General features: G+C 41.2%; 5 protein-coding genes across 7 annotated transcripts; 3 read left to right on the top strand and 2 right to left on the bottom strand.

Moving 5' to 3' along the window:
* Positions 1–11,580: 11,580 nt before the first annotated feature.
* Positions 11,581–24,840, bottom strand: elac2 (elaC ribonuclease Z 2). 2 transcript variants are annotated; one of them, XM_071896134.2, is made up of 25 exons: positions 24,794–24,840; positions 24,344–24,552; positions 23,516–23,566; positions 23,331–23,401; positions 22,373–22,437; positions 22,193–22,250; positions 22,018–22,086; positions 21,726–21,878; positions 21,245–21,300; positions 21,093–21,151; positions 20,572–20,644; positions 20,369–20,481; positions 19,657–19,755; positions 19,407–19,545; positions 18,270–18,355; positions 17,850–17,971; positions 17,539–17,635; positions 16,703–16,841; positions 16,535–16,573; positions 15,577–15,686; positions 15,038–15,137; positions 14,314–14,434; positions 13,805–13,883; positions 13,170–13,314; positions 11,581–12,030 (listed from the first exon to the last, which is right to left on the bottom strand). In XM_071896134.2, exons 2-25 carry the CDS (start codon positions 24,538–24,540, stop codon positions 11,776–11,778), a joined length of 2,496 nt encoding a protein of 831 aa, XP_071752235.2. In that variant the 5' UTR covers positions 24,541–24,552; positions 24,794–24,840; the 3' UTR covers positions 11,581–11,775. The 2 variants fall into 2 exon arrangements, with proteins under 2 accessions (XP_071752235.2, XP_071752234.2); XM_071896133.2 differs by having other exon boundaries at positions 24,344–24,822.
* Positions 24,841–26,380: 1,540 nt separating this feature from the next.
* On the bottom strand, positions 26,381–39,906 carry map2k4a (mitogen-activated protein kinase kinase 4a). 2 transcript variants are annotated; one of them, XM_071896101.2, is made up of 13 exons: positions 39,464–39,906; positions 38,469–38,504; positions 37,045–37,077; positions 34,584–34,686; positions 34,213–34,387; positions 33,821–33,940; positions 33,567–33,686; positions 33,419–33,470; positions 33,189–33,316; positions 28,989–29,066; positions 28,304–28,452; positions 27,964–28,009; positions 26,381–27,362 (listed from the first exon to the last, which is right to left on the bottom strand). In XM_071896101.2, exons 1-13 carry the CDS (start codon positions 39,612–39,614, stop codon positions 27,249–27,251), a joined length of 1,305 nt encoding a protein of 434 aa, XP_071752202.1. In that variant the 5' UTR covers positions 39,615–39,906; the 3' UTR covers positions 26,381–27,248. The 2 variants fall into 2 exon arrangements, with proteins under 2 accessions (XP_071752202.1, XP_071752203.1); XM_071896102.2 differs by lacking the exon at positions 37,045–37,077.
* Positions 39,907–40,748: 842 nt separating this feature from the next.
* On the top strand, positions 40,749–44,079 carry tmem220 (transmembrane protein 220). The gene is made up of 6 exons (XM_071896154.2): positions 40,749–40,892; positions 40,979–41,008; positions 41,086–41,146; positions 41,499–41,622; positions 42,691–42,750; positions 43,465–44,079. The coding sequence occupies exons 1-6, from the start codon at positions 40,785–40,787 to the stop codon at positions 43,595–43,597; spliced, it is 516 nt and encodes a 171-aa protein (XP_071752255.1). The 5' UTR covers positions 40,749–40,784; the 3' UTR covers positions 43,598–44,079.
* A 300-nt stretch (positions 44,080–44,379) lies between these two features.
* On the top strand, positions 44,380–48,406 carry sco1 (synthesis of cytochrome C oxidase 1). The gene is made up of 7 exons (XM_071896142.2): positions 44,380–44,594; positions 45,445–45,567; positions 45,891–45,981; positions 46,699–46,896; positions 46,996–47,088; positions 47,500–47,615; positions 47,763–48,406. The coding sequence occupies exons 1-7, from the start codon at positions 44,430–44,432 to the stop codon at positions 47,895–47,897; spliced, it is 921 nt and encodes a 306-aa protein (XP_071752243.1). The 5' UTR covers positions 44,380–44,429; the 3' UTR covers positions 47,898–48,406.
* Positions 48,407–52,227: 3,821 nt separating this feature from the next.
* On the top strand, positions 52,228–66,463 carry LOC139909172 (myosin heavy chain, skeletal muscle, adult-like). The gene is made up of 38 exons (XM_071896156.2): positions 52,228–52,428; positions 52,625–52,768; positions 53,062–53,218; positions 53,352–53,379; positions 53,459–53,573; positions 53,703–53,795; positions 53,889–53,952; positions 54,050–54,148; positions 54,322–54,425; positions 54,542–54,680; positions 55,345–55,463; positions 55,560–55,709; positions 55,789–55,959; positions 56,138–56,444; positions 56,586–56,653; positions 56,752–56,839; positions 56,924–57,041; positions 57,139–57,262; positions 57,844–57,980; positions 58,338–58,593; positions 59,250–59,492; positions 60,017–60,193; positions 60,360–60,505; positions 60,810–60,900; positions 60,989–61,378; positions 61,510–61,636; positions 61,729–61,847; positions 62,312–62,508; positions 62,596–62,779; positions 62,866–63,031; positions 63,123–63,247; positions 63,979–64,287; positions 64,474–64,677; positions 65,444–65,569; positions 65,689–65,859; positions 65,941–66,045; positions 66,131–66,226; positions 66,320–66,463. The coding sequence occupies exons 1-38, from the start codon at positions 52,228–52,230 to the stop codon at positions 66,461–66,463; spliced, it is 5,802 nt and encodes a 1,933-aa protein (XP_071752257.1).
* The last annotated feature ends 3,798 nt before the right edge of the window (positions 66,464–70,261 follow it).

The following is a 70,261-nucleotide window of genomic DNA, read 5'->3' as shown; positions in this document are numbered from 1 at the left end:
ACTGCCAGGGGGTCGTTACCAAGATGGCGCCCGGGTGAACCCACTTCTCTTAAAGGGACTTTGAACTAACTTAACGCAAGATAGCTGCAATATAGCTGCAATATAGCTGCAAGTCCACACAGTAAAAATAACTTTGCCAGACCATTACTCACCAGTCATCACAGCCTTTTTATTCACATGCAAGAAGGTTTTTAACTGATACTAACTTTTGGTAACATTAACAGTGAATTGCGATGCATTACAAGTAGATTGTTAGCCCATCAGAAGCATAGATACTCTTTTCTTACAATATAATCATCAGACAAACATCAGAAAATTGCATTCAATTTAACATCATGCATTAACTATACAGTTACCTCATGAACTGCTTTTTTGCAGTTTATTATATCATGCTCTGATTATAATAATTATCATGCACTCACAATGTATTATAATGCACTTATGAGCCTTATGAGCACCACTTTAACTAAAGTGTTGCCTAGTTTTTATACTTTTTCATCTTTCTGTTGTCATATCTGCCGTCTGAAAGCATTTGTAAATCATTTGTATTCTTTGCTGTATCTGACAAGAGCACCGAAGCGCTCTCTTTTTTGTAAAATGGTGTGTCAGATCAGATTTACAAACACACCCAAAACAACCTAACCACAAAGTCTGCGCAGTGCTTGTGCCTCTGTAGCATGGGGCGGAGAGGACTGAGCGATGGACCCAGTCAAACATTTAAGGTGTGAAAGCATGATTAAGATTTGGGATATTTGTCCTTTAGATCGGCCCGTTAGAAGAAAAGGGGCCTGACATGGGGCTGAAGTCTTAATTATCTCCGAGCTTCTTAAATCAACCTTTCACATTATGTCTCTGTGAAGGAAGATAAGGCAAATCCATCTTTGTCTGCCTTCCTTCCCGAGGGGGTTGTGTTTATCTCTTCGCAGCATCTCCAGAGAGAAGCCACTGCAGCGTCTGATTATCCCCCTTACTCTCTGCTCCGCGCTGCAGAAATGTTGTCATTCTTTCGCCCAGCTGTGCAGATGGTAAGACTTTGAGGTGTGCACCTCACCGCTCAAAATGATCACCTTGTTAGCATTTGAATTTGTGTGGGGAGGGGGGAGGATTTTCACATTCCATTTTTCTGGAGAGCCCATTACTGAAGGACGGCATTTCATCTTGATTCATCAAAACAGAAGAATTCATGATCACAGTCTCCTTTCTGCGGGAAGGTGGGAATGTTCTGCCAACTTAGGACAACGCGGTATTCTGTATTCTAATGTGTGGCTCTTTGATGAAGCATGAGATTCCTCCTCCTTATTACAGGTGCAAAGCGACATGAAGGAGGGAGGAAAGCTGTTCCCGCCGAAGCGACCGCAGAGGCTCGAATGTAACAGGACTACATGCTGCTGGCCCGCAGGGAAATCAAAGCTGCGGAGGTGGATGTGGAAGCTGAAGGCTAGTGGGCTCAAAGTGCTGAGATCTGACACGACGGGATCTGTCGCGTTGGACCACCTGGGGTAATTGGGGCTGCTTCACAATGTGCTGAAGGAAAGATGTAGGTGAAGATGGTTTGATCAGCCTGATAGGGCTTTGGCTTTTGCTATAGCCACCAGCGACAAAAGGCTCCTCTTACTCACCTTCACAGAGTAACAGTATTACATGTAAAGAGATTTACAGAAAGACGAGTACAAAAAGAAGAAGAGTTATTGTAATTTATTCAACTGCTGGAGAAAAAGACAAAGCCAGTGATCAGAGCTGTTACAGTACAGATCAGAACTGCTTACAGCTTTGAGCTGCTGTGTAACCATGACACGGTGAGTCTATTTGTTGCTGATACAATACATTTTCTGAACTGCTGGTCAGGATGTGTCAAGCCAGCAGGGTCAGCCATCCCATCAGCCTGTGATCCACTGTCGATTCCAGTGTGTTTTCTGAACTGGAAATTATGGGGTGAGGCGTTGTGGGTGATATGAAAGCCAAAGAGTAGATCAGTTTGGTGTAGATGAGTGAGGGTCTGATGGGAGCAGATTGGAGTTTTAGTTATGTAGAGTTGCTAAGGAGGCAGAAATAATCTCATTGGTTGAGTTAAACCTCAGTGGGCGGAGCCAAAGAACCACAGTTTTTCTGGCTAAGCAACATTAGACTGAAGCCTAGTGGAAAAGGGCAAGAGGTATCATTATCTAGGTTAGCTAGCTAGCTGACCTTCCAAGTTCAAATTAGCCTATAGGTAAGCTAGTTAGCTAGCTGCTGACCTTCCAAGATCATCAATGCCATGGTCATGAATGAAAGAAATAAAGAAGTCATTGCCATTTGTATTTCTTTTACTCATATTTTGACAAGATTTCCTTCTAGTTTGCCCATTAACTAACTTGCACTCCACCTCCCCCACCCACAAAAAACAAGTGTGTTTTTTTTGACTCCGCCCACTGAAGTTTAACTCAACCAATGAGTTTCTTTCTCCCTCCACAGCAGCTCTGCCTGTGAGAAATGTTTGTACAACTAAACCTCTGGTCTACTTGCTGAATGCAGGTAGGGAGCAGGTTATCATGGGATGCCAGAATTCACTGTTAAGCCTTGTGGAAGTGTTGTTGGTCTGCTTCAATGAAACATCTGTTGACGGGAGGCGCTCACTTGATATCCACCACACCGGCCCTGCTCTCGCTCTCCCCGCCTCTCCTCTGATATCCAAGCCAGCTCTGCACATGGTTGCTCACCCCGGTATTGATAAATGAAATGTCTCTTTAGTAAAATAGCTCTGACAACATCTTCATGGTCATCTCATGCTGCTGACTGCACTGTCTCCATTGTGTTCTTCCTATTATAACAGTGTTTCTGTTTATGTCATCAGGTGAGTGTACCAACAGAATACCATTAGTTTCTGGAAAGATTTTTTAAACAGTATTTTTTTTTCTTCCTCTAGTGTTACACTGAATATTACATTGGCAAAGAAATGAAAAATATCTCCCATATGACTCATTATTGCTTCCTGAGAGAAAACATCAGACTCAATCTTTTCTTTGTAAGTGCCGCGGGAAAGTAACTCAGCTCTTTGTCGAGTTAATAAATGTACAATGAAAGAACAGACACTGTTAAGAACATATTCTCAAATGAGAATGTGATAAACATTTACACATAGGACTAAAACTTTTTGTGCACCAGCTTGTTTGATACTAGTTTCCTTTTCCCCCTATAGGACTCCACAGCTTATAAAAATGCAATAATACAATTTCCCCACTTCGCTCTCTGCACATAACATTGAGAATTGCAAAGAAGGCACAAAATTTTTGCATTTGCAGAAAGATAAATGGCTAGAAATCAGCTCAATGTCTTAAGCTTCCACACTTTACCATCGATTGTTTCCTTTTCAGGGAGATAATAAATCGCATCGCAAACCGAATTCAAAATATTTCAATAGGGTCATTATAGGAAGGTGTTTTTTTTTTTGTTTTTTTAGAATAAAGCTCCTGCATATGTTATATTTCAGGTCAAATTTGAAATACTGTATACTCAAAACAAACAAATAATCAGATAAAACCAGCTGTACAATTGTACTCAAAAGGACAGATTTTATTTCACACACACTACATTTGACTTTCCTCTCATAAATGGTAGAAACACATGTGATGTTTTCCCGAGTATATATTTGTTTTGTATTTTCTAAAGGTTATCCCAGTTTCACACTTATGATTTCACCTTTTCTGGGTAAAATTACTTCTTCAGTCTGTCATTTCTCTCCACAGGTTGAGCAGAATCTGAATGTGTTTTCTGCAGATGTATTCTCCACAGAGCGGACTGGCTTCTTGTCTGTGCTCGCAAAAAAAAAAAAACACCACCTCCTGGATCCAGTGCAGGTTGATTGGATGTTTGTATGTATGAATTTTCTATTATTCTCCTGCTGTCTGATTCCAGTTCAGAGGCACACTTCCACAGCTCTAGGAAATCACCGCAGGCCGACAGGCAGCTGTACGTCTGCAGTGACTTTATCCGGGTTGTCATCTCCCCCTTTTTGTGGAATCATAGTCCAGGATGATGTGTGGCTTCATGTCGTCTCTTGAGCTCAGAAATGCATCTTTGTGCATTGTGCCTTTTTGCGAGAACATCCTTCATTCTCTGCGGGCGGCGAGAAACAACTGTTGCATTTTGAAGAAGGAGCTCATTTAGAGGAATGAACGGTTCTGTCCTGCATCCCCCAGAAACTGTCTGGGAACTTCTGCTTTGTTTTGTTTTCTTTCTGACTATTCCAACCATGGTCAGCTTTCTCTTATGTCAACTAAAAGGCGATAGGATATGGGCAGCTTTCCAGTGGAGATTTGCATATTCCATGTCTAACTAGAATTACTTAGGACTATCTTCTACACTCTCAAATCTAAATTCTTTACCTATTCTAAGGATTGTGTGTGTTGTGTTCTGTCTTTAGTATTCATAATAAAGGCAGTGATGTATGTTTTTTGGAGAGGAGGGTTGACACCGTGTGTGTGTGTGTGTGTGTGTGTGGGGTGGGGGGTGGGGTGGGGGGGGTGGGGGGAATTCTAATTTCTAACACACAATATGAAGCTATATAAATATAGATACATTCAATAATAAAATGCATCAAAAATGCTTGTTTATTTTGGGTCTTTGCAGTTATCTACACATAAAATACACATATAAAACACATATCAACATATATATAATATAGTTTTAGAGTTAAAATGCACAGACATTCCATAACACATCACTGTATCCATATTTTGTATGTAGGTTCATGACCCTGAATGAGGCAAAATCATATAATTTCATGGAGAAAAAGAGAGGTTAACCAGAAATTCATTCCCCTCAGAAACTGAAATGGGTCAAACAGACATAATAGGAGGGTTAACATACTACTTAAAGATGCAAAGTTGGTATAAACTTGTATTATATGCAATTTGGATCTTCTTTGTTTGAGCTTCTCTATTCAACAAGCTGTTTATTTGGAACAAGCTGTCTATCTGTACAGTCATACAGCAGTCTAGCATTAATGCAATGGCATTTTATTGTTTACTTGCAAATTTGGTGATCAAATGTCAACTTTTCAGGAACTAAGAAAAGCAGCCTGGTTTTCAGCTTGAACACTGTGCATTTTTGAGTTTGTCCAAAGGGTTTTGAAAGGGTTTCCTGAGAATAAGAATTTTCTCAACTCATAGAGGAACATGTAACTCTGCAATTGAAGCTAAAACATGAAAAACTCAAATGGAAGAAAAAAAACTAAATCTACCTCTGTTATCTAAAATGAAATTTGGCTCCATTATCACTGAGCTTATCTCTGTTTGGCGTATCACTGAAAAATTCTGTAACATGACTCCCAACTGGTATCTTCAATCACCCATATTTCTTAATGCCGGTCTCCAGCTGGGAGGGCGTTCTATATCTTTTCCCAGATGGTCTAATAATGGTATATGTACACTCTCAGATATTTTTGGGGCTGAGGGTCTCCGCTCATTCCAAGACATTCAGAAACACTTCAATCTACCTGGTACCTCCTTTTTCTTTTATCTTCAATTGTGCACAGCAATGCGCGCCTACGGGGTACCTTGGGATGGCACACTAGGCTCACATCCTTTTCACAAGGCATTGACTAGTCGTAGGGGTCCCGTCTCGGTAGTGTACTCTATCTTGATGCAGGCTCCTATTAGGCCACTACCAATTGACAGAGTATGGAAACAGGACTTCCTACCATGTGACAATAGTTTGGACTGGCAATTAATTTGGCAAAAAATCTTTATCTTCCAGAAACCCCAACCACCAAGTTATTCATTTCAACTTCATACACAGAACATATTTCACTCCCCGCACATTGTATAAATTGAAAGCCATACCCTCACCTAACAAAACAGCTTAGGTACTTTTTTTCATATGGTATGGGAGTGGCCGGGTGTTGTGGATTTCTGGAAGAAGGTCTGCGGCATGCTGTCCACCATTGTGTCCAAACAGATTCCTTACTCACCAACTGTCCTATTACTTAATGATAGCTCCAACCTGGACCTACCTATCAAACATAAACGCCTCTGGTTGGCCGGCCTCACAGCTGCTAAAAGGCTGATAGCATCCAGATGGAAACCTCTCCATTTGCTATCTATACAGAAATGGTTATTAGATTTCATAGATATAGCCATCATGGAGCGCTGGGCAGCTAACTTGCACCTTGCTAAACCCGACAACATTTCATGTTGGGATCATACTATCATTACTTTAAAATCTTTGCTGTAGCTCCTTGGTCCATCCGTGGGGTCCTGAGGGTAGAGGGTGGGGGGAGGGGAGGGGGTGTGGTATTGCTTGCATTTATTGTCTCATTTGTCCATGTTTCCTTCTTTTTTCATTTCTCTCTTTTCATTATTATAATCTCAGATCTATAAGAGATCAACATCTGAGTTGATATTTGTATTGAATGGGAGGATGTGAAAATTTGAAAATTCATTTTTGTTTCTTTTTTGTTCACTCCTCTCTAAATTAATGCTTGGCCACATCTCTGTTTCATACTAAAATATCAATAAAAAATTGATCACAAAAAAAAAAACACTGAAATGGGAGCTGTGAGGTTTTCACATAACAAAACAATATATTGTAGCCTAATTCAGTCTTAAACCTATTTCACAAGACTTTCTCTTAATTAGTATATTACTGTTGATTTACAGCAAATTCATCTTTCAAATTGAATTCTGACTTGCTGTGTGCAGCAGGAGGTCGGTGTCTGTTTTTAATAGACATCAATGCACAACGCAGTACAGTGATGGTTCAGTAGATACGATAGATGGATCAGTAGAAGATTACAACCTATGATATATGATTATGTCATTATGATGTGACTGTTAGTGTGCTCAAACATAAACAAGACAAAGACACCGGAGTTGAAATCTGGGAACGGCAGCAGGGAACGGCTGATATTGGGAACTGCCAAAATAAAGGAAAGCTCTGAGTTAATGAGGGATGTAAAATATATTGAAAGCTGGGTTTTCACAGCTGAATGCCAATAGAAACCAGAATGATCACTTTCATCCTGTGGTAAAGTTAAACTTCACTGCCATACAATGGCAGTGAATGGAGAGAGGGGGAAAAAAACGCAATTCTTCAATTGTCTCTACCGGAGCAACAGATAACAGAGAATTGCTGATTTTGGGGTTTTATCGTGTCCAGGAAGCTACACAACCCAAGATACCAAAGTTCAAAACAGAAATAGAAACATAGAACCAGGACGCTGATCTTTGATATCATCATGATACAGCAGATATGGAGCTGCCCTATTGACAATGAATGGGAGACTGACTTTATAGACTCATATACTACTTGTGTGAGCATTTAAATTAGCTCTAGCTCACTGCAAAGCTAGTATATCTAAGCAGGAAACGTACACCTATTCACAGAATAACCCTTGGTAATAAAAGGGTCAGTTGCTTTTCCACTCTAGGGAGATCTACAATGTTACATGCTGTTCTTTCTCACAGGAGACAGTAATGAATGTCCGCTAATACAAGCTGTCCTGAAGTGTAGGAAATGTTTTATATACAGGAATTCAGCGGTATTCTCCACTGAATTCCCCACATACCACAACTGTGTCAGTCACCAGATCTCGGCTCCAACTGAACACTAAACTGGGAGATTCTGGAGCGGCAGCCATGACGCTTTCCACCATGAACAAAGCACCAAATGACAGGAATGAGAAGGTTGACCTAAATAGCTGACCTATAATTCTCAACTTGTGTGATATTTTGAGGAGGATTTCTCATTACGCTATAAGATATAAAACACATGCGTATACACGCCGATCCACACGTTGCACCCAAACTCTCAAAGCTTATCTTTATTTAAGAAGTTAGTGAATGCATGTCCTTTAGAAACATCCTCTGTTTTACTACTGGTTTCTTAATCCTCTATACGAGTCTGGAGTCTGAATGGCAAACAAACACACAAACAAACCAAAAAAGAAATCAATGCTACTTTATCCATTACAACCCTCCGTGTACAAACAAAGGTTTTCAAGGCTGGATCCTCCTTTCGTCTCCAGTCTTTGGTGTCTGGCATTTATGAAGCAGCCAGCAGGTGCTATTTATGTGGTTACTGCTTGTGAATATAAGAATACCTCATTGTTTTTTGGCTGGGGAGGATCTAACTTTATTCACATGCAGGGCCAGGTGAGTGCCAGTGCTTTCCGAGCCTCCTGAGGTTTCTCTCTCAGACGGTCTGTTAATGCAGACGAGCCATGCTGGGGAAGAGAGGCCGACCCAGGCGGCACTATATGGAATACTAATGCCCTCTGTCGTACACACACCCTTTACACCGGCCTCTTCTCTTTTTTTTCCCACCCACCCAAAGCTGCTTTACCACATCTGAAAAGCCATTTTCACAGTGTTGCAAAAGTTATCAAAGGTCTGGCGTGGAACTTTGATCTCAATTTTGGAGCCTTTTCTCTTGCCGCCTTGCCGGAGAGGCGAATGGGAAGAGGCTGCGGGTGTTTGTGGCCTCTGGGCTCGGAGGCTGCAGGAGAGAGCGGGTTACCGCAGGAGGATAAAGGGGCCGGAGCGTCCCGGATGGAGATCCTGATGCGAGGTGACGGCTGATTGACAGCGACGCGGGGATCCTGGTCAAATCGCCGGGGATGGATCGCCTGACCACAATTACCGGCCTGTCCGGGCGACAGTGGCGCGCCGGCCGGGATTGTGACCTCCAATCCGAGGGGCTCAGCGCCCCCCGGTGCCTCTCCCGCCATCCCTTTTTCACACAAGTCCCCTCAGATTACCTCACACTTTGATTTCTGCCAGAGGAGAGGCGGCCCGCTCTCTGAATCAGCAGCCAGGCAGAAAATGTGAAGAGAGGTGAGCAGGCTGCATAATTGACTTTGGACTGAGGCGAAGGATTCGGGCGGAGGAGGTGTATCTGATTGTAGCCAAGCTCCTCCACCAACGCTCCCCCCCCCCTCCTATACACACACACACCCGTCCCACTCTGTTTAGATCTGTCTCCCTTCATTCCACACCAAATAAACAATGACAAACACGAGCAACGCAGGTGCCTGCCCGTTTGATGATGTTATATTTTAATGACATTCCCCTTTTTATTCGCGGCTATTTTTGGCAGATAGTCTCCGCACTAGATAGTGAATGCAGGGGTGGCGGCGAGGCTTCTTCCTTTTATTAGCCTGAATTTAAAAAAGAATCCCTTGAGGGCCTAACCCATATCCACAAATATCTGCAATGGAAGAAACAGGCAGAAACAATAGGCTACGCCAGCCAAAGTCATGTAGATGTTTCTTTTTCCCGGGGAAAGATGACTCGCCACCCGAGGGTCGGCAGCCTGCTGATGTTAAACTCGTCGACTTGGGGTGCTTGACCCCGAAAATCTACTTCAGTGAATCCACCGCTCAAGTCAGACGGAAGAAAAAGCAGGCCAGGGATTGGTGCGCTGGAGAAGGAAGCCTCTGGTGCTTTCTGTCTGAAAATTAGCATGTTAAATCAATTTTAAATTGCGCTTCCAAAACTCACACTGATTTGCGGTGGTCTGTTGCTGGTCGAGCGATGATTAGGTTTACTGTGCCGCCATTTTGCCTCAACACTTGTTATGTTGAAGGTTATTTTCCGCCTCCTCCAGCCCTCTTAGAAACCTCACATTTACTTCAGAGTTCAAGCACCTGTCTTCTCTGAGAAAGGAGAGGGGAATCCTCTGGATATTGCTGATGCATTCAACATTTAAGTTGCTCTTCCTTTTTTTGGCCTCGAATTTAGACCAGGGACAGCTGAAAGAATAAATATAAACTGTAAGTCCAACTGGTGATGCAATTCACGTCCATCCAGAGAAATCATTTGGCTGTGGTGGTACAGTGGTGTGAAACAGCTTTGTGTCTCAGTGCCAGAACAGTGCTGGATATCGTTAGAGAAAAACCAGGGCGAAGTCTCTGTAATTGAAAGGTCAAGCCTCTGAAATCAAAAGTTCATTCTCACTGGACTGAAGCACAGACGCAGTATACAGTTGCCGTTGGTGTCATGTCATGAGGCGAACATGTACGGGCCGAACTGCATCCAAAACAAAACACCTGCCAATGGTTTCTGAGCCTGGTGTTTGGCCACACTTCACACGCCAAAAAATCTCCATCTTGACAAGTCATTTAGTCTATTATTGAGTCCTAAAATCGTAATCTTCTTTAAACAAGTGAAGAAATCTGGCAGTGGGGTTTGATAATTTCACTTGTTTCCACTGCAAATCAACTTGCTTCAAGAATTTTGTAGACTCAAGTGTCATTTTCTTGATAGTAGTGCAGTGATCTGCCTTATTCTGACTTGTTCCAAGATACTGACACTCCTGAAACAAGTGAAGCTGCATTGGAAACAAGTGGAGTTATCTCACCTTAATGGCAGAATGTTTCTCTTGGTTTAAGAAAAATAAGACTTGAAGGCTGATTATGAGACTAAATGACTTGTTAAGATGGATGTTTTTTGCAGTGCAGTGTGTTGGACCCTAATAGTTTCAGCAGAGCTGGTGATTATACACCACTGACCCCTCTAATGGCTGAATTCCCTGGTTTTAAACTCATTGTTGCTGTGGGCAGAGGAGATTTTCAGGGTTACCACTCCCCCAAGTGGCAAAAGAAAAAAAGAAAAAAAACATTCTCCATTAAAGTATTACCATGTTGGATGATTTTTCCTTTGGCCTGTGGCCCCATTCACTGGCTGATAAAAGCTCAGATGGCTCACTGCAGCCCCCATGTGGACCGGTGAGAGACATTTCAACATCGCTGTGGTTTTACAGTAAACTGCTCTACCTGTCGATGGAGTTCAGAGATGGGAGAAGGATTCCAGCAGCCGTCAGTCGGTGAATGTGTTAAATATTACATCAAAACAGCATTTTTGCACCTAGTCTGATGCCTGCAATGCCCAGTAGGGCTTCTGGCTCATAAGATTAGAAGACTGTCGCATGGATGTCTATCTTCAAATGGAGGAAGATTTGCTGAAATGCTCAAACCGTAAAAATATCCCCTTTTCATCCCATTGTACATCTGAAATACTGATTTGCATTTCCCCACTGTCTTTTTCTATTAAAAGGTCCCATATTCTACACTTCCAAGTGTTTTATTTTATGTCTTGAGGTCCATGTTCATTTTCCAGCATCTCTCTGAGCCTTACCAAGAACAGGCTGTTTCTGTCGCCGTGTCTCTAAGGCTCATTAATATTAACGACCCCTCTGTTCTGATTGGCTAACCGTTTCAAGAGTGAAACGTGAGACACCGCGGCCCGGCAGCTACAGGTAGGGAAAACTCTCCGGTAATAAACAATGACAACCGCTCAACCGCTTTGAAAAAAACACTTTGTTAGTCTATTATTTCTTACAGAAATGATAATGAGCGAACCTTTGTGACGCCACAAAGTTACGGAAGTCCAAACGGCTCGTTTAGAGGCTCGCTTTTCTAATATGGATTGTGTGGATTTAGTTGGCGACCGTGCGCTTTGATACTTTCACCATGTTTAGATAGACCATCCAACTCCTTTATAATCAAAGAGGCAAGGGAAATCCTGTTTTACACCATATGGGACCTTTAACAAATCCATAAGAACGTGACTATATCAAGCTAAAGACTGTGTGATATTGCTTTATTCTGAATGGAAAAAAAACCTATATTCATAGCTTTGCTCTATGTACACAGCAATACAAGCCAAATAAAAATCTCTTACAGACCACTGTTTTGTTCAAGTCAGAATTAATTTAAATGAAAGGACTCATGATGCACTTAGTAAAAGTCTGATTCTCTGAGCTTGTGTTTTAATCCAGTACTATAGGAGCCTGGGACCTTCAGCTGGCTTTCAGTCTCTTGGTTTCCACGCTGTGTGCCTCCGCCGCCGCCTCCTCCTGGTCTCGCTTGGCGCCTCGGCCCACCTCGACCCTTCCAGGCGTCTTCTGCTCGCTGTTGACTTCGGCGCCGCCTCCTTTCATGTGCCTCAGCTCCCTCCTCTCTCTTCTCTCCTCCATCTCGCCGATCTCCTCGGCGAACAGGGCTTTGAGCGCGGGAATCAGCCTGGGGAGGACCCGAAAGTCTCCAAACCGGATCTGAGAGGAGAGGAAGGAGGAGGAAAGGGTCAATAACGGACTGGTAGGAAAGTTTGGGTCTCAATCACACAGGAGTCTGATCTTCAACACCTCCATCCTCCTACGTTTTACACCTCGCATCTGAAGCGTTGCAAGGGAATACCGCTGAATGCCTGTACGCAATGTCACACCAGTGTAGAATTCAGAGAATGGACTGTATAACATATAAATAGACGACTACAACAATGTACAAGAACAGGGTAAAATATATATAAAGCTCATGCGTATGGTAATCCAGGCAAACATTACATGCAGTCCACAATGTCAGTCTCCCATTTATTGTCAGAAGCTTGAGAAGCTCCAGGTGAAATATATAACAGTTAACAGCTTGACTCTGGTTTCTCACTTGGAGAGAAATCTGTCCATTGTCACAAACACTTTAACACTCAGCATCATGAGTTTGATAAATATTCTTCTGGATATTTATCTATGGGAGTTCGGATTCCAGTCCTGAAACTGTGGCTACAGCATCAATTTTAAAGATGAACCAGGCATCTTCAGATGGGACCTTATTTGAAATTGGCTCAGCTGAACAGCATAATGGAGAAACGATTAAACAGAAAACATGCCGTTCCCCCATGAATGATGCAGTCCCCCTTTGGACCAATCAGTAACAGGTATACAAAGGTATACAAATGTATGTTATGGGACAAGGCAAGTACAAGTAAGTCGTTCCATTTTGGCATTTGTGGTTCCCCATATTGGTGGATTGTACAAAATGATGCAGTCCCCCATTGGGCCAATCAGTAAATTAATGAAAAAGCCTCAAGGAGGAAAACAGTTTCTCAAAATGGTGGAAAATCCATTGATGGTCCTGGAGGCAAATTTGTAGCAGATATGAATGTGAGTCTGATATGTGCGCCAGATTTCATGTCATCCAAACTTGCGGTGTGGGAGCTATGACTGGTTATTGACATTTTTAATTTTCAGCTGTAATTGTAGCGCCCCTCCCTTGAGCCAATCAGTGTAATTTTGAAAATGTCGTAACTCGGTGGTGAGATGCATCATTTCCCCAAAGTCTCGTCAAAATCCGGTCAGCGGCGTCTGAGAGACGAACGAACATCACTGAATAAAGATGCAAGTTCAAGAGTCTCACTTACTCTCATGTGGTCAAACGATATTCCCACTCGGTCGTTGAAGTCTTCACTGAACAGAGGGATCTTGGCGTAACGCTGACTGAAGTGGTTCAGCATGACGAACTCAGCATTCATCTTCATGCCGATACCGATGGCCTGGGAGGTTGTGCTACCAGGATGGAAAACGAGCACAGAGTCAAAGAGTTCTGTTATACCACTTGCATCACTTACTAGACTGCATCCCATGGTGAAACACAAGGAAATGCAACAACAAAGTTACTTTTTGGAGTCCTGTAGCTGTATTTCTCAGGAGGGAAATTCACTTTTGATTCAATGGGGATATTTCTTCTAAAGAAAGAAAAGATGCTGGTAAAAAGGCAGATGCTCACTCTGCCTCCATACATTTCTTTTTTTACAAAAATCAATGGCAATTTCTGTGTAGAATGCAGAAAATAACAATGCACTCAAAAATACCTGCAATCTCAAAACGGCAAAGAAAGTGCATTTATTTGTCAGCAGTAGATAGAGCTTTATCTGCTGCCGTGTTTCCTTTTTTTTGGAGTAGTCAATTTTACTCATTTGCATAAAACACCAGTAAAGCCTCAGTGAACTCCTGGAGAGTCGTTGCTGTATGATGCACTGTCATGATATTTACTCACCTGTGTCTTTTCTCTACAGCCTCCTCCTCCAGTCCGTCTTCCAGCGTGGCCTCGTGGATAAGCAAGGTTGCACTCTTTCCTTTAAAAAAAAAAAAAACAGAAATCGCAAAACTTGAGCCACACAAGTGCTGCACAGACGCCTCTTCCTCTTCCCACAGGAAATCAATCAGGTAGTCTGCGTGATCAAGAACTGGCACGCCCTGTTTGTCTGGTGAGCTGAGCCATCTATAATGAACAGGCATGGGATATACCCGCCGTCTCTGGGAGGCTTTGCTTGGACAGAATCCAGTCAAGCAATTTAAAAAGAGTCAATGAAGTGGGATCCCATAAGAACCATTAGAGGAGCCTGCCAGCTATGAGAGTGATCGAAAGCATTAAGAAATATCTGATAAATTATGCAGGGCAACCCAAATAGTGCAGCTACGGTCCGGATGCTCTTATATGAATCTCACTTCGCTGTTATCCATCTCTACCTAGATCTACCGGAGTGAAACGCCGACTGTACTAACCCATGTGGGCGAAGGCGTCGCAGGGCATGGTGTCACCGGAGAAGGCCAGCTTCCAGCCAGACTGGTGGGTGATGCTGCAGGCGTAAGCGTTCCTACAGTGACGCACTGAGCATGTCTGGAACTGAGAGACAGACGGAGAGGAACACCAAGCTGTATGACGTTTCTGAAGCCTTTAATATTAAAGGATGTGATGCAGGGCAGGGCGATACACCGCAAAATTTACCAAAACCGACCAAATTTCCTACATGTCGGTCTGTTCGGTAAACACATTTGTCAAGGAGCCAACTTTGCATGAACGGTTTCATTTATGTCGCTTCAGTTAAACATAGTCGTGCTGTATAATGTGTATATGTTTCTCATGTCGATGTTTTCAGTGTATCTGTGTTTCACCTGTATTGGCTGTGAAAACAAATCTCCTATTTGAGGACAATAAACATCTATTCTATCTGTTCTGTCAGATATTCAAAGTAGGATCAGAGGTCAAGCCAGCTGGAGAAGGACAGAATAAGACCGTAAGTAAAGTGGGTTTACCTTCAAAATAAAAGCATACTTTTTTATATTTATGACGCTAATGGTGAATGTAGTATTTCCGCACTGGGGTTAGAAAAATAAACAAATGATCATTTCATTTATCGTTATCGAGGTAAATGTGACAGTATATAGTGATATCAATGTAATCTCAGGCCATATCGCCCGGCCCTGATGTGTTCAAATAGCTACAGACCTTCTCCAGATCATTTTTCTTCAGCAACGCTTGGATGAACGACTTCGTCTTGTACTTGGCCACTTCAGCGCCCTCACACAAAAATTTGTTAGGCACAATGCTGGAAAACAAAATGAAAGACTCCATGAAGTGAAAAATGACTATTTTGAAATCTGAGTACCCAACAAAAAGGTACTCTAAGAAGATGATGCTGACCCAAAAAAAGAGCCAGCATTTTTTCCAACTCTTCCAGTAAATACTGGGGATGTTTGAGCACCAGATTAAGATCAATGCTCAACGCTCTCAGTATCTTACCGCAGGTAGGGTGATAAAATGTGTTTAACTGCAATCATTTTTCATCAGTGCTTTGTTTTTGTTAGTTATTGAGCAGATAGGACTGTCACCAATGCAAAAAGCACAACACAACCCACTTTTCAGCTCAACAACTCTTTTTACCTGAGGCCATGAACTGAACTCACATTTCACAGAGTTTCATCCGTAGCCTGAGTACATACAGTACAATGAAATGTTTGTGTTAAGAAGTCTTTGTGTCCACGTACTTGACATGGCTGAGGATCTCCTCACAGTGGTCGTGGTACTGGTTGAGCCAGGTCATGATCTGGGCCGGAGCCACCAGGTAGATGGGGGTGAACGCCTTCCCAAGAGAAGTCTAAGATCCATAAGCAGGAGACATTCAGTCAGTCAGTCAGTCAGTCAGTAACACACACTTAAAAGCAGGGTCCAGATGCAAGGGATGTTCATACTCACAAATGGAGGAAAAAAAAAACTCTCAAAGTGCATAAACAATGTTGGGAGACGGTAGGTGACTAGCATCATCTCAGAAATTAGAAAATGAGAACTTGTAGCAGCGCTAAAGCTATAATGGTAAGTCATTTTAAACAATATGCAGTTAAGTCTGGCAGTTTGGTGTAGGAGATTTGTAAAATTTACACAATACGGTACCAAAAAAAACCAGACTGTTTTGAACTAGCAGGGCCTACTTTCCCTGTTTCCATAGGAAGTGAAGGTGGTGAGTGATGGGAGACTGTGTGCAGCTAAAAATCACTCCACAGCGGATGAATACGTGGCTGCTCAGGTGAAATAGGCCCAAAAATAAATGTGGCTACATTAGCAAAATTGAGTTAGTGATATTTCATTTTTAAATCTTCTGAATCTACAAGCCAAATAACAAAAACCACTAACAACTTTTCATTACTATAAAGGCGAGACATCTCATTTTGATAATGCTAGTGGATATTACCACTGAACATAGTGAATGCTAAAGTGTTAGCATGGAGTGAATGATCTACCGGGGACTCATGGATGACTTTGGCGTCTATGTTCTCAGCAATTAACTGATAAGTTGACCAACGGGCTGATCTCCCAAAACCTTGGTGTATTCCTTTGAGGATTAATCCTTGTTTATCATGACATAAACTTTCTTTTTATAAAACATGAAATGAACTATGGACGCAACTGAGTAGTATTTGAAGGAGAAACTTTTTTTTTTTTACTTACCAATGCTCTTTCCCTCTGGTACAGCAACTTCAACAAACCCTGGGATAAAAAGGATCAATATCAGGATTAGTGGTTATTTAGGCTAGAAGCAGCTCACTTTATATTGACTTGTGCTGTTTTTTAAACGTGGTTTACATGTACAGCTACTGGTTTTCCCCAGCTGCTTACTGTGTGGTGGTCGGCGTGCATGTGTGAGATGAAGATTGTGGAGATCTTGGAGAGAGCGTCGTCCACACCGTCCCCATAGTGTCTGCAGAGCTGACCGAACGTCCCCTCGCCACAGTCCAGCAGCACTGACTGAGCCGGGCTGCAAATAAGGAACAGATCAAGTTATTAAATACAAGCTAGAGAGTAGAAATGTCCATCATGGGCATATGAAGGTGAATACATCGTGTGTAGATCATGTATACATATAATGTGATGTTAGTAAAACTGCACACAGCACGCTCATGTGGTCTGTGATGCTTTATGAAACCAAAGAGACAAGAGAGGAAAAGATCTAATGTTGGTGAGTCCTGCTTTCTCTGTTTAGGAGACAGTTTGGATTTCGCTCTAGAGTTTCTATTCATCTCTTCCTGTGGGTGTAGAAGTGTCCGTCCCGACACGAGAATATCATTTGGGCAAACAGGGCGAATCTATAGCGTCTCAATTAGGTGGGACTGGATGCTCTTCTTCTGTTGCAGCCCCACTTAGTGATTTAGCCTGATAAATCTTGTCTAGTGCATCCAGTAAGACCGCATGAAACAGAATCTTTACTTCCTTGATTTGATGCGTTTCCTGTTGATACAGGATGTTGGGGGCGGGGCATAACGCAATGAGGGATCATTCAAAAGTCTAATCCAATGGGATATCAGTCAGGGAGAGAAAGGCAGTTTTATTTGAAGGGGGGATGCGGAGGGGTGGGACTGTTCAAAAATCTGTGATGTTTTATGTGTTGGGATTTATATTTAATTTCATGGGGACTTTAATATCTTATGTTTATGAGCACACCTGAAGCCCCGTACCTGATATTGACTAAAGTCCCGCTGACGTTCCTGATCTTCATGGGAAGTGCCGATCCAGTTCCTAAGAAAACCACCTCTGGGTATTTCTCTGCTTGGCCTGCATAAGAAACACAGAATTCCATAATCGCTGAAGTATGCAAATCCAAAAAACAAACAAAAAAAAGAGAGCCTGAATGAATTTACACTTGTTCACATTAAAAGTAATTGAAGGATCGTCCACTTAAAAAGTAAGAAAAAGTTTGGTTAGGCTAAAAAAAAAAACCCCAAAAAACCCTTTGTGCTGTGTGGCCAGCTTCCAGAGCAGAACTCACCAGACAGCACTGCAGCGTCAGTGGAGCGAAACCGCTTGCACTCGTCCACTTCTCGGAGAAAGTTCGGGACCTCAGAAGCTTCTTTCACAAACTCCTCGGCATCACAAGAGGGGATGGCATCTCTAACGAATGAGACACAGAGTGAAGCACACACACCACCGCCTGCACAAACACTACTGGGGAAACGGGGGATTCTTTTCACATCTGACCTTGGCGCTCTGCTACAGTACTTGAGAGAAGCAGGGGGAAGGAGGAGAAAAAAAAAAAAAAACAGCCTGACACTTTTAAGACGAGGTAAAAAAAAAAAAAAGAAAGTGGCCGAGTGCAGTGGTCCATTCCAGATTGTTTTCTGTGACAAGGCAGGCCTTGGAGCTGCAGAGTAATGTTTGGTAAATTGGGGGGATTGAAGGACAAACTAACCTTTGCCACTCCATTACGGGTCTGAGCTGGAACTTCAGCAGACACTCGGCTCTGACGTTGGGGACATGCAGCGCAGCCTGAGTCTCCTGAGGAATAACACAAAAAAAGAGAGTCAGTTTTTGATATTTTATCTCCTTTTTATGGACTACACTTGATTTTGTGTCCCTTTGTAAAGTCAGTCAACTCTGTTTTTAGGTAAGCCCTAAAGAAACAAAGTTTCTGTGTGTCAAATATGCAGCAGTATCTGCAGCAAATATGAACAGGATACAGTAATGAAAAATATAAACAAGAACAGAGCAAATGGGTGTTGTATAAACATACACAATGTCAATTCCAAGACTAGAAGATAGTAAGTAGAAGTGTATGAATGCAAAGTATGGGAAATGTAGGCATTACAGCATTATGAGGGAGTGCAAACATGAAAATATACCAAAAAGTATTCAGTATGAAATACGTTTAAAATTATAAAAATGTTATTAGTATACATGCAATATATAACAAATTAGAAGCATATGAGAAAATGAAGAAAACAAATATGTGAAATATGGGAATATATACAGGATGTGCAAATATTCACTTTAACAGTTCTACACACAGTATGTACAGAAAACACTAAGATTTATAGACATGCATTGTTAAAGACTATTCACCTCACCAAATATATTCATTTTACAGTTGCAGATAATATATGTAAATATGTTGTTATTACAGAGATAAGCTCAGCGTTCCCACTGTTGCCCCAATGTAAAGTTCTATGACTTTTCCATGAGTTTCCAACACTTAGTTGGAGCGCTTCCATGACCTAAAAATGTTCTTTGATCCTGGTTTGTGAATGTTTTCTAAAGGAGTGAGCAGTCTGGTTTCCACTACAATTGGGCTGAAACCCATCTAGTGAAAAATACATTCTGGTATATTCCTGTAAAGTGACACATTTGTTAAATTCCCTGATATTCGCAGACTTCCCTGGAAAATGTATCAAATTCCCTGACTTTCCCTGTCTGGACTACACCTCTCTAACTTCCATGATATTCCAGTGGGAACCTGTGAGCTGAAATCAGTTTGTTAAAGAGCCTTTTGGTAGGGACACGTCCCCCATCAGTGTGTGCTGGACAGATTATGCCTCACGGCTGCTGTTACCTTTGTTTTATAAGGCTTGAGTTGTGGGAAGATCTCCGGGTGGATCATGTTCAGCTGAGCTTGAATCTTGTGGCTCCTGACGTTGTGGACGGCACACACCTGTTCGTTGAGGATCAGATGCTCCGTTGTGGACGGAAACCTGCAGAAACACACAAGACGACTCTCAGCATCAACAAGTGAAACTGTAGATCTACGAAATGAGGAGCCTCTCAGGGAGGAGTCTGTGGTTCAAAAATGAGTGAACGCGTACCTCTCCATCCAATCTCTGTACTGATCCGTTTTCAGGACGGACTCTGGAGTCATGTGGACCACTAAGGCAGCAGGCTCCTCCGCCCCTCCAGTTTGGTGCCTGAAGACGATGAAACACCATCAATCAGCGCACTCGAACAGCCCAACTCAATTCAACAAGCAAATACTTTTACATTCACTGGCCATCAAACGTTTGGGGACACCTAGCGTTGAAAATGTTTAATAGATAAACATGTTTTTGTGTCAGTTTGCAATAACTTAACCCCATTAAAGACTAACAAAAAAACAAAATCATACATGCAAATATTTGTGATGATAACACTGAAACAATTAAACTATACGATCATCAAAAAATCCTCCTTAGCAGCTGAACTGCTGCTCACACTTTCTTCATGTGAACAGTCAGAGACACTGCCATGAAAAACCTTCTCTTCACACCAAAGAAATATATCCAAAGTATTAGTAAATATCTATTTTATGTTAACAAAAGCATTGCAGGCATTTTTTTCCTTACTTCTTAATTGAAAAATAACAGAGAAAAATCAAATAGTTCTTTTAGAACATTTACAAAAGGCGTCCCCAAACTTTTGAGGGGCGGCGTACGTTTCAGTTTAGTTCAGTTAGAGGAGAAAGAAACCGGATTAAAAGCAGTACAGCATATCTGGCTTCATAAGAAGTAGGAGCACGTCTGGTGGAGCTCATCGGGACGCTACCTGCCTAGCTGCTGATTGGAGCAAACGGCTTCGACGAAGTCCTCAGAGGGACATTCGACGACGATGAAGACGGGTCCTGGGTCGGTCGGAGTACAAACCTCCTCGGGCCGGATCTGCAGCACATCAGGAATAACATCATCAGACGACAACGGAGAATTTGAAAGACACTAAAACACTCTGGAGCTGCATCATCTTTAGGTTACCTCTTTCCCTTCGTGCACGACACTTCTCCCATCCTTCAGAGCTGCAATGAGCGGACCGATCGCTGCTGTGCCACTGTGGGGGGGAAAAGTTTTACAATTAAGTTCTACAAGGCAAAAACTATTTATGGTACATTGTAAAATGAAGGTTCAACTGATATGGGTTTTTTAAGGCAGACACCGATACAGATGCAGATATTTTTGCATTCAATCTACCGGTAGCTGATATTTTGTGACAATATTCACTTAACTAAATCTTTACATTTGACCATTTTCATGCCAAAAAAATAACAAGTAACAATTATTAACAAAAGTAATAATTCACCGTTTCCCACAGAATCGTATTCTCGACAGGGTGGAAAAGCGTAGTATTTATCAATTATACCAGAAATATGTCAATGTTTCATCAAACATCATGCATCATGCATCATGTCCATCATATCAGAGGTGGACAACACTCACTGGACCATATTTGATTTTCAATAAAAGGCCAATATCAGCTTAAAACCCTCTAATCCACTTACACAGGCAATCCGCGCTCCTTGGCTTGAGCAACTAAGAAGTTTCCTTTCTTAGGGTGAAGCTGCAAAAGAGTTGGATAAGAAGAGAGATCAGAGAGAGAGTTCTTACATGAGTAAATCACATATAGGGTGACAACATTTTTAAGATGACCTACCTTGCATATGAAGGCAACCACCAAAGAGGCATCTCTCGCTGACTTTGGTTTTCCACCTGCAATATATTTCAAACAAACAATTCTAAAACTGCTTTTAATGTGCACAAGCTGCTTTACTGTGCGGTGCTCGTGTTAATGAGTTGTATACAAGCAAGATGTCAAAAATGAATTCTCTAAGTTATAAGAATAATAATATAACATAATAGTTTGTTTTATCTGGTTGTTTTGTTGTTTATTTTGTATTTTTATTCTCTACTCTTTCTACAGAAGAGGATTAGGGCCACATGTGACTCTGAGATTAAAGTCAGAATTCTGACTTTAATCTCAGAATTCTGACTTTAAACTAAGAATTAAATTTTTTCACGTGGCCCTAATCCTCTTCCGTATATTTCTGTGTTAATAATAATTACAAAAAATAAATAAATAAAATAATCTGGTGTCAATCAGGCTGAAACTCCTGTAGTGTGTCCCCAGTTTTCACCTGGACTGCCTGGCCGCTCTCTGCTGTTGTTAGTGTGCCCCTCCTCTTTGTCCTCGGGGCTCCACAGGTCTCTCCTGTGGGACGAGGGGCTTCTGGACGGGCTGCTGCCCCCCGCCCGGGGGGACAGCTTTCTGCCGTCGCCCCTCAACTGGGCTAGAGAGCGCCGACAGAGAAACAAGAGTCAGGCGACAAGCAAAAGACTTTCAGAAGGATATAATCATTCAAATATAATCTAAGTGAATATGCAAGGCGGGAAAGATGAGAGAAAATGGCCAAGTATGTTTGAACTTACCAAATATTGGCACTTGATAAACCGCCATTGTGTCATCCGCGTATGTCTCTTCAGTGTATGGTCGAACCGCTAGGAGTGTATGATAGACACAGTAAATATCACATAGCGAGATCTACCAAATACACAAAATAATGCACTTATCTACGCCATTTCTGCAATTACAAATTCAACATACACAGCTTGATGTCTTCCAGTGGTCCAGAAAACACCTTGATGGCATTTAAGTAGTTCTCCTTTAATGAAACAGGCAGACCGGAAGAGAGAGAGAGAGAGAGAGAGACAGTAGATTTAAAGTGAGTGCAAATTACATTGAAAACCTATTTCAGACATGTGTGGTTCACCAGGTTCGCCTCACCAGGTTTGGCGGTCCAGAAAGGACACACTCAGGAACGCCGGTGTCCTTCAGGGTTAAAATCATCCCTGCAGTAGAAACCACAGATCTGGATAAGTTACAGTAGAAACATTTTACCATGAATCTCTAATAATGAATAAAGAGAAAACAGGTGCCCATAACAAGCCAGTAGTTAAAGGAATACACCAACTTTTTTGAGAGATTGGCCCATTGGTCAACTTACCCGTTACATGATGAGAACATAGACACCAACATCATCCATGTGTCCCTGGTAGATCATTGGCTCCGGTGCTCCATGCTAACACTTTAGTATTAACTATGTTGAGTGATAGCAGGCTGCTAGCATTATCTCAAAAGTGAGAAAATGAGAGCTTGTAGCAGCTCTAAAGCTACGTGGTAAGTAATCTTAAACAATAGGCAGATAGGTTTGGCAGTTTTGTGTCAGCGTATGATAAAATGTACATTAAATATCATATAAAAATAACATACCGTTTTGAACTACCAGGGACTACTTTCCCTGTTTCCATAGGAAGTGAAGGTGGTGGATGATGGGAGACTGTGTGCAGCTAAGAAATCACTGCGCAGCGGATGAATATGTGGTTGCTCTCCTGAAATAGTTCCACAAATAAACCTGTCTACATCATCTATACTGATTTAATGATATTTCATTTTTTAAATTTATGAATCTACAGACCTTATAATGAAAACAACTAACCGCTTTTTATTACTAAACAGTCAGTCTTCTTACTTTGGATGATGCTAGTGGCCTCCTATCTCTCAACATAGTGCTAAAGTGTTAGCATGGAGCACTGGACTGTACACACACGGATGATTTTGGCGTCTTATGTTTCTCATCACTTAACTGATAAGCTGACCAGCGGGCCAACCTCCTCCTCTTGGTGTATTCCTTTAAACAAAACTCTCAGGTCATTTTGTTCAGTGTCAGACGGACGCGGCGGACCTGACAAACCCCCGACGTTCTCCCAGCTCAGTCTGGTGAGGAAGATGTTGTCCAGGCGAGCAGCTTTCAGCCTGTCAGGAGAAAATACACATATCAGCTCTCTGTTCTGTTGTAGATCAGAGCGACGGAGATGATGATAATGCATGTGTGTGTGTGTGTGTATTACTGTGGACAAAGCAGCTTACTTGTGTTCCTGCATGAGTCTCTGCGTTCCTTCGCCACAGTTGAACAGGTACCTGACGGAAGGATTTGTTTCAAGCAGTGTTGTAGTGGGGAATAAAAAGGTGAGTAAACTATTCGGCCTCAAGTCAGCGATCATCATTAGGCAAACGACAACCAATATGCACAAAAATCAGTTCTATTTTCAGAAAAGCGTCAAGTTACGCCCTTTTCTCCTTAAAAGACTGTAACTACACGCAGCAGTTCGATACTGTTCACAATGATGTATATTATGAATTAGGGATGGGGCGATATATCGAAATTCAATATATCACAATACAAAAATGTGACAGTATCACGGGGCAGAAAAATGTATTGTGATATTAGCTGCATTTCATTCTGCTGTAGTAATCACAAATGAGACAGACTGACCATCACAATTTCACAAGCTCTTTGTCCAAATTATATTATTTGCACTTTGTAATGACATTTTTAAATTGTTGTTTACATTCTAGCGAGCCAGTGCCATCCCTAGAAAGATTTGTCGCTCAGAAATAAACATAAATCTGCACAGTCATGCTTTGTCATGGAACTTTTATTCATTACACCTTATCGTGGTTGTATCTAATCGTGAACCCCATGTCGCATATCAAATCATATCGTGAGATAAGCATATCGTCCCATTCCTATTCATTTTACTCATTGAGATTTATGACATCTTAAAAAGTTGGGTAAAATCTATTCTGCAAATAAAAAGGTGGGTAAACTGATTACAGGTGTGTTTCAAAGTAAAAGTTCTGAGTTATTTCACTGTGTTTCTGTAGTGTGTGTGTGTGTCCACCCTGCGTGTTTACCTGTTGTACTCGGAGAAAACATAAAGTGATGCAGCATTGTCCCTGCTCCCGGCACCGACCACCTGCAGGTACACGGTGGACGGCCCGTGCACTTCCCCACGTTTGTTTCTATTCTCTTTAGCTTTCACGCGCCGCAGCGGCTCCTTCTGCTTGGCTTTCTTTGCGCCCAGCGGATTCCTCTCCGTAGTAGTCGCCATTGTCCGGAAAAACTGGAAAACAGTCCGGTGAAAACGAGAATCACAGCATGCGACTGCTGGAGGACGAGCAGCGAATGTGCCTTTCACAAACAGCAATGTAAAGGATTTCAGCCTCAGATGAACCGTATTCATACTAAACATCCAGCGTAATAAAATAAATAAATAAACCAACGCGGGCAAATCACATGCAAAAGCACTCAATATTTCTTTGGATAAACATTGCCACACTCTTTTCTAAAAAGGCATTCATTACCTAATGGTACATACACATCCAGTGCTTTAGAGGTTGACACATGTGACATTTTCTTCCGGCATCTAATGATGACGTAATGAAGAGCTTATCGCTCATTGGTGCGGGGAATCACTTGGCCAGTCTGTGAACCAATCACAGTGGTTCCTTGCGATAAGTAGGCGGGGAGATAATTTGTTCCAGCGTCAGCGTTTAGGATAAACAGACTACTACAAAATAAAAGCCCTAGTTGCCATTTCAAATGTCTGAGTTTCATCAGCTAACTCTGTTATCTTACAAAATATGCTACAACCACAACTTCTCTCCACACAAAACACACCTTTGGAACAATGCTGACGTTGTTGTTAGAAACAAGTCACTTTTCTTACCAAAATGGTACCAAAGAGGCATAAATAACTTGATATATTTGATGAAACAGGCAATTTACTTGACTATGAGCGATTTATGTACATACAGTTTCCCTATCCATTACAAAGAATTACATTCTGTTATAAAAGCCATACCTTCTGGTTTAATACAAAGTATGAAATGTCATCAGAATTATGGAAAGAATAATAATAATATACAAAAGATATCTTCAGGTAGTGTGGAATTAACAGGCAAGAAGTATTTACCATCTTCATATTTGTATTTATTTATTTTTTTTGTTTCAGCTTCTTTGCAATATCTTATCAAAATTATCTGTCAAACTGCTGTCTTTGTTACTCTGTTGTTTTGCATTGTTTGCATATTGTTTGATAAAAAAAAAGTAAAAAATAAATAAATAAAAGACCTAATAAGAATAAGAATATGTATAGCACTTTACAAAGGTAAAGCAGTTTACAAAGTGCTTTAACAATCAAATAAAAGCAATCATACTCAAAACAGAGGGCAGAAACAATAATTAAAACATAATATGAAAGCAAGTCTAAAAAATTTAAAATTTTAAGAAGTGATTTAAAACATGATACTGATTCTGCTTCACTTGTGTTACAGTGGAAACTGTAAATTCTGAGTAGATTTAAAGGGAAAGTTGACTTCACATTTCCAATGATGTTGGACAGTTGAATCAGCGAGTTCCTGTCTCTTAAAAAGGTATTAAATAAATAGTTTAGAGGAAAATATAGAGCTCACTTTGTGAACTCAGGATGTTTGTTTGAGCATTTACACAAGAATTAACTATTCATAGTAATAGTACATGGGTGTCAACTGGGGTTTGGAAATGTGAATCCAATGTGTCCAGATTTAATCTTGTAGTTTCTATCATTGTAATGCAGAGCAAAGATTAAGCAAAAATTGCCAGAAATCTATTGAAAAAAATCACATCAGGAGAGCATTCAGGACGCTCCCTCTGACCTGATAGCTTAGTTTGTCTGATAATTTATCACATTGAACAAACAATTATATCTTGTCTGTCAGTCCTCAGTCATTTCTCCACTTTGTCCCCAGAAATCGAGTCTCTTTATATGAGCGAGTTTGTCAGTTTTGGTGTCAAATCATATTAGATGCAGAGACTTTGTCATAGCTTTAGAATTTAGTAACTGACAGCTCTGTTTAAACCACAAGCAATCATGTGAGTTCTTATTTTTGCTTGCTTAATAATTCATTTGCTGCAGGTCAGCTGGTTCCTCTAGTCCTGCACTATGGACTTTATGAACTTGCATGAGTAACAAGATCACATGACCGCAGCATCAAATCAATACTCATGATCTGAAATGAATATACGCTCAGAAAAAAAAAACATCAACACAATCATTTTTTTTCCTCTCTCTTTATTCATATATCAGCACATAGTCCATTGCACAGTGAGGAAAGCAACCTCACGGCGTTGGATGGACAGCAGGTATAACATGATTCTGCCCTCCGACGCGTTAACCTTTTAAATTGCTTAATACCCTAAGAAGCAAAGTTCCATTAAGATACCAAACACAATGCTTTAACTCACATACATGGAAGAGGTGGGGGGCAATTCACAAAGAGCATGATTCCAGTATGTTGAAGAATCTCCAAATCAAATATTCCACATGTGATTTTAGTTCTATAAATACACTTCCAGGTTTTTTTGTTTTTTTGTTTTTTTTTGTCTTTAAATCACTGTACTATTCACTTTAGAGATGCGGCCTCACATCAAGATGAGTCAAGACCATGGTTGATTGATTCAGCTGCTACTATACTTACATGAGTGTGTATCTGTGTGTGTGTGTGTGTGTGTGTGTGTGTATGTGTTTGTGGGTGAGAGAGAGAGACAGAAGTGTGTGATATATTATACAGATGTGACTGAAATGAACACCACTTTTATTGCACATGGTGTTTTTTTTAGGCTTTACAATTCTTCTCTTTAACACTGCAATAAGGGGACCAAGCAAATTTACACCAGGTTTTTGTTTACTTTTTTTTGCCATTTTTGTTGTTGATGTCGTTATTGTTTCAGGCTGCTGTTTATTTTATTTTATTTTATCTTTTTCGTCTTGTCCGGCTATCAATCCACATACATGGGTGAGCTGGGGGAGGCCGGCATCTGATCCAGGATCCTGCAGACGTAGCTGGCTACATCGACAGAGCGCTCCTCGTACATCTGAATGAACGGGTGTTTCTGAGGGCGAAAATCACAGAAAGTCATATTTAAACATCAATAGGAATTCCTACACAGTAAATACAAAAAAAGTACCAGCATCAATCTATTCTGAACCGTTAAGTTCTGCAAGGATCAGTAAAAAAAAAAAGGGAAAAGTCCTGTTTTTGATATTTATTGCGTTCAAGCATAAAAAATCGTAGTTGCTCTCTTTTTTTGTAACAGGGTATCTGCAGGTTTCTGAAAGCCAAATATAAGACTTTTTAAGACATTTTTTATTGCTACCTGGGATTGATTTCAAGACCAATTTAAAAACCAAAATATAGACACCAGGAAATTAATGATGAAGTCCAATTGTGTTTAGTATTTAGTAAAGTATAGGATGCATATTGTACTACTAAGCCTCTTCTGTATTCATTTAAGAGTTGACATGCAGCAGAAAGGAACCTGTCATTACATGGTAAAAAAAAAATAAGAAAAAAATCTAACAGCTGTATTTAAGACATTTTAATACTTTTTAAGGCCTTTCATTTACATCAATTCAATTACATCTTTCAATCTTACAACTTTTACCAGACTTTTTCCTACAAATCTCCTATACAGAGACTAAATATGAACTCACCAGCAGCTCTTTGTACTTTGGCCTTTTTGACTCATCCTTTGTAAGGCTTGAGAAAGGAAGAAAAAGAGAAATATGTCAATACAGCAGAGAAAGAAGTTGACTCCATTTCTTAGATTGAGGGCAAGACACGTTTTGTCCACCAGGGGGACAGAAGAGCAGCCAGCAGCCCATGACACAACAGAAAACTCAGGTCAACCTCTAATACAGGCTGCATTTCATGTCATCAGAACATCACAGAAATTGACAAGTTATTTCTCCAGCTTCACATCTGTGGCCGGCTGTTCTGCCCGGCTCCTTGTTCCAGCTGTTCAAAATGCATTCGCAGCGATTGTTTTCTTACCACAGATTGACAAAGGCGATGAATTTGGGAGAGAAGCGCCTCTCCTCTGAGTTGCTGAGTTGCGGAGGGTCTCCCTTCACCACCTGGGTCAACTGGTCAAACACACTGTTCCACTTGGGATAGGGGAACCGCCCTGTGGCCAGCTCATACTGAAACACACATGGAGAACAACACACAGGCAGCAGAGTCAGGGAATCTGCAGAAGACGCTTTAAATGTTACCTGGAACTGGATTGAGGGACAATTTAACAACCAAAATAAACAAAAAAACGTGCAAAAACTGACTACTTCCGATTGAACACAGCTAATGAAGAGCAGTAGTGTAAGATGAAGTGTAAGAAAAACACCAAGAAATTAAATATACAGGCACATGATGCCCAACTGTGTTTATTAAAGCATACGTGAGGAACACAAAACATGTTTGGCATATTGTGTTATAATCCTTATTTAATTTCAAAATGAAAATAAACTGAAAACAAATCTTCATAACATGGTGAAAAAAATAGGACTTCTGACAATATTAAGGCATTTTAATACTTTTTTAAGGCCTTAAATTTAGATCATTTAATGCTTTTTCACACTTTATACAGATCCGCAGATATCCTGATAGTGTGTGAAGCTGGTATCTATTTTTTTTTTTTTTTTTACCGTCAGAGTCAAGACAGCATTAGATGCCATGAACTCACCAGTGTGATTCCCAAACTCCATACATCTGATCGCACGTCGTAGCCTTGCCTGGACGCACTGGGGTCTATTCTCTCTGGCTGTGGATTAAACAGAAAACAGAAAAAAAAAAAGACATTTAAAAACAAAAGCAAACACAACTCAAAAAATCCTTACTGGATTTCAAAGAGGAACGATACCAGGAGGCAGAGCGCTTCAGATGTCTCAAACAACCACATGTGCTCTTGGAGAGGAATTGTACTTGAAACAAAAAGAAAGGAAATATTATGACCATGATTATGTGTTTTTGTGGCATAAAAAAAATCCAAGTCCAGGCATTTATGTTGGTTTGAAAGTTAAAAAGCCTTTAACTGAGGGCTGAGATATAAAAAAAAAAAAAACATCTGTAAGTATTGGTCTATGGCTTTATCAGCATGTTGGACACACAGTGGCTACATTTACATACATAAAGGCCTTTTTATACTTCTGTGTCGAAGTGCCGCCATTGCTACGCCATAGGTGTCTATGGCGGTGCGAGCACTTATAGCTGTGCGTTATTGATTCTGCATGTAGACCAGTGAAATGCTAGATGTGCTTGTTAACACGCAAGTAATAACAGTAGTACTGTTTACATTCTCTGAAACTCACGTTCTGAGATATTTCTTGCCGCAAATTCAGTGACATCTGGTAGTCTTTAGAATTCAGAGATGAGGTGTCATACAAATTAGAGCTGAACAATTAATCGAAATATGAACTTCTGCAATTTCCAAATCACAGAGGCTGCAATTAATTGCTTAAGACAGAGGAGCATCCAAAATGGATTTCTGAACAAGGTGTTTTAGAGCTGCAGGTAATCTTTGGTCCATGAATCAGCTACAATATTGGTGAAAACCTTTCATCATACTCAAACTCAGTAAATGCTGAACACAGCACAATTGGCCTTAAGACCTTAACTGGAGTACAGCCATGCATATAAATGTAGCCAATGACATGGAAGGCTTTTTAACTTTCAAGCCCATGGGAGAGCCTGGACTTGGATTTTTTAAAAGCCAGTTCCTTTCTCACTTTCCAAGTTCCATACTGGATTTAAAAACCAATGCCCAAAATAAGCCGGTGCATATCTGTTTCCCTTAGGAATACCAAGCGGCCTCATCACCTCTGGGCATGTTTTCACCTGCACAGCACGCCGCAACAAGACGCCTTCAGCTCTGGAAGTTGCATGTTGTCATTCCTAACCCCACAGGACCGGAGCGTGGCTCTGCATGCCTTACACGACCGCTTCTGCCAAATCCCTCACCGACGACCTCCCCTCCACATCCATTACAAACCAGAGGAAAGAGAAGCGATGCTAATGAAGTGGTTCAGGAGGCTGCCGGTGCCACTGGCAGAATCCTGTATCTATCTATCTATCCATCCGGCCGCTCTGCTGAGAGGAGGAAGCACCTCTCTGCCTGAATTAGATGCTGATGTCACCCAGCAGCGCGGGACAGTCTGTGCTGCAGCACTGATGTGTTTGATGGTACAACGGCAGCCTGCTGCATCGGGCCTGGCTCACATCTGCCAAGACTGGAGAAGTGTGTCGGCTCTGCATTCACAGCCATTATTCAAATACAACCAGATCCACTAAACGCTTTTTGGTCAATAATCAGTAGGAATAGCCATTGCCAACAGATATAACAGACATATTATATGCAGCATCTTATATCTATGTCCAAAATATTAGGCACCCTGAGGAAGGCTATGTACGTGCCGCAATGCGTCGGTGCTGTTTAAACATTTTTTTTTTTCCAGTTTTAAACGCGTGCATGCTATGCATTAGCCAATAAATAATAAAGGCTCTTTACTTTTTGCATGGGAAGAGTGCTTTGGACACATTTTTTCTGCCGAAATATTAGACACATGATCAGATAAAACAACTTAACCATTACCACCAGATTAAAACCAAAAGCTGCAGGTAGGAACTCTAAACCAGACTCCCCAGATATACTGTGGACGGTCTTTTTCGATGCCAGACTGTCTCTCAGGCGGCCTGACGAGGCAGAGAGCCTGTAGTAACCGGCGGTGGGGCGGCCAAGCGCCCGGCGGGTCTGCCAACTGGAAACAGGAAACTGGAGCCGTGCGGCTGAGATTCCTGTGCTGTGAGCTCACAGCTGTGGGAAGCTCCTAGGTGGCTTCATTCGAACCAAGACATGAATGAAGCCGCCCTTCCTCGGCCTTTCGGAGCGCGCGTGGCGGAGGTGTGCCGCTGCGTCCTGATAGCCCCTCACCAAATTTAGAATGGAAACTGCTGTGGAGAGAGACGGGGGGAGCTCCCGGCTCACATCAACATAACCCCGCGACAAAAAATAAACTGCACTGATGACGACACGGTGAGATCACTCCCTCGCACTGCCAGCAGTTTGGTGCTCTTCATGTTACGCACGCATGCATACACACACACACACACACACACACACACTGGCCGCTTACCCAGGATATGAAGTCATGAGCAAGCAATTAAGATGTCAAATGTAAACTGCAATCATGTCATCCACTGATCTCTGCTTGGAGAAATCCTCAACCTGTCACCAGTATCAGTAAGCATTGTACAATTTCCTTTCCAATGCAACACAGGCCAATGAAGGAATTAAAGGGGCAACGAGAAAGATTTGTACTGCCCCATAGCACAGAATGACCACAATATATCTGTGGGGAGTTGATTAGGTTGTTGATCAATACCAATGACTCAACAATTACTTATTACACCAGGTGCTGAAGATTTCTGGCTTTCAAAACTCACTTTCTGGCCCGTACTCCATTTTGGAAGAAAAACTCCCTGCCTACTGGCATTTCAAGACACTCCCAGTTGCATCTTCTGGCATTTTCAACTGCTCAGCAATGGAGGATGAGCGACCGGTGTCCCAAGACATTTCAGCTACTAAGGCTACAAAGCCTTGTTCTCAAGCCAAAAATGCAAATGACAGATGGCAATTCCTACTGGTTGCCAATCTATCATCTACTGGACCTTTAAAGGCCATAGATTGCTTGATGCCTCTATAAAAACTGAGCATGTTTCTCTTCTCTTCTGTCTCTTGCAGGCCTTAGTCAGTACTAGGTCACTAAATTCTCGCTATTCTCAGCACAGTTCACACCAGCTGCACTGACACGTCATAAATGATCCTATCCAGAGAACACCAACATCTTACTGCTCTCTTGTGTCACCAGATGAGTCAGTCACCTGCCTTTATTCATATCTGTATCCTGTTTCAGTGAATTACAAGCTGTACAAACCCAGAACTGTTTACTTTTGTAATTTATGACTCTCTGAGGTAGTATGCGTTAGTCAGAATCACAGTATACTCCAGGCACAACCACTGCAGATTGTGTTTCACTTCGGAGACCCGCTGGGATGATTAAACTCTACCATTGACCTGCTGGTCGTCCCTCTGCCTGATTCTTGACTGCAGCATGCTGACCAAGTCCAGCCACTTAAAGGGATACGGCGAGATTTTGCAGGATTTGTCCTGTTGGTCAACTTACCAGTCAAGTGATGAGAACATAGACACCAAAATCATCCATATGTCCCCAGTAGATCATTCGCTCCATGCTAACACTTATGCATTCACTATGTTGAGTGATAGTTGGCTACTACCATAATCTCAAATGTGACAAAATGAGAACTGGTACCAGCTCTAAAGCTAAATGGTAATAGACTGGCAAAATTTACATTAAATTATATAAAAATAACATACTGTACAAGGGACTACTTTCCCTGTTTCCATAGGAAGGGTGATTGGAGACTATGTACAACTAAAAATCACTGCACAGCGGATGAATATGTGGTTCCTCATCTGAAATAGTTCCAAAAATAAACCTGGCTACATCAGATATATTGAGATAATGATTTTTTTTTAGGAATTTTTAAGATTTGTGAATCTATAGGCTATATAATAAAAAAACACTAAAAAAAATATTTTATTGCCAAATTATCAGTCTTGTTATTTGGCTTATGCTAGTCACCTGCTATCACTTAACATAGTGTATGCTTAAGTGTTAGCATGGAGCACCAGAGCCAATGATCTACCAGGAACACATTGATGATTTTAGTGTCTTATGTTCTCCTCACTTAACGAGTAAGTTGAGCGATTGGTCAATCTCCCAAAAACTTGTTGTGTATTCCTTTAACTTAAAGCCATACAAATGATGGCCACACCACACAAAACACTGAACCCCATGCTACTTACTGCCATGTATGGTCTGCACCCTGCATCTCTGGTTTTGGCGATAGAGTCCACTAGCTGACCGCTGATGCCAAAATCACACAGCTTTATGTTCCCATTCCTGTCCAGGAGGATGTTAGACGGCTTAATATCTGAGGGAGAGACAGAGCAAAGTGTAAAACACCTGAAGGTGCTAACAGAGATATGCTAGTGTTTAGAAATTAAGATAAAGAAAGCATCTGCTATCGTCTTACCTCTGTGTATTATTTTCAAGTTTTCTTTTAAGTGGTTAAGTGCTTTCACAGTCTGCAACAGACACAGAAAACAGCCTCAGTGTCAGAAGGCCATAACTAGGCTACTTTGTGTTTAAACAGACAGACATGCGCTGCACAAAATACTTACAGCTAATGTTATTTTGCCTAATATTTCTTCTGGAATCACGTCGTCTAATGAGCAATATACATATTTGTAGAATTTGTCAAAGGAGGTAGACATAAGTTCCATACATATCCAACAGTCGCCCTGAAACAGAACAGAAGAAACAAACGCATTCAAGGGAGAAATAATACTGATTTCAAACTCAATGATTATTATTCCATACATTAAATACATTAAAAGCTGAGATATAAACCAGTTGAAATGTAAAGCGTTTTCACCTCTCTGAACAGAGCACCATAAAACTGTACAATGTAGGGACAGTCACTACTTCTCATGACCACGTCTAAGTCCATTAGCAGCTGCTTTTGTTCCTTTTCATCGACTGTTGATCTAATTCTCTGTGAAAGAAACACATCAACATAACATACGGTATAATCAAAAAACACGATCAAACATTGAAGATCCAACGTTATGTCTGCAGATATGCCACCTGCAGTACATCAATCCCCTCTAAGGGAGAGCAGATTAATCTAATAAATCCACTCATCATCTCGGTTTATTTCAGGAATCTCATTAGATTCAGTACTAGAGCAAGCACAGATGGAAAAAAAATGATGCCATGCTCTACTGCAGTGGAGACGGAGACAGGTGAATGAGGGCATCCGGTCACCTTGACTGCCATGATCTGGTTACTCGGCTTGTGCACCATCTTGTTGACCGAGCCGTACGCTCCTCGCCCGATCTCGCCCAGGTCTTTGAGATCCTCGGCCGTGAAGTCGCAGTGCTGCTCCGGGGAGATTTTCAGCTTTCCTGACGACTCGATACTGTGTGTCCTCAGCCGCTCTCTGACAAAAGACATAAATGTGTGTGTGTGTGTGTGTGTAAGAGAGAGAGAGAGACAAACGTGAAAAACATGATTTGTTCCCACGTCCAAGTGTGGGATCCCTGGATTGTTTTGGGGGCGGACACCCTCGTGGATGAAAAGCCAAGAGGTTTACATACATGCGAGTGCGGGAACCCTGGATGTTTAGGTTTACTTACATGTGCGGGTTCTGGAAGGGCGGCCCCGCCGTATTCAGCGTGAATCGAGTCGTGGATTTGATCGGCGGGTTGGCAAAGTTCAACTTCAGGGCTTTGCGTTTACCTGATTTTGGGACAAGGACGCGTAACGGCCATTAGATATACAAACGAGGCAACGACTGTAAGGACTGAGCAAGCCAAAGAGCAAACACATCACACTTGAAAGGGACAGAGTGATAACTGAGTGCAAACAAAACACAAACCGTAGAATGAGAAACCAATAAAGCAATGAGGGGACAAGTAAATTTATTCAAATTTACTCAAATTCATGGACGTCATGCTTTCCATAGCACAAGGATATTGCATATGCATATTTTACAAAATACATTCCAAATTTGCCATCGTGTTTCTGACGAATTTTGATCCATACGGCCTCAACCAAGTTAAAATTATCATGTGCTGGGTAAGCCTTCACATTTAAAGCCCAAACCAGGTAAATCCCTGATGAAAGTTTATCCTAAGATCTTAAAGTTTCTGTTTCACAATGTTCTGGTTAGATAATGACTTATTCTACTACTTATTCCTGTTGAAGGCTTAGCTGATGAAGACTGTGATATACAGTTGGTTTGACTACTGTTAAGAAAATGTACTTATTGTAAGTCGCTTTGGACAAAAGCGTCTGCTAAATGACATGACGTGTTATTCTAAATAGCAGACCCATTATTTCAGTTATTCACTTAAATAGATAGATTATGCATTATACATTGTCATTGGTAGATGACACTGGCCTGTCCTAATACCAGTGTCATCTCTTTAACAGTTCCCTAATACTTCAGGTTATTCAGCACTGTGCTGCTCTGAGGCTTTCTGTAGTGCACTGAGCCTATAAATACTCACCAGGTTTCAGAAAATATATCTTTGTCTTGCCCTACTATCTACCTTTGTGTCTTGCACGCATTACATCTTTTTTTTTTTTTATGCAGAAACAGAGCATGCCACTAAGATCCCAGACGCCTACATTCACAATGCAGACCCAGAAAACCCCAAAGGTAAACAAAAACAAAAATGGAGAAAAGAAAGACACTAATGAATCTCGATGGAGGCATGCTTCTCAAGGCCAACTGCTTTGATTTCACCTTGAATCGAGGGAAGCATCCCACGCTCGCTCCACCCAAAATACCACAAGAATGTGTGTGTGCTCAGATTCCAATAGGCTTAAATGGAAAACATTGTTTGAAATGAAAACTTTGAGCGAGTGTCCTTGTCTCGACAAGCAAGCGCTATGCTGAAGTGCACCCCATGCCAAAAAAAAAAAAAAAAAGAAAAACTCGGTGTAGCTTTCACACTAAAAGAAAAAATACAAACTGGTTGAAAAACACGTATTGTGACAACACTACAGGCACGACTTTTGCTTGTTAGTTGCACACTGAAAACCAATGAGGTAGAGCTTCCATTACGGTATTTGATAGGAACTAAATTAATGAAAACAACGCCATCTTTCTCTAGTTGCGACACAACTATGCTATCACAGTGAGGAAAGGGCAGAGTGGGGAAAACCAGTTGAGAGGATCTTGTGCCAAGGTGTCAATGGAAGCTCTAAGCTTTAGGCTTGTGCCGATGAGAAGAGACACACAAATAGGGCTGGGCAATATGGTTGAAATCAATATCAAAATAAATAAATAATATAATCATAAGCATTTTTTTCCAATATCGATATATATATATATATATATCACGATATAGCTCACGTGCGCAAAATCAGGTTAAATAATCAAACTGATGTTCATCCCATTGTACATTGAATGGTAATGTTAGGTTAGACTTAAAATTTTCAAACAGTATTCTTTGAAATGTTTCATACATCGTTTTGTCAGAGTTTTTAAATAAAATGTGCTTGTTTATCATCAATTTAGACAGCAGAATTGTGTATCACGATATCCCAAAACTAACATAATATCATCACGATATTATTCTACTGAAAGACGATAAACGATAATATTGAATTATCGCCCAGCCCTACACACAAACACCGAAGAGCTGGCCTATATTATATATGTTATATGGATTATATATGTTATTATTATATATGTTATATATGCTTTTGACAACACTAGCAAAATCGCTGCTAACTCACTAAGACAATCAGACTTTGGGGGAACTACAGAAAGTCAGAAGTAGCCCACAGTTAGATAAATGGGATACAAAAGGCAGCGGGTTATGAAACTCCTGTGTGAAATCAATGGTGATCCTATCAGTGCAGGTGTCCGACCGTACTGCCTCAAAAACACAGAGACACAGGTAGGCCTAAGCAAAGTCACATTAATCGTTAAACTATCGACGACCGGCACAAGCCTACTGGAACCCATCGAGTCTTCGCTTGGATTAGTTGAGAACAACAGGACAGACTCCCCCATACCAGACTGTCAGGCGGAAACAAAGGGAGGAGAACTGTTGGTGCTGTAGCAAAAGAGGTTTGGCTTACTTGGGGGAGCTCCAGACAGGTTTATCTGAAACCCTAGAGGTGAGAAGACAGCTTTTATTTTCCTCATATTTCACCTTAAGTCTGCCAGCTTCCTCAACAGACTGCTTTTTACTAATTACAGGACTTTACCTACAAAGGGTCCTTGGCTTTGGTTCTCAGTTCACCTGTTTGGGCATCCTGATTAAACCAAATGTGATTCTTGTTAAAATGCTCCTGAAATACAACGGAGTCCATTTCATATTATAATGAATCCAAAATTAAAAGCCATCCTGCAGTTTTTTGGGGGGTTGGTTGGCAAATAATTTAACGTTGGGTGACCAATCACAGAAATTGGCCTTGCATCGCTGAGCTGTCAGACGTACCACAGCGATCAATCACAGGGTTAAATGCATTTTCTGGACAGTAATGCATTTGCATGCGCGCACATTTATGAAACAACTAAGAGCACAAGAGCACGGTGTGTGTGAGTCAGTGTGACAGCTTCAACACAGCAAATGAAGGAAGAAAAATAACCTGCAGATTAAAAAAAACAAAAACAAAAAGGGGATCTGGTCTGGAAATGAGTATGAATTACAATTATGAAATGATTTTGCAAGGAAAAAGACATTACAGTTTTATAAATGTTTTTCTTGGGACAGCTCACCATCATTCAGCATCAAGTCAGGAGTTAGGGGTCATTAGTTAGCATTAAGGTAAGGGTGAAACAACGGTCAGGGAAATGTAAAGGAAAACAGGATTACACAACAGGGCTAAATATCTAACAGAATTTTAAATATCAAACAACCAGCTGGTAAGCTCTAATAAATTCAAATATAGAAGTTTAGGCATAATATTATCAGGCATCACTATAGTAGAATCTCATTGCTCATAAATTCCTTGGCTAAAATAAGTTAACAGGGATATAAAATTAACATGCAACTCATCAGTTACAAATCCAAACCATCACATAAATGTGAAACAAACAAAAACAACCACAGTGCTGAGAGAACAAACTGTGTAATAAGAAGGTGTGTAAGCTTTAATATCATTCATATCATTGTGTTCAAAGACTAATAGCTAAGTTGCACTTGGTGGGTGGGAGAGGCCAAGGTCTAGTCTGAAAATCAGACAAACATCAGCAAATGGGACACTGTGTGATTGTGTGAGAAAAGCAAAAAAGTCTATGAGAGATTTGGGGGGTTATGCCCAAGTATACAGCTCTATCTTAGCTCTATCCTATGTCTGTGGTTCTATTAACTTTGATGAGTAAAAAAAAAAATATTTTTTTGTCTTTTTACATTTGGCATGAATGATCCTTTACAAAGCAGCAAAAGCCCTTTTCCAAAGTACTCTCATACCATGCTAAAGAATAAACCTCTAGCATGATAAGATTTACAATTAAACTGTGTATCCTACTCTACGAAATCAATAAAGTGTGTAGCTACCTGTTTCACTCTGACATCTCCAGCAGGTGTTGGATTCTGAAAGTTAAAATGAGACATTGTACAGAAAAACAGCATTATAATAAGCATTGGTTTAGCAGGGCTGGGAATGAGAGAATGGCTTGGATACTTGTGTTGACTAAAAGAGGTTTTACTAATCTCATTCCATAGGATACAAAGTGATGGTGAGGTGTTGCAATAATAACACTACATACACTCACTACTGAAGACTAAATGGAAGCCTTTTATCTAACATTAGAAGTTTATTGCATGTTTTTGCCCTTCTCTCGTGGAGGAGTTTGGGCCTAATTCCATTCAAAAATCTAGCAATTTGATGTGGCCTTGCATATCGGCAAACCTGTATACCTTGTACAACATGATTTACATTCGCTTCTGAAGCACTACTGTGTTTTAATAAATTCGGCATATATATATATATATATATATATATATATATATTTATACATATATATATATAAAATCCACCACACAACTCTTGTTTCATTAAATTTGTAGGAATATCAGGCGACCTAATTCTAAAAGGTAACATTTAATTAATTAAAATAAGTGCTGCTTGGTAGACTGGATGTATGCCGAATTGAAGAGTGAATAATACTGGATGGTAAGATATATTAAATCATGCTCTATGCGATATTTATGTTAGCAACATTAAATTGCCAGACTTTTGAATGGAGTTTGGCTTGGATTCCTCTCCAGGCAAGAGAGAAACCGCACGTATCGGTTCACATCACACCTAAATGGTAGCAATGGCTGAAATGCGTATATTTATGTGGCCTACAGGATGGTAATTTATTCTCAGATTTAGGAACTCGTAGAATAAACAATCAGTTTGTTAGCACAGTCCGTTGCCCATGGGAATATTTTTCAATCCAGGGAGTAGCCTGAGCCTCCCACGGCTAGCACTGCTAACGTTAACCTTCACTACAACAATATGTGGGCTCCTGACAAGCAAATCTTCTTACATCCCCTGCGCTTACCCTGCATGCTGCTCATTGTCGTTATGTGTTGAGATTGGGATTGGTGATGGTGGTGTGCTGCAGATCCTGCGTTATTGCTGCTGTTGTGGCTGCTGGATGTTGTTGAGTTGTTAGGACTGGGAGTCGCCATTGTTGTGTGTTTGAATTCCATCAGCAGCACCGGGCTGCAATGCAGAGACACCGAGAGCAACTTCACCCTTCCCTCCCTGCCAGCAGAATAACAGCCAGGCTAACGGCGACTTCCCACTCCAAACCAAGTCGATAGCGAGTGTAGAGTAGTTAAAATCGCACGGTGGCGATGTTGAATAACAATTTAAAAAGTTGAGGGCTGGGTTGATAGCTAACTGTGTAATAACCTTAACAAAAACAAACATCCAGCTAGGCTAAGCTACCTAAACTGGCTAGCTGGAGCAGTACTAGCCAAGCAGCTTTACGACCCGCAATCAGCTGACCAAGTGACACTTGCATGTCAACACCCACAGCTTCCCAAACTGCAGTAAGGCAGCGACAGATGGCCAGGACAACACCGGATGTTGGATTTTGCCTTCAAAATAAAAGGCTTTGAGCGACATGGGTTTTTGTAGGCCGCTACAGATATTTTGGTTAATTTTTCTTGGATATTTCTACATCATATTGCAAGGACAACATTGACTGGCCGATATCCAATTTTATAACAACAGGCCAAGATTTTTCAACATATATTCGTAAATAATGGTTTCGTTTTAAAGCTTGATGCCGGAACTTTTATCTTTTCTCATTCTGGCCCGGCTAGCTTGACACTCGTGCTGAATGTGGGCGGACCTTGCAGTGCGCACGTTTTGTTGTACGGGGCAGCGTGGGGAGGTGGCGTCCGCCCTTTAATCCGGTGGAGTTGATTAAAGCAGATCCCCAGGGGTCCTTGAGGGCTGTCCAGAGGGTCCATAGCAAAGTGAGGAATAGTTTGATTTTACTGTTATTTACTAGAATAGAAGTTAGCCCGATTAGAGACGTATAAGAAAGACTATTCTAATAATATGTTTATCTCCCTGCGCACAGTGCAGTATACAATTCAGTAGATCAACAACAGCTAAAACCTTCCCATTGTGGGGGGTTTCTGGGACAAAATCTTATCCACTGGAAGTCCGTGTCCTAATGTGTGTCTATTTGGGGAATTCGTGACAGGAAACCGCACGACTTCGGGGGTTGGCGTAGTCCATATCGAGCGCACCTTCTCTGTTTTAGCAAAGGGGAAGGACCGGGCGTGTTCGCCTGCTTTCTGACGTCTTTGCGTCCCGCATGCCCGGGCGGGGAAGTGACAGTGAAAAGCCAATCCAAAACTGCAATGGGGGAAGTTTGTACAGAGAAGAAAACCAAAACATGGCTTTTTGTTGTTTGGCAAGTGTGCAATCTGTTCATGTCTCTGTTCTTCGCTCTTGCAACGTATGTGCAGGTGAGTGTTTTCTCTTTATTCTTTATTTTTTGGCTTCCTTATCCTTAACATTTTAATCATTAACCTAAGTTTGTACTTTGTTTTAGATCAATGATCCCGATGCAGGGTTATGGATGGTAAGTTCACAGTTATATATATTTAAATTGTATTATTTTTTCATTATTTTGTTGCTCATATCGTTTTTTTGTTACAGGTTGGTTATGGTGTTCCTGCAGCTCTCTGTTTATTTATTGGCCTGAAACCTCATGTGACAGGTAGAGAGATCCATTTGGTTCTTACACGTTTAGACGTATCAATCTTTGCAAAAAGGCTTATTAAAAATAACATGTTCCCAATACGTTTGCTAGAGGTCCTGTGTCTTTGACAAATTGTATTTTTCCTGTTTTTTCTCCATTGAGACATTTTTACAGGCTGCCTGAGTGTAAATTTCCAGTGCTGATAGCGCCATCAAGTGGCTGCATCATGTCTGTACAGCTCAGTAAAGCAGCAGTAATAAAACAGATGGGAAATTCAAACAGAATTGGAGCACAGTTTGATCCGGAGTTATAGACTAGACACGTGTCACTGCTTGATCTGGTCTGGTTTGATCTCTCTCTGGTTCCACAGAGTCTTTGCCCTGGAGGAGACTGGCTGATCTCCATGTGATGATTTCCAGCGCTGTCATCTGCATGCTGGGATGGACACTTTATAAAGGCCGAATTACAGATATCTTCCAACAGGAGGAGGGCAGGTAGAGTTACTGTTACTGTTGAACTGTTTTTATGCAGTGCTGTAAAAACCCCTTTAACTGGGCCTTCATCAGGTGTTTGAGAGCTGGACAGTGTTGTGGACTCACCGTTATTTCTATGGATCTGCCTTAGAAAAGCACTTAACTCCTTGAACTCTAAAATTTCCCCTTAACTAGCTTCCAAGTTAGAAAAAAAACAATTTTCCATACTGTATGAGAATGTCACATCTTCTATATCTGCTCATTTCAACACTTCATTGAAACTATAGCTGTTTATATTGAGTGAAATATTCAAACCCAAGACACTTCAAATGGAAAAAATCCAGATGTCTTGTGCGTCATTTTATACAAATTACCCTGTAATTCAGCCTGACATGTTTGGTATCTGTGGAAACCTTGGGGTCTTGACTAGAATTTAAAATCAACTTGTCTGGGTTTGAACAAAGCTTGACCACGCAACATGCATTTGTAATAATGGACCCACCGGTGGCACCGGCAGGGTTGAAGACTTGGAGGAGCATTTGATAAGAGATAAGATAAGATCAACTTTATTGTCATCCCACCTGTATATAAAGGACAATATATAGAGGAACAAAATGGCGTTCCTCCCGGCCCCCGGTGAAAAAAAATACAAGACAATAAACAACAGACAACACAGTACAATAAACAAGACAAAAACATAGTGCAAAATGTTATTTTTTGGCTAATTTTATTGCACCTAAATGACATGGCAAAATGTGTGTAAATTTTGAAAAAGTACTTCCAGCCTCTCTCCTGAGCTCTCTGGTTCTCATGATCATTCTAAGCTCAGAGGAATATTTCATTACATCTGTTGTCAAGGCAGTATAGCCGTGACCTTTGCACTCATTGGTTGCTACTGGTGTAACCTAAAGGGACTGAAGCTTATTCTACTGTTGCACTACTGTAAGTCGCTCTGAATAACAGTGTCAGCAAAATTCCTAAAATCAAAATTTTAAAAATGTCTAAATACAATGAGCATATGTGTTTGTAAGCAGAAGGGGTTAAGACAGAAATCCTAAAATGTGCGTTTGTCATGTTGTTTTTTCCTAGAGAGTTTTCTGGTCTCATGTTGACGGTTGTTTGGCTTCTGCTGTGTCGTCACTCTGGAAGGTAAAGTTAAAGGAATAGTTCACCCAAAAATGAAAATTCTGTCATCATCTACTCACCCTCATGCCAGTTGAAACACAGGTGAAGTTTGTCCATATAACACACAAGGAGGGTGCAGCACAACTCCATAGCAGCCTTCTTCAAAACAACTGAAGTCAGTGGGGACCAGTTCTTCAGAGTTCCGAAAAGACCTACATTTACATAATTTAGTGCAAATCTTAACTACAGCTGATTGACTTGCAACAAATAATGGTGTATAGGTCTTTCTATTCACAATGTGATTGTTTGGCTTTTTTTTTTTTTGGAACTCTAAAGAACTGGTCCCCATTGACTTCAGTTATTTTGGAGAAGGCTGCTACGAAGTTGTGCTGGCAGCCTCCCTGTGTGTTATATGGACTAACAAATTTCACCTGTGTTTCATTTGGCATGAGGGTGAGTAGATGATGACAGAATTTTCATTTTTGGGTGAACTATTCCTTTAAGATGTGACCAAAACCCATTTAGGATAGGCCTACTTTATTGTACGGTGGCTGAGAGAGACCAACACGCTACGCATTCAAAAACGTGTTGCAAATTTCAGAAAACACATGCACCAATCTGTTTTTGAATTCCCAACATGTTGGGCTCTCTTGGCCACCGTATTATTGGACAATTTAACAAGTAAATATGCAGGGTTTCTGTGTTCTTCTAATGCTTCACTGTGCTGTTTTCTGTCAGGAGTCCTGTTGGGACGCTCAGAGTTTCAACAGCTGTTGCCATCACCGTCTTCCCCTTTGTCGCCTGGCTTTACTACTACATCAACAAGGAGCTGAGATCCAACTGGCCTTCCCATTGTAAAACTGCTATTTAGATATCAGTTCCTCGGCTGTTTTGTGAGTTAGTCGAGTAAATCAAGGGAGCAACTTTATAGCACTTTATAAACCATTTTGAGAAATGGCTCAGTAAACATTCCTCTTGTTATGGCCTTTGACTGATAATCATGGGTCAAGAACTCTGCTTGTCAGTCAACCTTGTGCAGTATTATCAGAATATAAACACTAAGATCACTGCTGTAGGCCTACGTCTTTTGAATGACCAACAAAACTGCGTTGTACCAGTATTATCAAGTATTTCTTCTTCCTTTAACTCACAACTCTTCTTCATGTTTAGGAGTTAAAGTGGAACTTCATATAGAGGTGAAGGAGTGCTGTTGTTGATTTTTTACATTGAAGTCTGTATGGAAGAAATAGACCATGGTTTGGGTGCAGGAGCCCAGACCTTCATTCTCTGTCAGCTGAAGTGCACTTGTGTAAAATAATGTGAAATATTATAATAAACTCACTGAATCATTAACATTGCACATTGGTATTTATTTTTTATATATAACAAACAAGGGCCTACTTCCAAAGACTCTTCGCTAGATGGCAGGAGAGAGCACGTGGTACTGACAGGATGACAGAAGAAGACTTGGAGCAACGTCACATCCGCTTACTGAGAGCCGTACAGTGGCGCCTGGACACTGGTCTCAGAACAGCTTGTGGGGGCTTTGGACGAATCGCGAGAATTAGGAAGGTTGTGTAAAAAAACAAAAACTGATTCTAGATCAGGTGTTTGCATGCCGTATTTCCCCCCTCACTGACTGTTCACGTTTTGTGAACTTGACACCGCTTCCTTGTCAGGCACGGCGCTGTCAAGCTAATAACATGGCACTGAGCCTTTTATATCACAAACTGGGCTGTCGGTTGTTTAACAGTAACGTCTTGCAAAAATGCACTAATGCCCAATCCGTCAGGTTTACACACAGTGTTTTACGGAGAGAGGCTGGGCCGAAACACACAGACCTCGCATCCCGAAGAGTCCACTGTCTGGTAGGTCAAAGCTAGCACCCGACACCCTCAGTTTTCTGGTGTGGGGATGTTGCCAGGCCAATCTTCATTCAGAAATTTGGCAATTTAATAATGCCTTGCCTATTGGCAGAAAAAGACACTTCGTGAAACATGGCTTGCGACCTTTTACGAATGATAGTTAATCACTTATAAATTCGGCACACATACAACCCACCAATCAGCTCTTATATCAACAAAAAAAAACAATATTAAAGTTGAAATTTTAATGAAACAAGCTCTGTTTGGTATCTTAGATGTATGCCGAATTGAAGAATGGGTCTTAACAATTCAGAAAAGATGTCGAGTCACATTGAACTATTTACTCTTGCCGACAAGCAAGGACATATTACTTTGACAAATATATGAATGGAGTGTGGCATTCCACTTTTTTTTTTTTTTACTAATGTTTCACTTATCAATTTGGCACGCACAACAAGCCAAGCAGCTCTTATTTCAACAAATTTGTAACTTTGAAATTGGTTCGCACTGTTCGCTTTGGCCCACCACGGTGTAGCTTTATTTTGCTGGAAGAATATTGTCGGAAGAAGAGCCAAACCAATATTGACAGTTGAAATTTTAGTGAAATAAGTACTGTTTGGTGGCGTGGATGTATGCCGAATTGAAGAATGGCTCCTAACGATTCGGGAAAGATGTCGAGTCACATGCCGACAAGCAAGGACGCATCAAATTACCAAATATTTGAATGGAATTTGGCGTGACGTTCAGATGAGAATTTTACAGCCAAGTCAGTAATGTTCTGTCTGTCACCCGGTGTTGGTCTAGCTGTGACCCACTGCTAGCAGCTGCTCTCACCGTGGCCTCTCATCAACAGGTGAAAGTGAATTGGTGTTCAACCTGCAGAGCAACACGATGGCTGCTGCCTCTGCGCTGCTCAAGAGCATTTTCCTCCGTGCCTCCACCGCCCTCATCTGGGGATAAGTCGAAAAAAACAGGGGTAAGTGACAATGATCCAACTTCCCGGTTTGGCATGACTTTTTTTTCCCCATGAGAAATCACATTGACTTAATAGTGTATTAAATTTTAGGGCATGCTTATTCTTAATCAATTTCAAGGCTTTCACAAAATAATGAAATATTACTTCCTTTAGAGATGAGGTGTGCTGACTATTGACTATTGATGATGATGGTAATGATCTAGAAGATGATCTCCCTCAACACAACCATGAGGTTTTAGTCTAGATGAACAAAGCAGCAACTGCCTTGAAACCTAAAGATTTCTATACCCGCTTCATGTTTTTTCATTCTCTCTCCTCCACAGCCTGTGACTTGGAAGTCTTTAGCGATCACATTTGCTCTTGGAGGCGCTCTGCTGGGAGGGATGAAGTACTTCAAGAGAGAAAAAGAGGAATGTAAGAATTTCATGTTAGTGTACTGTACATGTTGGATCAAGTTAATTGGAATTAATGAATACGAATAAAGCAGAGGTGGAGACTCAAGTCTCAATTTTAATTGCTTGAGTCTTGACTTGATGCATGAAGAGAAGACTTGAGACTTGACTTGACTTGGGTTCTGGTGACTTGGGACTTGACTCTGACTTGTACTTTGACGACTTGAAAAGGTTTCTAAAGTCTTGACTTGAGATCTTGTGTTTGTGTAAATGACTTAGATTGAAAGTGATGAGATTTGTTCCAGCAGACGACTGAATTTAAATTCTGTTTTCTGAATTTGTATGGAATGATTTAATTTACTGAAGTTGAAACTGATTATAGAAATCAAACCCATGATGCTCTTACCAAGTTTTTATCCTATTAAAACCATATTGCATTGAAAAGTCCTAGATATTTAGTTTTCTTTAAGATATTAAATTGATACTGGACTCTTGATTTGTTCTGACTTGACTGTTCTACATTTAGACTTGAGACTTGACATTAATGACATGGACTTGACTTGGACTTGACTTGTTAATTGATATTTAGACCTCATGACTTGAAACTGACTTGGGACTCGAGCAAAGTTGACCTGGAAGTTTTACACTGAATCAAGAGACAAAGACTGAAAGACTAATGACCTTATTCTCTAACTCTTATTCTACTCTTTTACTTTGCCTTTTTGTTTGTGTTTTCCAGTGATTAAAAAAGAGAGGAACAAGTCGATAGGACGGCCGTCGCTTGGCGGTCCGTTCTCCCTCATCGATCACAACAACAAACCCAGCAAGAGTGAGGACTTTTTCGGCCAGTGGGTCCTCATCTATTTTGGATTTACACACTGTCCCGACATCTGCCCGGACGAAATAGAGAAAATGATTGAAGTGGTGGATGAAATAGGTAAACAGTTTCCAGCGAGGATTATGACTTTTAAAATGCATTTAAATGTAAAGGGCCACTGTTTAACCACATTACCTGTACTTTTATGGCTTCCCACAGACAAAATAAAGTCTCTTCCGAACCTGACGCCCATCCTCATCACCATCGATCCTGACAGGGACACGCCAGAGGCCATGGCTGCGTATGTGAAAGGTACAAATACCTGAGGACCGAAATGTGCATGTAACTGTATCTTCATGTTAATAGGTATGGATGAATAGTGGTTCACTTCAGATTTATAGAAGATAGGATGAATACAAATTAAAAAAATAAGAAACACAAATATTGACTGTCCACAAATAAGTACACAATCACAAATCATCACAAAAAACAGTCCAACAGGTTTTCATATTCAATTTTTTTACATACATATAAATTGTCAAATCTGCATTTGTGACTCAAAAATGTATTTATGGATTTTTGTGGATGGTCAAAATGATTTGTTTCTTGTTTTTATTCATCCTATTTTATATATTTCTGGATACTGAACCACAAAGCACTCCATAAATAGGTACCTAGTTTTCTCCCGCTTTGAGTCTAATAGACACACAATGTATTTTCCAGAGTTTTCCCCCAAGCTGATCGGCCTGACAGGGACCACAGCTCAGGTGGAGCAGGTTTCCCGAGCCTACAGAGTTTACTACAGTCAGGGGCCAAAGGATGAAGACAACGACTACATCGTGAGTGGCTCCAGTGTTACTCATGCTGCATGCGATAATACTGGAGGGATAATGTAGGATAATAATAATAAAATGATTTATTCGGTTCCTTATAACAAGCCTCTGGGTCTAAATTCAGTCTCTTCGTGTTTTGTCTTTCGTCTTCAGGTCGATCACACGATCATCATGTACCTGGTGGGTCCTGACGGAGAGTTCATGGAGTATTTTGGACAGAACAAAAGAAACACAGAGATCTCCGGTTCAATAGCGGCACATATGAGGAAGTACAAGAAGGCAAAGTGAGCGGCAGCCCCAAAGTCCGTCATGAAGGACTGACAGAGGCTCGTCCTCGGGCGTCTCCTGTGTGACCTTGTCTTCTTCAGAGACCTCTCAGTGAACTCTAACCATCACTGTTCTTGGCATTGTGTATTTATTTTGGAATACACCACTGTATGAAGTTAATATGTCTGCAGTAAAACATTCCCTTCTGTGTTTTGACGGTGGTTGGTGTGCAGAAAGCAGATCCGCTGCCTGACGCTCTCACACTGTCCTCCATTATCAACCATATTGCATTGCACACTGTTGCTACATTCACATCATATGGGAAAGACGCTATAGATGCGAGCTTCCCACTTGAAAATACCGTTCACATCAGCTTTCAGGTGGTAAATTCCACTCGGGAATGCGGGGCTTTGCCGATTTCACTGACAAGATATTTTTGCACCCATCGTTTGATTAATTACCTGCAGTCTTAACACTGTGTTCATGTCAGTTCTGATTATTGATTATCTTCATGATTATCTTGCCCACAAATTAAAGCCACAAAATCTTGATTTATTCAAACCCAAACTTGCCGCAAGCCAGTTTTGTTTTATTAATACTGTATCTTTTATGCCTGCACACCTGTTGTGTTTCTCCTTTTTGGAAACCAGATTAGCAAAGCGGTTGCAGCAATTGTTCGGCCCTCGGCGGCCGGACGCCGGCCCGCACTCATTCCTGAGCGGCTGCTGCGTTGTGATGACTGGGAAGAAAGAGAAGATGACCTTTCATTTCAAACCGTTGTCACATGAAGCACTCAAAACTGTTGAAATTGATTTCTAGACAGATTTCTCATGTTCTCTTACGAAATCCCTCCTGTCTCCCGCCTTTATCCTACTATTTTCCTAGCGTTTTGCTCTTATTCTCGGGAATATTGACCTTTGCACTCCTTATTTTTGGTTGTTTCTGATTTAGGTGATATAGGAATTGAAGCTTATTCTACTGTTGCATTCGTGCCTCGCTCTGGCTAAGAGCGTCAGCAAAAAGGCCTGAAATGTAAAATGTAAATGATGTTGCTTTTCACTTGCATCTGCTTAGTAAGCCCACTGCTGCGTGACTCAAAGAAACCCACAGATAATGACAGCTGCATGGAAGATTGAGCAGGAATACATTTACCCTGCCAGTGTTTTGTTATTCCACTAGAATTAATTTGAATTTTTCTCCCTTCTCTTTTGAAATGCAGCTGTACATTTAGCCAGCGCCTGGTTTGCAGTAGCTTTATACCGAGGGAGGCCCTCCTCTCTCCCGTTGACCCGCCTAATCCTGGGCAGATGCACCCGTCGTCAGATCTATTTTCCGCGGGGGTTAGGCGTCCGTCTCTCTCTCAGACACAACCAGCTGATGGGGATTTTCTCCTTGCGTCTTCCCTCTCTTGTCCCGTGACCTTTTGAATTCACACAAGCGGCCTCTTAATGTCCTTGACATAGTCTCGCTTCCACGCACACATTTGCCGCCGTGTCGAGGCGCGACGGAGGGGTCAGCGTACTCTGAAGTCCGGTCTAGCCACTAGGACCGTGCAATTATAATCGCAGCTGTTGCCAGACCTTCAAGTGACATTAAGGGGCTATTAAATCAACACCAATTAGGGCGTCTGATGCACTGCCAGGGGGGTTACAGTGTGTGACAAAATGACAATATTGTACAGCTCTTTTCCCCCCTAGAATACCAAATCACTTCAGTGCTCCTTTCAAAGAATTAGAGTTTAACGTTGACATGAAATGAAGATTTTAAGTTCAGTCCGGTACATCAACATGTCTGTAATCACTTGAAAAATGGAAGCCAAGGCACTCCTTTATTTTCATATGGCTAGCCTACATGTTTCAGCATGGTGCCTTCATCAGGGGAATCTCAATTCAAATGCAAAGACAGACAACATACAAAGTAAGTTATACAATCTAATAGGAGATTACAGAATACAGAAGGAGGGAGTCATGATTTTTAAACTCAGAATAATTACTTTATTCTCAGAATTCTGACTTTATTACAATTCTGACTTTAAACTCAGAATTCTATCTTTAATCTCAGGATTCTGACTTTAAACTCAGAATTCTGATTTTAATCTCAGAATTCTGACTTTAATCACAGAACTCAAATTTTTCATGTGGCCCTAATCCCCTTCCGTAGATACTGTATGTACCCTGAACTCCAGTGAAATGGTTTTTTTTTGCAAACAGACTAACAGTTTGCTCCCAAACTGCATGTCTGTAGTCACTGCTCTCTTGGCTGCTATACCGTCTTACTGACCTCTGCACCATTAGCTGCTCTATTGAGACTCATCACAACTGACCACCTGCATCCTCTGTGTAAAAGACGCCTCATGGGACGTATGAAGAGTCCTAGATCAGGCCTGGGACAAATAGCACTCACAAACAACCTGCTCCAGATGGCTGGAGTTTACCACATGGGACAATACAGCGAGTATCAGAAAGTTAGGACAATCACAGGAAAAAAAGAGTGCTACAAACAAAAGGACAGTCCAGGCACTCCAAATATAAAAATATAACCACGAGAAAGAAAATACTTAAAAAGCCTTTATTGTAGTGGCTAAATCATTAAAAAAGCCAACATGTTTCGACCACTGTAGGTCTTCTTCAGGGCTTTAAACACGGACAACATGGGTGTGGCCTCACCTATATAATAGCAACAGCCAATGGGAGGCAGTCACATGACCCGGATAATAACATGACAGGTGAAACAAATTGAAAATAATGAAAAAACCAACACAAAGTATTATTGGCAATTAATATTTGACCTGTGTCTGAACTGAGAACACTTCAGTCTCAGGCAGTTCCTGACTGCAGGCACATTACAGTACATCTGATTATTCAAGCTTAGATCACAATTCAATATCAAGATGGTCGACTGTTAACTTCCAGCCATGAGGAAGGACTATCAGGATGAAGAATGGATGCACTGTAAACTCCAAATGGAGAAAGCCATCGCATTCTTGGAGAGAAGATGAAGTGAATGACTAGAACTTAACACTCTTTGCTCTGAGCAAAGCTCCCTATCAACTCAGGCATCACACTGGAGTGACGCACAGTAAACTTGAAGCACATACTTGTGCTATATTGACTTGGGCAATGGAGTCACATTAATAGAAACCCACTCAAAGGATTTTGAATGGATCCGTTAGGCTTTTTTGGATTCATTGTTAACCCTGTTATGTGGAGCGGTCTCTGAAGAGCTGAAACAGAGGCCTGGAGGTTCCTGCTGCTCTGAAGCAGCTGGACTGTGTGTTGATTCTCTGAGATGTAAAGAGTGATTCTGCATAGCAAGCATTTAAATTAACTTGCATGGAATTCAGTTCACTTCAGCCTTCAATTGACCGAAGGCACTTTGGACAATGACTGAGATTTACAGCAACATTGTGGACAATCTTCAGTGGTCTGTACAGGAGATACTTTGATGTTTTACCCTCTAATACTGTATGAAGTATCAAATACCACAGCCAAATTCAGTTTTATGTATTCAGCAATTGCCGAACTCTTTGTAAATGTACCACATCAACACTGAAACCCAATCAGAACTCCATCAGTGATGAATATGAGCAAAAAAAGGCAAGATATTTCATGACACACATTGTAAGAAACAGCTTTTCTTTAATAAATTGGAGTTAATGGAGACAGGTTTCTGTCTGGAACGTGCTAAGTGTTGCCTGTCAACCCCCTGGCTGCTCTCAATACAGACCCAAACAGTGATGTGTAATCAACCCCACTCCCCAGACAGCCAATGCCAGAATTTCAGCAATGCCCTAACAGACCTAATCTTCCCTGATCCCAGAAAATGGGGCTTGCCGTGTCGGGACCCTAAGCCCTCTAAGCCGTCGTCCTTAGCAATCATTGCTTTTTAATGGAGAGGCTGAAGGATTACAATTGAAACCATTTAAAAGTGACACAATACAGCTATACATAGACAGTTCAAAATACAAAATGGACATACTTGACTTTTCCAAGGTGGCATGTAAGCCAGATTTGATCTCTCTCCAAATATAGGAGAAGCCGTCAAGCAGCCGTGAAAAAAGCCCGGCCATCTCTTATAAAAGCTGTCAAAGTCTTGTTAGGTTGAGGTATGTCTGTGGCATACTGTTGAGACGCAAAACAATTAGCGACAGCACAGAGTGGGCAATCGTGTCCGCAGGCTCTGAAACACCCTCTTGAAACTCGTGGGATTCAATCCTCCTGTGGTTGTACTTCTCATTCTGCAGCGCTCAGGTAAGCATAACGCCTTTGCAAGTATAATTGTTCCTGATTTTTTGTTCCAATTTGTTCCAATTTCTGGTTCTGGAATGTCATGTTCAGTGCAGCTGGAGAAAATGGGTGATGCTGAGATGGAAATATTTGGGGTGGCGGCCCCGTACCTCCGCAAGCCGGAGCGGGAGAGGGTCGCAGCACAAAACAAGCATTTTGACGCCAAAACAGCCGTCTATGTGGCCGACCCCAAGCAGGAGTACGTGAAAGGAAAGATCAAGAGTCAAGATGGCTCCAAGGTCACTGTGGAGCATGAGGATGGAAAGGTGGGTGTACTGATACAAGCATTAATCTGTGTTTTTATACAGAGCATCAATTCTTAACTCAGATGCTGTAGCAGTAAGTAGGGAGGTAGATTTTTTTTTTCTCATTGAAAAAGCTTGGACTATTTTGAAGAATGCTGATGTCATACCTCCTATCTTTTTCCTATCTTTCGTCCATTCTTACCTGACGTTGTTCCAGGTTGTGACAGTGCACCAGGATGACATTCGGCCCATGAACCCTCCCAAGTTTGACAAGATCGAGGACATGGCGATGCTGACCCACCTCCACGAACCGGCTGTGCTGTTCAACCTCAAGGAACGCTATGCTGCCTGGATGATCTATGTAAGCACAGACACTCGTCACAGTACACCCTCCATATTTCCATATCACTCAAAACCACAGAAGTGACTTATTCAACTTCACTATTTATATTTGACTAAAAAAGCTATTTCAAGCGTTTAAGCATAAGCCTTTAGATCAAAATGGTTTTAAGATAATGAAAAACATTGAACATTCAGTCAGGTGTGTCCAAACTTTTGACTGTAAATTCATAAATGACACCCCACACAGATCTGATTTACAGTTTCCTCCTGAATTTTCTCATCACAATCTATTCTCTTTCCATTCATCCGTAGACCTATTCTGGTCTCTTCTGTGTGACTGTGAACCCCTACAAGTGGCTTCCGGTCTACAACCCAGAGGTGGTGGCCGGGTACCGGGGGAAGAAACGGCAGGAGGTCCCGCCCCACATCTTCTCCATCTCTGACAACGCTTACCAGTACATGCTCACAGGTACTGTCCCGTCTGGCAGCATGACACAAAGCAATACCTGCCATGCTATTATCAGTGTCTCTTTCTATGTGATTGACTCCTCTCATTAAACTGAAATGTACATATGTCTGATGGATCTGCTCATTTTTAACAGATCGTGAGAACCAGTCCATCCTGATCACGTAAGTATGACTTTATATGCTGTTTAGTAGAAAGTACTGTCAATGTCCATCTCATAATGTTTCATATAATCTTTTGCAGTGGAGAATCCGGTGCTGGGAAGACTGTCAACACAAAGCGTGTTATCCAGTACTTTGCAACAATTGCATCATTTGGAGACTCGAGCAAGAAAGAGCAACCTGGTGGCAGAATGCAGGTTGAGTCCACTAATCATACTTCCCAACAATGTAATGATCAGATACAAGCATAAATCATGTTTTGCAACATCTTTTTTGCAAGCTCATAAGTTTCTATTCTTTAACTCTATCATTTTTTTTTTCCATAGGGGACCCTGGAGGATCAAATCATCCAGGCCAACCCTCTGCTGGAGGCTTTTGGGAATGCCAAGACTGTGAGAAACGACAACTCCTCTCGATTTGTAAGTTCATATCTAATCACAGCAGATTGTATCAGTTGGAATATAACTTGTGTATCTAACTTAAATCATAAACATTTTAAAAAACTCCTCCAGGGAAAATTCATTCGCATTCACTTTGGAACAAAGGGGAAGCTGGCATCAGCTGATATTGAAACTTGTAAGTTTGCTTACATCAACGTTATTGCTATTTCACTGCTATTGAGTTTAAGAATTGCAATAATTTTTATCCCAGTTAATCTCATGTTTATGCTTAGACCTTCTGGAAAAATCCAGGGTGACGTTTCAGCTCCTTGCAGAGAGGAGCTATCACATCTTCTATCAGATCTTGTCAAACAAGAAGCCTGATTTAATCGGTAAATATGCTTTTAACTAAATTCAGATTTGAAGAACTGTGTCCTGAATGTGTTGAATAGATATAAAAGAAAACTATAAACTTAAAACCAAAAGTTGAAATCAATGCTACACTGACACATCCCGCTGCTGACCTGCACAGAGGTATCAATACTTTTTTTGTATTTTGTTTCAGACATGCTACTGATAACCACCAATCCATATGATTACCCGTTCATCAGCCAGGGTGAAATCACTGTGCTGAGCATCAATGACACAGAGGAACTGATGGCCACAGATGTGAGCGCACCTCTTATGGCTTTTAATAAACTTGGGCTAAACATACATGCAGAAGCACAAAGTTAAGCAATCACACAACTAATCACAACGCTTCAACATCTGTCTCCGTTCCAAAGAGCGCCATTGATATCCTGGGTTTTAACGCAGAGGAGAAGTTGGGCATCTACAAGCTGACTGGTGCTGTGATGCATAATGGGAACATGAGGTTCAAACAGAAGCAGCGGGAGGAGCAGGCGGAGCCCGACGGCACCGAGGGTGAGCAGTCTGTTTTAGTCTGAACTGAAACCTTGTTAAGCATCATGGGTGGTAATGGTTGTGAATTTGGCAGTGCATGGCAATTCTGTTTCATATGCTGATGACTCAACAAAATCATCAGCATATCAAACAAAACTGACACTACCAAATTCACAACCATTACCACCCTAAGTGACAAATTCACATTGGACCTAGCCATACGCATCACTAACAATCCTGTACAGTGAATGCACCTTAATGCCATCTGGACGGTGCTTCAAAATGCCTGCAGCAAAAACAAACAGGACTCTGAAATAATGTATTCCCCACAGCATCAAACTAATGAACTCTACCCCCTGACCCTGCACCATGCACGACCCCAACCTGCTGCAGCACCTAGCTTACCTGTATGTTGAAATGTTACACTGTTATTCCTGTTGTGTGGTTCATGTACTGTATGTTCTTTGATGTCTTCATTTATCTCTGTTAAATGCTCTTACATGAAAGGCAAATTCCTGTGAAAGGCTAAATAAATGATGGTTGCTCAGAGAGTTCGCAACATCATGGCTTCACTTTCAATTTGTATCAAATGTCATAAAGACAGTTAAAAACAAGCCTGATATGTGTTATACAAATAAATGGCGATCAATCAGACCTGTCAATGTGTTGTATGTATATCCAACAGTGGCAGACAAAGTCGCCTACCTCATGGGCCTAAACTCTGCCGACTTGCTGAAAGCGCTGTGCTACCCCAGAGTGAAGGTTGGGAACGAGTACGTCACCAAAGGGCAGACTGTCCAGCAGGTACAGTGCGTTTCTGCATCTGAAAACATACAGCAACTTCATCAACACTCCATTTGCAGTATTCCTCATGAAAATTATCTGCTGTATCATTTTCAGGTGAACAACTCCATGGGTGCCCTGTCTAAGGCCGTGTACGAGAAGCTCTTCATGTGGATGGTCACCAGGATCAACCAGCAGCTGGACACCAAACTGCCAAGACAGCATTTCATTGGCGTCCTGGATATTGCAGGGTTTGAGATATTTGAGGTGAATATGGATCACACCTAAATAAAATCAAATGTTTCCCAAAAAAAAGGCACTTTATTGATGAATGAAACGGTTGCAGATGAACAGCCTGGAGCAGCTCTGCATCAACTTCACCAACGAGAAACTGCAACAGTTTTTCAACCACCACATGTTTGTGTTGGAGCAAGAAGAATACAAGAAGGAAGGGATTGAGTGGGAGTTCATTGACTTTGGCATGGACTTGGCAGCCTGCATTGAGCTCATTGAGAAGGTAATACCCCAAGTATTCATATCAACAGTAGATGCATATACATACAAGAGGTGTCTAAACCAAATTAGAAGGACCTGCTTACATGCAAATATTAAAAAAAAGTAAATATTTCCACACAGAATTAATATATACTTGGCACAGAAATGAACAAAACAATGATCCGTTTTTGTTTCTACAGCCAATGGGTATTTTCTCTATTCTTGAAGAGGAGTGCATGTTTCCAAAGGCGACAGACGGCTCTTTCAAGAACAAGCTGTACGACCAACACCTTGGGAAGAACAGCAACTTCCAGAAGCCCAAGCCCTCCAAAGGCAAGGCCGAGGCTCACTTCTCCCTAGTGCACTACGCCGGCACTGTGGACTACAACATCAGCGGCTGGCTGGAGAAAAACAAAGACCCGCTGAACGACACCGTGGTGCAGCTCTACCAAAAAGCTGCCCTGAAGCTGCTGTCTCAGCTGTTTGCCACCTACGCCTCTGCTGAGGGTCAGTTCACTTCACAACATAATTACGAAGACAGCGACTGACAACGCACAGCTTAATCAGAAATATTACAATCAAGATATGTGCTATACTTTACTGACTTGCAGTGTTGAAGGTGATAATGCTTCTCTTCTCTTTCTGTAGCAGCTGATGGAAAGAAAAGTTCCAAGAAAAAGGGCTCCTCTTTCCAGACAGTTTCTGCACTTTTCAGGGTAAAAACCAATACTGAGATCATACCTGAAGGTATTAAGTTAATGTCAAGACTGCTTTCTCTTAATGGGCCGTTGTTTGACATGTTCATCTCCTGCAGGAAAACCTCAACAAACTCATGGCCAACCTCAGGTCCACACATCCGCACTTTGTAAGATGCATTATTCCGAATGAGACCAAGACACCAGGTAAGACATGAGAGGTGTGTGGCATGGTTACTTCAGCTCATTCACTCTGAAGGCTACCTGGCATCATATTTATTGTCCATACAGGGTCCATGGATCACCATCTTGTCCTGCACCAGCTGCGCTGTAACGGCGTGCTGGAGGGAATCAGGATTTGCAGAAAGGGCTTTCCCAGCAGGATTCTCTATGGGGATTTCAAGCAGAGGTAACTCCACACTGGGTTTCTGTTATCTGGGACGATTAGACACAGAAGCAAACATGGAAACTCACTGACGTCTGAATTTAAACTTTCTCCCTGACAGATACAGGATTCTGAATGCCAGTGCAATTCCTGAAGGGCAGTTTATTGACAGCAAAAAGGCTTCAGAGAAGCTGCTCTCCTCCATTGATGTAGACCATGCCCAGTACAAGTTTGGATACACAAAGGTATTTTTTCAGAAACATGACATGAGTATGTATGCGCATGCATGCAGGTGCACTAATTAGAGTTAGACCCGTATATTGGGACGATATTGGCCTTTTATTAAACATTGCATATCAGCCAGCCGATGTCATCCACATCCAATTTGATGGAGGTTCCTCCCTGACCACTGCTACGTAATTTAACTGTTCAGTCATTTTTCTGGTACATGAATTCTTCATTTAAAGGCCTAATGTATCCCTGAGTTTCCTCTACCATTGAATAGATGCAGTGGGTCACCCTGCCTTAAAGAGCTGCTAACCCTAAAATAATTTCATTAGTCTGGGTTTTAGTGTCACATGAATCCTTGTAATTTATTGACATGTAAATGGTCAAATTTAAAGATATTGAATATTGGCACAAAATGTGACTCCAACCAAAAAATCGGCATCCATATTGTCCTTCAGGACCCCCATATTGGTCCCTAGTACCAATCTATCTTTAAATGGATAAGAAAGATTGGGGTAATAGTTTCCAATTCGCACCAAGTGACCCAAACGATATGAAATGCAGTTCCACTGAAATTCACTGTCTTTGCAACATGTAGGTGTTCTTCAAGGCCGGCCTCCTGGGTCTTCTGGAGGAGATGAGGGACGAGCGCCTGGCAGTGCTGATGACTCGCATCCAGGCTGTTTCCAGAGGTTACGTCACCAGGCTGAGGTTCAAGGAAATGTCAAAGAAAAGGTCTCCGAAAGCATCATTTCTGTCAAATATTTGTAATCAAAGTTTAATGCAGGGTTCTCAATGGCCAAGGGATTTCATGAATATCATAGAGATGTGTATTCCAGGGGAAAGTCAGGGAATTTGCTAAATTCTCTGGGGACATCAGGGAATATCGTTATCGTTATCGTTATATAATTTTGACTGTTCACTCCTTTAGAAAAACAACATTAACAAACCAGGAAGGAATAACATTTTTAGGTCATTGAAATGCTTTGATTTAGTTATGGAAAATCATGGAAAAGTCATGGAATTTTACATCAGGGCCGCAGTGGGAAACCTGTTAATGAGTCTCCATTGTTTTGCTTCACCACTCTTTAGGGAATCCATTTTCGTCATCCAATACAACATCCGTTCATTCATGAATGTGAAGAACTGGCCTTGGATGAGACTTTACTTCAAGATAAAGCCGCTGCTACGAAGTGCGGAGGCCGAAAAGGAAATGCAGAACATGAAAGAGGAGTTTGCACGACTGAAAGAAGAGTTTGCAAAGTCTGAGGCCAGGAGGAAGGAGCTGGAGGAGAAAATGGTGATGCTTGTTCAGGAGAAAAATGACCTTTATCTTCAAATCCAAGCGGTACGTGAACACTCAGAGCAGAGTGGTACTAGTGGTTTGTTTATATTGATTACATTTTGTCAGATAAGAGATCAGGGGAAAAGAGGCAAATGATTTTTCATTCAAAATCAATAATAAGATAAGATAAGAGGAAACTTTAATTATGCCTGTGGGGAATTGGGTTGTTGCAGCAGCAAAATAGTAATAGATACAGCAAAGTAAAATAGGATATGAACAAGAGTAGGGCAAACGGAGGATATTAAAATGCAATCGACAATTACAACAGGTGAATTAATATTAATTAGAAATATATGACTGAAAAGTATAAAAATATATGAATGTAGGGTGTGCAAACTAACAAGAGTCAACATGAATGAGAAATATGTGCAATATGAAAATATACAAAAGTATTAAACTTTAATGAATTACATCTTATATACATACAGCAGAATATGTGTTGTATTTGCATTAGTGGGTCTACAGAAGGCCATACATATGAAACCTAATAATAATAATAACAGAAAGAGGAAAAAGAGTGAGAATAAGAACAATGATTACTATATTTGGATATAGTTGTCAACAGTAACAGTCCACCACCCCAATATATTTATATAATGCATTACTGCACCATTATTATGATGGTTCCCTCATGTTTATACTCTTTTCTGCGTCAACAGGAGAGGGAGAACCTCTGCGATGCCGAGGAGAGGTGCGAAGGCTTGATAAAGAGCAAGATTCACCTCGAGGCCAAAGTCAAAGAATTCTCCGAGAGGATTGAGGAAGAGGAGGAGATCAACGCAGAAATCACCGCTAAGAAGAGGAAGCTGGAGGACGAATGTTCGGAGCTCAAAAGGGACATAGACGACCTGGAGCTCACCATCGCCAAAGTGGAGAAGGAGAAGTATGCCACAGAGAACAAGGTAGATCGTTTTAGTCATGTCTTCAGGTATCACACGGCACCATAAAGACGCCAATCTATAAACCAGTTCATGCAGAGGAACACAAGTGAAATTCTACTGCAGCTTTCGACCCTAACGAATCCAAAGGGAACCATACAGAGTTATGGATTATAGGGTAGTTATGTTCATGATGTTCGTGCTTTAAAGTGATGTTGAACTTTGGTAGTACCTTGGGTTGTGTAACTTCCTGGACATGATATAACCCCCAAATCTGTGATTCTCTGTTATCTGTTGCTCCGGTAGAGACAACTGGAGAATTGCATTTTTTTTCTCTCTCCATTCACTGTCGTTGTATGGAGGAACAGTCTGAAAATCACGGTTCTAGCACATAAAGGAACGTGAACAAAGCAGACTCTGACAATATATATAAAAAAACTCTTTAATTTAATTAGATAATTTAAATAATTTAAATAAATACATTTAATTTATCTTGTTGATAAAGAATATAAATGCAAAACCCCCAAAAATCTTGTTTCTTTCCTCAGGTGAAGAACTTGATAGAGGAGGTAACCACTCTGGAGGAAAATCTAATGAAGTCCTCAAAGGAGATAAAGGCTTTGCAAGAGGTGCATCAGCAGACTTTGGATGACCTCCAGGCCGAAGAGGACAAAGTTAACTCTCTAACGAAGATTAAGATCAAGTTGGAACAACAGGTCGATGATGTGAGTATCTCAAGTCAAGCTGATCCTCCAACAGTTAGATGGTCACGGATGATCATCATGATATGATCTCAAACTTCTTGTGTGGGATATAATGTCTCGTGAAACACCTTTTGCACAATTGTCCTATGTTTACTAATTGATATTGACAAAAGTTGATCTCTTCCAGCTGGAGGGCTCACTAGAGCAGGAGAAGAAGGTGCGTGCAGATTTAGAGAGATCCAGGAGAAAACTCGAGGGGGATCTGAAGCTGTCCCAAGAAACCATCATGGACCTGGAGAACGAAAGACAACAAATGGAAGAGAGATTGAAAAAGTAAATAGTAAATTTCTTCTTCAATGCCAGTAACCCTTATGGGTAAAATTTTAAGTCTACATACAATTAGGCCTTACAGTGAAGATTAAATAATGGAAATCTTTTAGACAACATTGAGGTTTGCTCCACAACTTGATTTGCATAAATTTCTAAGTCACAATAAGACCTAAACTCTGCGCTCTTTGCTCAAGCAACTGAAGTGTAAAAAACAGCGCAAATTGCCCTTGCAATGCAATCTTAGTGAATCTGGACCAGAGCAAAAGTTATGTATTCTGACTTGTAAAATGCTTAACTCTCTTTTCAGAAAGGACTTTGAACTCAGCAACCTGCAGTGCAGAATTGATGACGAGCAAGCACTCAGCACTCAACTTCAAAAGAAAATAAAAGAGCTTCAGGTATATGAATTATAACCACAGGGCAGAAGTATTTCGATACATTTTGTTTTTCCAATATCTTAATAATACACATCAAATTTTGCTGTAGGCTCGCATTGAGGAGCTAGAAGAAGAAATGGAAGCTGAGCGCACCGCCCGGGCCAAAGTAGAGAAGCAGAGGTCCGATCTCTCCAGGGAGCTGGAGGAGATCAGTGAGCGGCTGGAGGAGGCCGGAGGAGCCACCGCCGCTCAGGTCGAGATGAACAAGAAGCGAGAAGCCGAGTTCCACAGGCTTCGCCGCGATCTTGAAGAGTCGACCCTGCAGCACGAGTCCATCACTGCCGCGCTACGCAAGAAACAGGCGGACAGCGTCGCCGAGCTGAGTGAGCAAATAGACAATCTTCAAAGAGTCAAGCAGAAGCTTGAGAAAGAGAAGAGTGAATTCAAGATGGAAATTGATGACATGGCCAGCAATGTAGAGAGTGTTCTGAAAACCAAGGTAAAAGACCGAAGTCTAACAATTTCTTCTTTCCACAACAGTAGTCACTACAATCTTTTCTAATGTTTCTCATGGCAATTTTCTGTACATTAGTTCATCTGGCTCATCCTAACTCATAATCAATATTTCAGGCTAATCTGGAGAAACTGTGCAGGAGCCTTGAAGACCAAAGCAATGAATACAAGACCAAGGCAGATGAAGCCCAGAAGTCTCTGAGTGATTATACTGCACTCAATGCTCGTCTACAAACAGAAAATGGTAGGTTTTTGATAGGGAAAAAAGGGAAATAAAAGAAAGCTTAAGATGAACAGTTTCAGATTCGAGTGTGTACCTTTGTATCTTCTGAACAGGTGAACTGTCACGACAGCTGGAAGAGAGAGAGTCTGCTCTTTCCCAGCTGAACAGAGTGAAATCTGTGGGGAGTCAACAAATCGAAGAGCTGAAGAGACTTTTGGATGAGGAAATTAAGGTCTGAAAAATAAACAGAAAACATTTCTAATATACTATGCCATCACAGCTATGATTTAAAGCTGCACTAGACAGCTTTGCACAGTGGCAGCCCCAAATCACAGTGAGAGGTAACTGTTTGAAATTTTGCGGACTTCAAAACCCAGAAATCATGTAAGGTGACATCAATAAACCACACACAGCACGCTCATGTTTACCAAGGAAACCAAAGAGACGAGAGAGGAAAAGATCTAATGTTGGTGAGTCCAGCTTTCTCTGGACGGAGTTTCCATACTCCATACTACACCAGAATTTAATTTGGGCAAACAGAGAGAATATATGGAGTCTCAGTTTGTGGGGATGGGACGCTCTTCTCTACTGCAGCCCCACTTAGGTAGATAGGTGTATTTTTTTACATAAAAATATTTTCTAGACAGTTTTAAGTAATTCTATACACCTTTACATATATATTGTTGCTTTTTTCAGGCAAAAAATGCCCTGGCCCATGGTTTGCAATCAGCTCGCCACGACTGTGAGCTGTTGAGAGAGCAGTATGAGGAGGAACAGGAGGCCAAAGCTGAGCTGCAGCGCTGCATGTCCAAGGCCAACAGCGAGGTGGCTCAGTGGAGAACCAAGTACGAGACGGACGCCATCCAGCGCACCGAGGAGCTTGAGGAGGCCAAGTAAGAATTATACCGTATATTGCCATCACAGCAAATATGCTCTGATAGGTTCTCATACTAATAATAAAAAACATTGTTGATTCAAAGGAAGAAGCTGGCCCAGCGGCTGCAGGAATCTGAGGAGATGACAGAGGCAGGAAACGCCAAATGTGCATCGCTGGAGAAAACCAAGCAGAGGCTGCAGGCCGAGGTGGAGGACCTCATGGTGGAGCTGGAAAGGTCTAATGCCGCCAACGCCACCTTGGACAAGAAACAGAGGAACTTTGACAAGGTATTTCTTTCACTGGGGCTTATTTGATTTTCAGCAAATATCTCAGTTTTTGCACTGATTACACACGCTGGTTGCTTCCACGTTAGGTTCTTGCTGAGTGGAAACAGAAGTACGAGGAGAGTCAGTCGGACTTGGAAGTCTCTCAGAGGGAGTCCAGGGCGCTGAGCACAGAACTCTTCAAGCTGAAAAACTCCTATGAAGAGGCTCTGGATCACCTGGAGAACATGAAAAGAGAGAATAAGAATCTTCAACGTAAGGGTTTTGCTGGAAACAACTCATTATTTTGGTGTTGAAAATGTGTTTTATGTATAAAGAACAGGGTTTTCTTTTTGTCCATTTTCAGAGGAAATAACAGATATCACTGACCAAGTAGGAGAATCTGCTAAAACTATCCATGAACTGGAGAAAGCTGCGAAGCAAGCTGAGCAGGACAAGAGGGACACCCAGGCAGCTCTCGAGGAAGCTGAGGTTTGTAGTAAGACATTCCCCTCGTCACCGTGCAATTAAAATAATTACCACATCCTCAAGGGTTAAAGGTTAAATGTGTAATATTTCTGCTTTACTGAAGCATAATATGACTAGTAAATATCAGCAGAGTTTGCTGAATGGTTGTGAGTGAAACAAAGTGAACAGAGATTTCTGCATTCAAAAACAAAGGAGCGGGTGTGTTTTTGTTATTGTTTGAAGGCCCTCCAACCACACCAAGGTCCATTCAAAAATTGGCAATTTGTTTTTGCCTTGCTTATCGGCAAAAAACACACATCGGAAAATATAATTTGAGACTTTATTACTAATCTGTAGGGTGTTCTGGTAAATTCGGCATGTATATAATGCTCCAAACAGCTTGAATTTTAACGGACCGGCCCTTTATATGCCGGGGAAGTGGTGTTACTTCACACACAAAATAGCGACTCCTTACCTTCCATGTGTTCCAAAAATCCACAGAGGAACAGGAATCGTGGTGATGTCAGGATCCTAATCACAGCAAGTGTCTATCGAACAAAAAGCATGCGGTAAAACTCGGTAAAACATGAGAGAAGGTTCATTGTTGTTGATACTGAAACAGTCCAAGCTGCCCACCATGATGACGGTCTCGCTCTATGGAGGGCAGAGTGTTGTTGCTATGACAACGCTGAACGATAGAGGCCAGCACTGGACCAGAAATTACACATTAGACCCTTTAATTTCTCTTCCTGCAGTCTTCCCTGGAACACGAAGAGGCCAAGATGCTGCACCTGCAACTGGAGCTGAACCAGATCAAGTCAGAAGTGGACAGGAAGGTGGCCGAGAAAGATGAAGAAATCGACCAGCTCAAGAGGAATCACCAGAGGACGGTGGACACGCTGCAGGGCGCTCTGGACGCCGAGACCCGCAGCAGGAACGATGCCGTCCGCATGAAGAAAAAGATGGAGGGGGATCTGAACGAGATGGAGATTCAGCTGGGTCACGCCAACCGCCAGGCGGCCGAGGCGACCAAACAGCTCCGAAACCTGCAGTGTCAGCTCAAGGTTTGTGTGAACTATTTCCCTGTCCATTTCTAAACCTTGACACCACTAGTCATATAAATGTCTGCAGAAGGGTTAGAAACAAACAGAACAAAATATCTTCAATCTAAAGAATATCAGTATCTGTATTGACATTAAAAAACCCATATCGGTCTTCAGGCTTGAAATTCTGCGACTTTTCTGCCCCAGGACACCCAGGTCCATCTGGATGAAGCCCTCCACAGTCAGGAGGACTTGAAGGAGCAACTGGCCATCGTAGACCGCCGCAACAACCTGATAATGGCCGAGATCGAGGAGATGAGAGCAGCGCTGGAGCAATCTGAGAGGAGCCGCAAGCTGGCCGAGCAGGAACTGGTCGAAGTCAGCGAGAGGATCCAGCTGCTGCACTCTCAGGTTAGGAACCACAATAGACAAGACAAGACAAAACAAAATAATACAAGACAATACAAGACAAAGATAATGCACAGAAAACCGACACAAGTTATCACAAGTTAATTTGATTAGAAATCAACAAAATCTACCAGATTTCGTGACTGCAGAGTGATATGATTACATGTGAAACAGTTAGTCAGTCAGTCAGAAATAACAGACCTCAGAATGCATTCACTGGCCAATCAGAATTGAGTATTCAACAAAGCTGTGTGATAACATGAGATAGCATCAGATAACATGAGGTCACATCAGATAAAACTTTATTGACTCCCTATGTGTAAACTGGGTCACTGCAGCAGCAAAAGTAATAGGATACAGCATGAGGAAAAAAGAATATAAATTAAAAAATAGACTATAAATGATAGAAGCAATAAAATCGATAAGAACAATTAAAAAATAAAGCTGACAATTTCAATACTTGTTAAGTAGACTGTAAGAGTGCTATGGGACAGTATGGGAAAGAGTATGGATTACTTACATGTGTATTGAATATATATAGGTTTACTTACAGTTGATATAGATGTTACTTCCAGTATGGATTGCAGGAATCTAGATTACCAAATATGAAATATGTTCTATATATATCTTCATATATGTAAGTACAGATAAACACAACATCAGGCTTACAAAATAAATATAAAAAAGATATCAATAGTTGGCTTTTGATCCAAACCACACACACTTTTAATGAATGTGTCAAGCTTATTTCTCCATATCTACTGACCAGAACGCCAGCCTCCTAACCACTAAAAAGAAGATGGAGTCTGACATCGCTCAGCTACAATCAGAGATGGAGGACACTGTCCAGGAAGCAAGGAACGCAGATGAGAAGGCCAAAAAAGCCATCATGGATGTAAGTCTCCCCCGATCCCAGTCTATTGGAATTTGTCACTGTCATGGAAAACAGTCTGACTTTGAGGTCAGTCGTGTAGCGTAAAGCAAATTTCACAGCGAGTTCGTATTTCCACATAGGCTGCCATGATGGCCGAGGAGCTGAAGAAGGAGCAGGACACCAGCGCTCACCTGGAGAGGATGAAGAAGAACCTGGAGGCCACAGTGAAGGACCTGCAGCAACGTCTGGATGAAGCCGAGCAGATCGCTCTGAAAGGTGGAAAGAAAGAGCTTCAGAAACTGGAAGCCAGGGTATGAATCAGCAGGAAAGAAATTCATTCAAAAAAAAAAAATTGAATGTAAAGAAAAATTTTAACTAACTGTATTTTTCAGGTCCGCGAGTTGGAAAATGAATTGGAGGCAGAACAGAAACGAAGTGGGGAGGCCATGAAAGGCGTGCGGAAATATGAGAGGAAAATTAAAGAGCTGACTTATCAGGTGAGTTGAGATTTGGCTGCTTGATGCTGAATATATAGGAAATAGGCGATATGAGCTGTGAGAGTAATGAGCGGAACGTTTTTAGGGTGAGGAGGAGAAGAAGAACGTGGCGAGACTCCAGGATCTGGTCAACAAACTGCAGCTGAAAGTGAAAGCGTATAAGCGGCAGTGTGAGGAGGCGGTGAGTGATAACAACTGATTCCTTCCTACCCTCCTTTCCTTAATTCCTTCCCGTAACAATCTAACTGAACTCACTGCTTTATGTGACACACAGGAGGAACAAACCAGCATCCACTTGGCTAAATTTCGGAAGGTGCAACATGAGCTGGAGGAAGCGGAGGAACGAGCTGATATTGCAGAATCTCAAGTGAATAAATTACGGGCGAAGAGCCGTGATGTTGGTGGAAAAGGAGAATAGAAATCTGCATTGCGGTCTGTGCTGTTCCAATCCACCTGGTTAGAGAGAGAAGCATTCAGTGACGTACTGCAGGATTTACACACAAATATCAATCATTCTGTCAGTTTTGGCAATTTCATCTGATCATGAGATGCAAGTGGAGTAAATCATAGATAAGGTGTGTAATAATGCTAATAACTGATAACTGATAATGTAATAAGTGTCGGATGATGTGATAACATGTCAAAATGTAATAAAACATCCCTCTGAATGGCTTGAAAATATAATAAAACATGTTAATGTAATAAATCAATCACATTGTTACATTAACCAGTGATTACTACTTCAAAAGGGGTGTAACATATTCTTAACTGATGATGTAATACTAACATTAACATTATTACGTTGTTTTTTCTTCTGATTCTTCATGGATTATATACATTATTATTATAGTGTTATTACATCATCAGTTAAAATATGTTACACCCTACAGTATAATAACGTGCTATTATGTTATCCATTAATTTATAACATGAACAGGTTTTTTTTTTACATTTTCAACCCAGTTAGAGAGACATTTGATTACATTTTGATAAGTTATTACATTATTCGTAGGTTATTACATAATCCTTTCCCACAAGGTGTGAGGGTTCTCGATAAATGCAGCACCTATAATGTAAGTTTAACAGTAAAATAAAGATATAGTAAAACTATTAAGCTGTGTCATGGTTTGTGTTGCTGTAATGCTGTTTTTGCTTATTCTGACCAAGACAGAGTACAGAAATATTACATTTCATTAAGCTTTTAGTGACAGTCAAGCACTGTCACATTTAACTCTGAACTCCTAGAAATGTTTTAAGTTCAATAACTAATCTCTCATTGATTATCCCTATACACCAAATACATTACATAATCAACAGTATCTTATACAGCATCAAATTTCACTCAGTGGTAAAATAGCCTAAATCAAGGGTTTCCTCCCAAAACGTACATCAATCAAAAAAACAGACGGTTAATCCTCTAAAATATCACTATTTTGTTAGTGAAGGGTTCAGTTTAGCTAATAACTTCATTAATCTTCAATAGTGAGTATCACTCTCATGCCAGCAGTCATATTGTCAGATACTATTTTTTCAAATGGTGAAAGTCTAATTTTTGAATGAAACTCAGATTCAGATGCTGATGTGAATAAGAGATAACTCACTGACAGTCTTGCTGGCTGCAGTAGTAACTGACAGCCAAAAGATGGAGACACTTCCTTCATCCTAAGACCATAAAATCTGATGCTTGACCCACATTTACATACTGTATCTGTCAGTATCTCTTTAAAAAATATATATGGCTTAACATTTGTATCGTCTGATGATAAAAAGGAAAACCACTGCTGCACAAGAGAGATGTTTGAAATATAAAATATACTATGGCTACAAATATTTAGGGAAACTGAAATCTGATATGATTGATATAAAATACAGTTGTTTGCCAGAAGTGAGAACAGAGCCAGACATGCATAACAATTTAGAGACAAACAAATGTAAACTCATTTGTGCAGACAGACAAGCCACAATACACAAAAGGAAGAAAAATACATGTATTAAACAGGAGACTGGTCATGCGTAGATGCTACTAACACATTACTGATATTATCGAACATATCTTTGACCAAAAAACTGAAGCACTCAGTTGCCTTTATGATGATAATTTCTACCAACACTGTGATATTAGTGTGGAGAATCTGTTCAGTCACTCACCAATTAAACTGTAAAAATGACATTAGGATGGACCTGCACACACATCTCAAAAGCCAAAGCTGAAAAAAACAAACAAAACAAAGCCAGCCACAGTCACATCAATGTAGGGCCGACACTGTTGGATACCAGAAAGCCTGTGATTTAAAATGAGCCTCATCAAATTCCACCGTTCTTTTGTTATGTCAGGCCTGCAGTGATCGGCAGCAGCTGGTATGTACATGACATTTGTAGAAATCCCTGTAAAGTAAGGTTAATTACTGCTGAACATGTGTGACTTTCAATAGGAGGAGGTCACACTGGTGCCAGGAGCAAGTGTTTAGGGTAACCTCCAACTGAGAAGAAAGGACAGACAGGAGGGGGGAAGTGAACTTGATGACATGTTGTTGATGACACTAACAGGACACTAACAAGAGACTAATAGGACACTAACAGGACTCTAACAGGACACTAACAGGACTCTAACAGGAGACTGACAGGACAGTAACAGGACTCTAACAGGACTATAACAGGAGATTGACAGGACTCTAATAGGACACTAACAGGACACTAACAGGAGACTAACAGGACACTAACAGGAGACTGACAGGACTCTAACAGGACACTAACAGGAGACTGACAGGACTCTAACAGGACACTAACAGGAGACTGACAGGATTCTAACAGGACACTAACAGGACACTAACAGGACTTTAACAGGACTCTTACAGGACACTAATAGGACTCTTACAGGACTCTTACAGGACTCTTACAGGACGCAAATGGGACTCTAACAGGACACTAACAGGACACTAATAGGACTCTAACAGGCCTCTAACAGGACACTAACAGGACACTAATAGGACTCTAACAGGACACTAAAAAGGACTCTAACAGAACTCTAACAGGACACTAACAGGACACTAAAAAGGACTCTAACAGAACACTAACAGGACACTATCAGGACACTAACAGAACTCTAACAGGACTCTAACAGGACTCTAACAGGACTCTAACAGGACACTAACAAGACTCTAACAGGACTCTAACAGGACACTAAAAAGGACTCTAACAGAACTCTAACAGGACTCTAACAGGACACTAACAGGACACTAACAGAACTCTAACAGGACTCTAACAGGACTCTAACAGGACACTAACAGGACTCTAACAGGACTCTAACAGGACACTAAAAAGGACTCTAACAGAACTCTAACAGGACTCTAACAGGACACTAACAGGACACTAACAGAACTCTAACAGGACTCTAACAGGACTCTAACAGGACTCTAACAGGACACTAACAGGACTCTAACAGGACTCTAACAGGACACTAAAAAGGACTCTAACAGAACTCTAACAGGACTCTAACAGGACACTAACAGGACACTAACAGAACTCTAACAGGACTCTAACAGGACTCTAACAGGACACTAACAGGACACTAACAGAACTCTAACAGGACTCTAACAGGACTCTAACAGGACTCTAACAGAACTCTAACAGGACTCTAACAGGACTCTAACAGGACACTAACAGGACTCTAACAGGACACTAAAAAGGACTCTAACAGGACACTAACAGGACTCTAACAGGACACTAACAGGACTCTAACAGGACTCTAACAGGACACTAACAGGACACTAACAGAACTCTAACAGGACTCTAACAGGACACTAACAGGACAGACATGGGCACACAAACCACAACACTAGCTTGTCCATACTAGTCAATTTATTGAGTTGTCCACTTAAAATCTTTGCAAGTTTGCAAATGGGCAAAGCTTTACATTCAACGACAAACTGTAAATATCATTTTTCTGCCGACATTAAATATCTCTATATTTGACCATTTTAATGCCAAAAAAAATCCTACAAAATGACAAGTAGGCTATTCAGTGTTTCCCTCTGAAACAGCATTTAGACCATCATGGGAGACTAAAACTCTCCACTGAAACCCAGGATGATGTAGAATTTGATCAAAATCACCTCAGATCAAGGACTTCCCATAGACAAACAATAGTAGTTTTGATCAATTCTATAGTAAGTATGTAGCCTAATCAAACAAACTGCATCATATCCGTCTTATCAGA

The sequence above is a fragment of the Centroberyx gerrardi genome, chromosome 7, assembly GCF_048128805.1.
Source record: "Centroberyx gerrardi isolate f3 chromosome 7, fCenGer3.hap1.cur.20231027, whole genome shotgun sequence".
In the NCBI taxonomy this organism is placed as follows: domain Eukaryota; kingdom Metazoa; phylum Chordata; class Actinopteri; order Beryciformes; family Berycidae; genus Centroberyx; species Centroberyx gerrardi.
Note: the sequence above shows the minus strand (reverse complement) of the source record. Positions and strands in the feature narration are given on the sequence as shown.

Bases quoted from the DNA above. Each gene is read 5' to 3' on its own strand.
- elac2 (XM_071896133.2), bottom strand. From the start codon at position 24,681: ATGTTTAGTATGAATACGGTTCATCTGAGGCTGAAATCCTTTACATTG. The intron at 23,402-23,515 runs GTAAGCTGCTTT...TTCTCCTGACAG, and splicing joins AGACTCATGCAGGAACACAA to GCTGAAAGCTGCTCGCCTGG. The intron at 20,482-20,571 runs GTAACCTAAAGA...GATGTGCTGCAG, and splicing joins TCGTGCACGAAGGGAAAGAG to ATCCGGCCCGAGGAGGTTTG.
- map2k4a (XM_071896101.2), bottom strand. From the start codon at position 39,614: ATGGAATTCAAACACACAACAATGGCGACTCCCAGTCCTAACAACTCA. The intron at 33,471-33,566 runs GTAAGTATTTTG...TGTCTGTTGCAG, and splicing joins TAGGCAAAATAACATTAGCT to ACTGTGAAAGCACTTAACCA. The intron at 33,317-33,418 runs GTAAGACGATAG...TCTCTCCCTCAG, and splicing joins CTTGAAAATAATACACAGAG to ATATTAAGCCGTCTAACATC.
- tmem220 (XM_071896154.2), top strand. From the start codon at position 40,785: ATGGGGGAAGTTTGTACAGAGAAGAAAACCAAAACATGGCTTTTTGTT. The intron at 40,893-40,978 runs GTGAGTGTTTTC...ACTTTGTTTTAG, and splicing joins CTCTTGCAACGTATGTGCAG to ATCAATGATCCCGATGCAGG. The intron at 41,147-41,498 runs GTAGAGAGATCC...CTGGTTCCACAG, and splicing joins CCTGAAACCTCATGTGACAG to AGTCTTTGCCCTGGAGGAGA.
- sco1 (XM_071896142.2), top strand. From the start codon at position 44,430: ATGGCACTGAGCCTTTTATATCACAAACTGGGCTGTCGGTTGTTTAAC. The intron at 44,595-45,444 runs GTAGGTCAAAGC...TCTCATCAACAG, and splicing joins CCCGAAGAGTCCACTGTCTG to GTGAAAGTGAATTGGTGTTC. The intron at 47,616-47,762 runs GTGAGTGGCTCC...TTTCGTCTTCAG, and splicing joins ATGAAGACAACGACTACATC to GTCGATCACACGATCATCAT.
- LOC139909172 (XM_071896156.2), top strand. From the start codon at position 52,228: ATGGGTGATGCTGAGATGGAAATATTTGGGGTGGCGGCCCCGTACCTC. The intron at 53,574-53,702 runs GTTGAGTCCACT...TTTTTTCCATAG, and splicing joins AACCTGGTGGCAGAATGCAG to GGGACCCTGGAGGATCAAAT. The intron at 58,594-59,249 runs GTACGTGAACAC...CTGCGTCAACAG, and splicing joins TTTATCTTCAAATCCAAGCG to GAGAGGGAGAACCTCTGCGA.